At 44.0% G+C, this 72,089-nt stretch overlaps 1 protein-coding gene and 1 pseudogene across 4 annotated transcripts; both read right to left on the minus strand.

The window, feature by feature from the left end:
- Positions 1–472: 472 nt before the first annotated feature.
- On the minus strand, positions 473–946 carry LOC138442911 (small ribosomal subunit protein uS17-like; annotated as a pseudogene).
- A 12,862-nt stretch (positions 947–13,808) lies between these two features.
- HOPX (HOP homeobox) lies at positions 13,809–45,376 on the minus strand. 4 transcript variants are annotated; one of them, XM_069594184.1, is made up of 3 exons: positions 44,989–45,376; positions 22,115–22,274; positions 13,809–14,620 (listed from the first exon to the last, which is right to left on the minus strand). In XM_069594184.1, exons 2-3 carry the CDS (start codon positions 22,256–22,258, stop codon positions 14,543–14,545), a joined length of 222 nt encoding a protein of 73 aa, XP_069450285.1. In that variant the 5' UTR covers positions 22,259–22,274; positions 44,989–45,376; the 3' UTR covers positions 13,809–14,542. The 4 variants fall into 4 exon arrangements, with proteins under 4 accessions (XP_069450285.1, XP_069450284.1, XP_069450283.1 ...); XM_069594183.1 differs by lacking the exon at positions 44,989–45,376 and adding an exon at positions 41,131–41,332; XM_069594182.1 differs by lacking the exon at positions 44,989–45,376 and adding an exon at positions 22,728–22,936.
- Positions 45,377–72,089: the final 26,713 nt, after the last annotated feature.

The following is a 72,089-nucleotide window of genomic DNA, read 5'->3' on the forward strand; positions in this document are numbered from 1 at the left end:
ATTAGTCTAAGGCAACCTTGGCAGTCCAATTCACCTTTCATTTATTTGGCAAATGCTAAATGAGCTCCTGCTATGCACCGGTCTGCTCTAAGTGCTGATTATCTTTGCCAGTTATAAGCGTGGAGTGGGCATGTGGTGCAAATTCCAGACAATAAGGGTAAAGGGGAAGACTGCTGGGGCTTCTGGAGAAGGCTTTTTCTCTCTAGAAGAGTAAAATGAGAGCTACTTGAAGAGAAAGCCAAGGCTTTCCCTTCCTGTGTCTGGATAGTGTTATGTGAGAGGTGATGCTTGGAACTGAAACAGTAATCTTACAACCATGAGGAGAAAGAGAAGAGAAATTCAGAGAGGAGGACACAGTGCTCTGGCCTAGTTAGGTGGTTGAATTAGCCAAACCTAGAGTCAGCTACTTTTTTTTCTTTTTGGACTGGCAAAATCAATATTTTGTTTGAAGCAGTGGGCAGGGGGTCCAGTGTCAGAACTTCTGGAATTGCTTCTTGGTGTCGGCAGCCTTGGTGACCTTGAGCACATGGAAGGGCACTGTCTTGCTCGAGGACCAGCAGTTGCCCACTGTGAAAATGTCCCCAGTCTGGATGTCCCTAAAACAGGGCAAAAGATGCACAGACATGTTCCTATGGCCCTTCTCAAAGCAGTTATACTTTCAGATGTAGTGGAGGTAGTCTGAGTGGATGAGAGAGTGGTCCTCTCCATCTTCATTTTGGTCACTAGACAGAATCTGCCCTTGGATGGAGACATTACCAGTAAAAGGGCATTTCTTGTCAATGTAGTTGCCCTCAATGGCTTCCTTGGATGTCTTGAAGCCCAGACCGATGTTTTTGTGGTATCATAGGAACTTCTCCTTGCCAGTTTCTCTAAGCAGGACTCTCTTTTTATTTTGAAAGATGGTTGGTTGCTTTTGGCACGCATGCTCAGTCTGAATGTCTGCCATCTTCCCCGTTTCCTGAAAAAAGAAAGGCCTACCTTTCTTATATAAGACAATAGAAAGCCTGATAAGACACTTTCAGTTAGATATTCATTCACTTGTAGCCAAAAGCATCCTGGTAAAATATGCATGATTTTGTTGGTGTTATTTGTTTTGTATTAGAATAAGGGCATATTTCCTGGAGCAGCCGTGAAGAGATACCCCACGTTCAAAGTAAGAGAAACCCAAGTAAGACGGTAGGTGTTGCAAGCGGGCATCAGAGGGCAGACACACTGAAACTATAATCGCAGAAAACTAGTCAATCTAATCACATGGACCACAGCCTCATCTAACTCAATGAAACTGAGTGGGGCCGCGCAAGATGGGCAGGCATGGTGGAGAGGTCTGACAGAATGTGGTCCACTGGAGAAGGTAATTGCAAACCGCTTCACTATTCTTGCCTTGAGAACCCCATGAACAGTATGAAAAGGCAAAATGATAGGGTACTGAATGAGGAACTCCCCAGGTCAGTAGGTGCCCAATATGCTACTGGAGATCAGTGGAGAAATAACTCCAGAAAGAATGGAGGGATGGAGCCAAAGCAAAAACAATACCCAGTTGTGGATGTGACTGGTGATAGAAGCAAGGTCCGATGCTGTAAAGAGCAATATTGCATAGGCACCTGGAATATCAGGTCCATGAATCAAGGCAAATTGGCAGTGGTCAAACAAGAGATGGCAAGAGTGAACATCGACATTCTAGGAATCAGCGAACTAAAATGGACTGGAATGGCTGAATTTAACTCAGATGACCATTATATCTACTACTGCAGGCAGGAATCCCTCAGAAGAAATGGAGTAGCCATCATGGTCAACAAAAGAGTCTGAAATGCAGTACTTGGATGCAATCTCACAAACAACAGAATGATCTCTGTTTATTTCCAAGGCAAACCATTCAATATCACAGTAATCCAAGTCTACACCCCAACCAGTAACACTGAAGAAGCTGAAGTTGAACGGTTCTATGAAGACCTACAAGACCTTTCAGAACTGACACCCCAAAAGATGTCCTTTTCATTGTAGGGGGCTGGAATGCAAAAGTAAGAAGTCAAGAAACACCTGGGGTAACAGGCAAATTTGGCCTTGGAATACAGAATGAAGCAGGGCAAAGGCTAATAAAATTTTGCCAAGAGAACACACTGGTCATAGCAAACACCCTCTTCCAACAACACAAGAGAAGACTCTACACATGGACATCACCAGATGGTCAACACTGAAATCAGATTGATTATATTCTTTGCAGCCAAAGATGGAGAAGCTTTATACACTCAGCAAAAACAAGACTAGGAGCTGACTGTGGCTCAGATCATGAGCTCCTTATTGCCAAATTCAGACTTAAATTGAAGAAAGTAGGGAAAACCACTAGACCATTCAGGTATGACCTATATCAAATCCCTTATGATTATACAGTGAAAGTGAGAAATAGATTTAAGGGACTAGATCTGATAGATAGAGTGCCTGATGAACTATGGACAGAGGTTTGTGACATTGTACAGGAGACAGGGATTAAGACCATCCCCATGGAAAAGAAATGCAAAAAAGCAAAATGGCTGTCTGAGGAGGCCTTACAAATAGCTGTGAAAAGAAGAGAAGCAAAAAGCAAAGGAGAAAAGGAAAGATACAAGCATCTGAATGCAGAGCTCCAAAGAACAGCAAGAAGAGATAAGAAAGCCTTCTTCAGTGATCAATGCAAAGAAATAGAGGAAAACAACAGAATGGGAAAGACTAGAGATCTCTTCAAGAAAATTAGAGATACCAAGGGAACATTTCATGCAAAGATGGGCTCAATAAAGGACCAAAATGGTATGGACCTAACAGAAGCAGAAGATATTAAGAAGAGGTGGCAAGAATACACAGAAGAACTGTACAAAAAAGATCTTCACGACCCAGATAATCACAATGGTGTGATCACTCACCTAGAGCCAGACATCCTGGAATGTGAAGTCAAATGGGCCTTAGGAAGCATCACTACGAACAAAGCTAGTGGAGGTGATGGAATTCCAGTGGAGCTATTTCAAATCCTGAAAGATGATGCTGTGAAAGTGCTGCACTCAATATACCAGCAAATTTGGAAAACTCAGCAGTGGCCACAGGACTGGAAAAGGTCAGTTTTCATTCCAATCCCAAAGAAAGGCAATGCCAAAGAATGCTCAAACTACCGCACAATTGCACTCATCTCACACACTAGTAAAGTAATGCTCCAAGCCAGGCTCCAGCAATACATGAACCATGAACTTCCAGATGTTCAAGCTGGTTTTAGAAAAGGCAGAGGAACCAGAGATCAAATTGCCAACATCTGCTGGATCATGGAAAAAGCCAGAGAGTTCCAGAAAAACATCTATCTCTGCTTTATTGACTATGCCAAAGCCTTTGTCTGTGTGGATCACAATAAATTATGGAAAATTCTTCAAGAGATGGGAATACCAGACCACCTGACCTGCCTCTTGAGAAACCTGTATGCAGGTCAGGAAGCACCAGTTAGAACTGGACATGGAACAACAGACTGGTTCCAAATAGGAAAAGAAGTACATCAATGCTGTATATTGTCACCTTGTTTATTTAATTTATATGCAGAGTACATCATGAGAAACGCTGGGCTGGAAGAAGCACAAGCTGGAATCAAGACTGTCAGGAGAAATATCAATAACCTCAGATATGCAGGTGACACCACCCTTATGGCAGAAAGTGAAGAGGAACTAAAAAGCCTCTTGCTGAAAGTGAAAGAGGAGAGTGAAAAAGTTGGCTTAAAGCTCAACATTCAGAAAACGAAGATCATGGCATCTGGTCCCATCATTTCATGAGAAATAGATGGGGAAAGAGTGGAAACAGTGTCAGACTTTATTTTTCTGGGCTCCAAAATCACTGCAGATGGTGATTGCAGCCATGAAATTAAAAGATGCTTACTCCTTGGAAGGAAAGTTATGAGCAACCTAGACAGGACATTGAAAAGGAAACTATAAGCAAGGTGAAAAGACAGCCTTCAGAATGGGAGAAAATAATAGCAAATGAAGCAACTGACAAACAACTAATCTCAAAAATATACAAGCAACTTATGCAGCTCAATTCCAGAAAAATAAATGACCCAATCAAAAAATGGGCCAACGAACCAAATAGGCATTTCTCCTAAGAAGACATACAGATGGCTAACAAACACATGAAAAGATGCTCAATATCACTTATTATCAGAGAAATGCAAATCAAAACCATAATGTGGTACCATTTCACGCCAGTCAGAATGGCTGCGATCCAAAAGTCTACAAGCAATAAATGCTGGAGAGGGTGTGGAGAAAAGGGAACCCTCTTACGCTGTTGGTGGGAATGCAAACTAGTACAGCCACTATGGAGAACAGTGTGGAGATGCCTTAAAAAACTGGAAATAGAATTGCCTTATGACCCAGCAATCCCACTGCTGGGCATACACACTGAGGAAACCAGAATTGAAAGAGACACATGTACCCCAATGTTCATCACAGCACTGTTTATAATAGCCAGGACAGGGAAGCAACCTAGATGTCCATCAGCAGATGAATGGATAAGAAAGCTGTGGTACATGGAATATTACTCAGCCATTAAAGAGAATACATTTGAATCAGTTCTAATGAGGTGGATGAAACTGGAGCCTATTATACAGAGTGAAGTAAGCCAGAAAGAAAAACATCAGTACAGTATACTAACGGAATTTAGAAAGATGGTAATGATAACCCTATATGCAAGTCAGCAAAAGAGACACAGATGTATAGAACAGTCTTTTGGACTCTGTGGGAGAAGGAAAGGGTGGGATGATTTGGGAGAATGGCATTGAAACATGTATAATATCATATATGAAACGAATCGTCAGTCCAGGTTCGATGCATGATACTGGATGCTTGGGGCTGGTGCTGGGGATGACCCAGAGGGGTGGTACAGGGAGGGGGGAGGGAGGGGGGTTCAGGATGGGGAACATGTGTATACCTGTGGTGGATTCATATTGATGTATGACAGAACCAATACAGTATTGTGAAGTAATTAACCTCCAATTAAAATAAATAAATTAAAAAAAAAAAAGCAGAGACATTACTTTGCCGACTAAGGTCCATATAGTCAAGGCTATGGTTTTTCCTGTGGTCATGTATGGATGTGAGAGTTGGACTGTGAAGAAAGCTGAGCACTGTAGAATTGATGCTTTTGAACTGTGGTGTTGGAGAAGACTCTTGAGAGTCCCTTGGACTGCAAGGAGATCCAACCAGTCCATTCTGAAGGAGATCAGTCCTGGGTGTTCTTTGGAAGGAATGATGCTAAAGCTGAAACTCCAAAACTTTGGCCACCTCATGCGAAGAGTTGACTCATTGGAAAAGACTCTGAAGCTGGGAGGGATTGGGGGCAGTAGGAGCAGGGGACAACAGAGGATGAGATGGCTGGATGGCATCAGTGACTCGCTGGACATGAGTTTGAGTGAACTCCGGGAGTTGGTGATGGACAGGGAGGCCTGGTGTGCTGCGATTGATGGGGTCGCAAAGAGTTGGACACGACTGAGCGACTGAACTGAACTGAAGTGAATATTTTAATAAATGGATGAAGACTCATATTTTTCATTTTCTTCTCAACTGTGTTGTTTGATCTTAGAGGAATTTAAATCCCAGACATCTTTATGTGTGAAAGTCATTTCCCTTGATCTGTCTTCCTTCAGCCATTGCAGATCCCTCCACAGGAAGCTGACGTGTCTGGCAGCAAAGCCGCATTCTCTTCTGGGTCCCCTAGCTGTTGGGCCTTTGGGAGCACTCCAAATTGAGGGTATTTTGGTTTTTTAATGCGGAAGAGGCAGCTCCTTGTTTGAAGAATCACCTTTCTTACTATGAATTTGATAGGCAGTTTCATTCCTTCCTCCCTCCCTCTCTCCCTAAACTTCCTCCTTCTCTTCCCCCACCCCAGCACTCTCTCTCACACACAAGCTCATTCACTATTTTTTTCTCTTTCTTTCTTTTACCCGAGATGAGTGAGGCTGTGAGCTGTACTCTTTGTAACCTGTGAAATTTTTGGAGGCTCCTTGAATCTTGTTCAAAGAGAAAACGGGCAAATTCCATGTTCTAATTCAAAGCTTCCTGGCTGAACTCAGTGGAACTCCAGCTAAGGAATTAAGTTGGTAAGCCAGGGATATTTGAAATGAATAATGGAGATATTTGGGGATAAGCTTTAATTTTGGAATAAGTATGTCAAATAGCTTTTGCTGGAACAATTTTAGTGTAAAGTTGCAAGTATTTAAGATGCCACTTGGCTTCTCACCATCTTGATGATGCCAATACATGGGATAGATTTCCTGTGCACTCTGAGATCTGGGTGCTAATCCCTGTTTGCTCTTTTATTACATTGTTGATCTGAAACATCATCACCATCCTTCTGAGATTTTCACATCTGCCCATTTCTTATGTCATTGCTTATTTTGACTAACAGCTTTAAGTCCAGGGAGGAGTGTTGTATTGGTTTGGGTACTGACAGGAAAGAGATATCAGAAGTAATTAAGAGAAGGACATGAGTTTGAGCAAGCTCTGGGAGTTGGTGATGGACAGGGAAACCTGGTGTGCTGCAGTCCATGGGGTTGCAAAGAGTCGGACACGACAAGCTACTGAACTGAACTAAATGAAAGGCCTCTACAAGGATGTAAGGGAACCAACAAGGAAGTGAAATATGCCAGCTGATAACAGTTATTACCTCTTGGATTAGAATGGGTCAAGGAAAGGAAGAGGTAACTGGAAGCTGAAGAGACTTATAGCTGTGAAAGGACTTCCTGCCAGAAGCCATGGCCTTGACTAAAATATAGATCCATTCATTAATCTATATGCCTTTATTGCTCAGGATAAAAGCTAAGCTCTATAATAAGAGATCCCCAACACTGTGACTTAATCAATATGTAAGTTTATTTCTCTACCAGTTATCATCCTGCATAGAAGTCCAGGGTTGATGTAATGACTTGGTGGTGTTGAGTACTTTGGTGATTGTTAGTTCTATGAAAAAGTGTTTCCAGTCTTCTTCCTCTGGGAATAAGGAAGGAATGTGCTTCTCTGCCTGCTTGGGGTTAGTTGTGGTCATGCAGCTTGCTTTGGCCAGTGAAATGTGACAGAGAACAAGATGGCTGGATGGCATTATCAAGTCAGTGGACATGAGTTTGCGCAAACTCTGGGAGATGGTGAAGGACAGGGAAGCCTGGCGTGCTGCAGTCCATAGGGTCACAAAGAGTCAGACACAGCTTAGCTACTGAACAACAGCAACAATGTGAGTGAGTGTGAGGTGTGTCACCGAAGCATTTAGATGCCAACGCGAGGCTCTCGTGCTTGTTTTCCCTTTCCCTGAAATTTGTGGGCGAACTATTGACATGAAGGACAGCCATCCTGAGAGTTTCTCTTCGGAAACTCTTGCAGAAGAGAACTGTATCAGATTTGTGGATGTGAGAAACACAGCATTGCTCTCCGGCCTCTGAGATCAGAGGTTGTTAGCACAGCTAAACCTGGCATTTCTTGACTAATCCTGAGACCCAGGGTCTTTCTCTTCTGTTGCCCTCCTGAGCCTAAAGGGTTGCAGTCATCTGCATATCTGAGACAGCTCACTACCTTGTGTGGATGGCGCTCAGCCGTGTCTGACTCTGTGCGATGCCATGGACTGTAGCCCCCCAGGCTCCTCGGTCCATGGGATTCTCCAGGCAAGGAGACTGGAATGGGTTGCTGTTTCCTACTCGAGAAGATCTTCCTGACCCAGGGATTGAAACACGTGTCTTTTGCATCTCCTGCTGGCAGGTAGATTCTTTACCACTGGGCCACGTGGGCTTCCTGCTTACTAAGATACTCACATCCTTGATCATGGGAAGTGGGAAAGAGTAACAAGAGAGTGCACTTACTCTTTTTAGGAGCATTACCTGGAAGTAGCACACATCACTTCATTGGTCACATCCAGTGCTTTAGTTATCTATTGCTGCATAACAAATATCCCCAAGCTTACCAGACTAAAACAACAGACCTTTATTCTATCAAACCATTCCAAGAGCAGCTTAGCTGGGTGGTTGTGGTTCTGAGGTTGCAGTTACCTAAAGGCTAGACAGGGGCCGGAGGATGCACTTTCAAGCCTACTCATAGGGTTCTTGGCAGACCTCTATCCTCACTGGCTGTTTTCAGGGGTCTCAGTTCCACATGGCAGCTGCCTTTCCCCAGAGCAACTAATCCAAGAAGCAGGGGGAGAGAGAGAGAGAAAGAGAGAGAGAAGCTGCAGTATCTTTTAGAAACTAATCTCAGAAGTGACACATCGTTTTTGTTTTTGTTTTTTTCTGGTCACACAGACCAGCCCTGGTTCAGTGTGGGAAGGGCCTATGCAAATATGTGAATACCAGGAAGCAGAGCTCGTTGGAGGCTGGCTAAAAAAATCTATCTACATGGGAAATGAGACTATTTAGTCTTTAGCTGGACAGCCGTTCTCCTCAGATAAAATTACAGGAAGAAAGAGAGAAGCGCTAGTGTACACACAACCAGCTAAACAAAAACCCAACAGCAAGCACTCTTGAAAAGAGAGAGAGAGAAGGCCTAAGGGGACAACCAGCGTTCTCTGCCTCAGCTCTCCCCCTGGAGAAAGGGGACATATATATATGTGCTCACATCTCTCCTGGTTCATGAACACACATTCTGTATCTTGAAAAGATTCTGTGCTTCTGTACTATGGTTCCTATGCTGTGCCTTGAGGATTCTCATCCTCAGCGTCACTATCCCCAGAAACTTGCCTTCTTTGCTCCTGGGCAGTGTCGAATTACAAGGTACAAGGTTTTGTTTGTTTGTTTGTTTGTTTTTTGTTTTGTTTTGTTTTGTTTTTAATGCAGGAGGAGAGGGAGCTTGCATCTGGAAGAAAGAGAAAGGAAATCCTTCTGCATTGCTCATCTGGAACTCCAAGGATGAGTCACATGAACTGTGAGTCAGTGAGTCATGAGTATTTCGGTAGTTGGATGCGTTACATAAATTGAGATTCCAGTCCAATGTTTCTCATATTTTTCTAAGTTTAGGTGGAAAACTCTTATAAGAAGTCACATGGAAACTTATCTTTATAGGAGTACATCCCCAGGGGAGCAGTGCTCAAATATTTGTAAGATGACAGCTGATGATGGTGAAGCTGAAGGGAGACTCTCTCTAAAACCTTCACTTCTTCATGCCTATAATTGTTCACGGAGACCACACCATCAAAGCCCCGGGCTTCATAAAACCAAGAAATCTTATTCCCCTGCCTTGTCAATATAAGCACAGCTCATGTTCCGTATCCTTGCCTGACTTCTGTGCACTCCACTACCGTCTCCTAGTACTTCCATCATGGGAAGAGACTATGAAGTTTTTAAAATTTATTTATTTATCTTTTGGTTGCACTGGGTCCTTGTAGCTGCAAGCAGGCTTTCTTTAGTTGCAGCGCACACGCTTCTCATCGTAGGGGCTTCTTGTCGTGGAGCGTGGGCTCTCGGCAGACGGGCTTCAGTAGTTGCAGCGCATGGACCAGTAGTTGAGGTGCATAGGCTTAGTTGCTCCAAGGCATGTGCGATCTTTCTGGATCAGGCAAATTCTTATCCACTGTACCACCAGGGAAATCTGAGAATATGACATTTTAAAATGACTTTTCTTTTTGCCGTTGTTATTGCTAGTTACTCTGGCATTGAGGTTGGGCAGGGGTACGTTTGAAACAGTTTGTTAAGGTTTTCAAATGACCCTATAGTGGAAAGTGGAGTATGTGGAACAAGATTGCTGCATGGAGATGGCCAGGGTTGAGGGAGAGCAGCCAAATGTCCACAAGAAACTAACAAAATCCTATCTATCAAACATTTGCACTTAATTACAAAAAGTATGTATTTAACGTCCATAAATTACCTACCTGTCAGTGGTCATCTTTTCCTTTAATATGCAAAAATAACTTTTTTCTCAAGTCCCCATCAACTGAGAATTGTCTGGTGTTCTGTCTGGTTCTGTTTAGGGTTTGTTGGCCTATGTATTCCTGGCTTTCTTTTACTCTGAATTCCTGCTTCTTCTGGATTCATAGTTACACTAGTGGCCAGGATTCCTCCTTCTGTGCACTCCTCTCTTCCTTTTTTCACTCTCCCATTAGTTAGGATTCTTTTTGCTGCCAATGGCAGATACACACCAAGAAGGGGATTCACTAGTTCACAGATCTAGGAAGGCAGGGATGGAAGCGCGAACCTAGTGCTCTCTCACTCTCTGTGTCTCTCTCTTTCTAACTTTCATCACTGTCTGGCTTCATTCTCTCTCATGACATTCCCTCCCTAGCTGGGTCTATGGCTGCCTGCAACCCCAGGCCTCCACCCTCACAACTCTCTAAGCACGAGGACAGTAAAGAACTTCCCCTACCATTCCAGTTGGGAAAACTCTGGTGAGGGATTTTAATTGGCCCAGCTTAGATCCAAAGCCCATATCTTGGTTCAGTCCCCAAGTGTGAAGGGCCGTGGCGTTGTGACTGTCTGGCCTCGGTCGTGTGTCTAACTCTGAGTAGGGCAGGGAAACGGGGATGCTATGATTAACCGCTCTACTGCATGAAGTGGGAGGTGCTCCCCAGATGTAAAGGGGTGTTATTACCCCTTCACAGGAAGATAGCCTACAGAAACAAGTGCTTCTACTGCCCGCTCTGGGCCACAGACATGGCCCAAGTGGCTCCTGCCCTCTGCACCCCGCAAAGCATCGCCAAGGCAAGGCCATTTTGTGTAATAGCGCCATCCTCGAGGTGACGGATAACAAAGAGCAGTGGCGGGATGGTAGCCACTGTGCAGTGTTAATATAAAATGGCATTTAAAAGTCCCTGAGCCAACCCACCAGCCTTCTGGGTCAGCAGGCAGGTTGCTGGAGCTTGTGCTCTGTCCCAGATCATGCTCCTCTGTCTCTCCCCTCAGTGCCTGAGGGCCCCAGCTAGCTGCCCACCTGAGCATCCATGGGATACAGTCCTAAGTTTCTTCTACTTTCTTGTGCACAGCCACTGAATTCTTCATTTTCTTCCCTTCTAGGCTTATGTTTTATGGTCCCCCAAACTCATCAAGGTGTTTTCATAAACAAAAGAGCAAATTCTCCCTTAGGAAGAATCTTTCTAAGGATATTGTGATCTTATGATTATTAATAAGTAATATATATGTTTGCTCTTCATCTTGCTCCTGGCACACAGTTCCCAAAACCCTTGTAATTTCCTAAGTGATGAGAGCAATGGGAACGTCTTGCTATTTTTTTTTAATAGTATTTGGTCTTTTGCCCTCAAATAGCTCCAGTTCCTGAAGTAGCTCCAGAGTGAGAAAGGCAAAAGAAACCTCTTGTCATGAATAACAAGGACTTCCCTGGTGGCTCAGATGGTAAAGAATCTGCCTGCAATGCAGGAGACCCGGGTTCAATCTCTAGGTCGGGAAGATCCCCTGGAGAAGGAAATGGCAACCCACTCCAGTATTCTCGCTTGAGTAAGCCAATGGACAGAGTAGTCTGGCAGGCTACAGTCCATGGAGTCGAAGAGTCGGACACGGCTGAGTGAATTTCACTTCACTTTCAACCACACCTAAGTTTGTGTTATGGAGGTGATTTTTGGAAAGCCCTTAGATAACCACAGGACTGGGGACTGGTCACCAGGGGAACCAAGCAGGTGGTTAGAGAGCTGGAACTTTCAGCCCCCTCCCACCTCCCACTGCTGACCTCCAGGGAGGGGATCAGGGCTGGAGATTGAGTTTAATCATGATTAGCCAATGATTTAACCAATCACACCTACATAATGAAATCTCTGTAAAAAGCCCCTAAAGTGCAAGGTTCAGAGAGCTCCTGGCTTGGTAAAGAGGAGAAGGTGCTGGGAGAGTGGCACCCAGAGCCAGCCTGGGAGCTCCACATTCTTCCCTCAAGTCTTGCCCTCTGCATCTCCTCCATCTGACTGTTGCTGAGTTACAGCCTTTATAATCAACTGGTAATCTAGGGAGTACACTTTTCCTGAGTTCTGTGAGCTGCTCTGGAAAATCAATCCACCCCGAGGAGAAGATCATGAAACCTCCAATTTACAGCCAGTCCATCAGAAGCACAGACCGGGCTTGCTCTGCTTGCTGAACACTAAATCAACCTTAAGGCTGATGACATCAAGAAACGAGGGCAGTGGGTAGACCGCTGAAACACTGACAGAGAGAAAAACGTGGCATAGTGGTTGGTTGCTGTTGTGTGGTGGTTAAGGACTATGACAACGATATCGTCAAGGAATACTTAAAATGCAAGAAATGAACAAACAATGATCCTGACCCTAGTTAGATACATATATTAATTGAATAATTAATTTGTTAAAGGATACTCTATCTTCATTCCCCTCCAGCACCTGCCATTCGAGGATTCAACTCTCGGGCCAGATAAACACGGGAAGTGATCCTCTATCATAAACATGCTTCTCAACTCCAAGCCAAAGGCGCACTTTCTGCTCAGCTGGTTAACTCTTCTTGTTCTGGATGGCTTGTTCTTGAATCATTTCTCTGGTGTTGGACAGACTTCTGAGCTGGGGCTTAGACCTGGTTTAGCATCTCTCTCATTGCCTGACATGGGCTCATCTCCATGCTCTGTCTGGGTTTGCTTCACCCCCTGTAATATTAACAGTGCATTTTTTCCCTGTTAGACCGTGACTATGAAGGTGCTCTGAACAGTAAAGAATGCTCTCTCTATGCAGGTGCTTATGAAGTGTGCACATTCTTGTGCATCTCCCTTCTCTCCTTCCAGAACATGACGTCAGCACCGAGCCACGTGCTGACAGATGCTCCGACTACCGCCGACTGGGCTGCAGAGGAGTATGCCAGACGAGGCTGTCCTGCTCAGATGCTGGTTCACTGTGTGTTGTTTAGAGAAGAAATGTTTTAAGGTAAAGGAGGAGGAAGCTTGCCGCAGATGTTTAATGGGATCTTGTAAATATTTGTATTCCAAATAACTGTTACTGTTTCTTATTCTGAGCTCTTTATAAAGAACTGAAAAGACCGTGCCTGCATAAGAGTTCAGAAGTGGACACCAGCCTCATTCTGGGCTGGGTTGGCAGATACTGCTAGTGGCCTTTCCAATATCCATCCTCCCCTTTCTTCTTCCTTACCAACAGAACCCTAATTTTTCTTAAGGCAGTATGATGCCCAATTACATATGCTCACCTTCCCAGACTCCCTTGCAATTGGGAGTGACCATGTGACCCAACTCTGGCCGATGAGATGTAGGTGCAAGTCCCTAGGTAGGGGCCTCCAGAAACTTTTAAAGGGAAGAGTCTTACCTAGCATTTGCCCTTTGTTTTTTCCTTTTTTATTTAAAATGCACCCATCTTGTCTCCATGAACACAAGAGCCACATGCTAAAGATAGGAAAGTAGGAAAATAAAACGACTGCAGTTCCTTGTCACCCTCACCTGCTGATGTCTTATGTAAAAACAGTCAATTAAACAAACATATAGAAAGCCTATTTGGTTAATCCATTGTAATTACGTTACTGTTCATGCACTCAAATATAGACCCCGCTAAGCTGTTTCATGTGCTGTGTATAATAAAAAATGGATGCAAATCGACCGTAGAGTTTTCAGATCAGTGTTGCTCAAGCTTTTGTGTGCATGTACATCACCTGGAGAGCTTGTTGAAAATGCAGATTCTGATTCAGTAGGCCTGGATTGGAGCTGAGATTCTGTACTTTTCTTTCTCACAAGCTTGCAGCTAATGCTGATGATGCCAGTCCTGGACCACACTTTGAATAGCAAGGATTAGAAAATGACAGCTCTTTTGTCAGGCTGCTCTTATGCTGAGCTATTCTGCTTTCCTTTGATATGCTTATTATTCAGTTAAAAATCTGCAGAGGACTCAGTGCATTTTCACAAAATGTTAAGGTTTTATTTAGAACATCATTTCAGAGACAAAAAGCAGTTCATTTTGTTTAGCAAAATAAATTGACAAATGTATTTAAATAAGGGAAATTTAAGACTTTTGTGGATTTTTCCCCTTAGTTATTTGATTTTTGCCAGTTGGGATTTCTGACTTCCAGCCTGAGTGCTTTCCAAGTTAATTCAGCTATAATCCAAGGAACTGCTTTATGAAATCCACATGACTCAAAGTCCCTCTGTATTCTCACTCAATGTATTAAATGAAACACAAGGAAAATGAATTAGGGAAGTGGAATTAGAAGGAGATGCGTCTTTCTCTTGGTCATGTTATCTTTTCAACAGAAGCCTTGACCATTCTGAAATGGATGTTGACAGTAAATTGTTATTGGGAGGTGATGGTCAAAAGGAAACTTAGGTGGTTTTTAACACCATATGTTATCATGACTCAAAAGGAAATGCCAGCCACACCATTTGCAGCCACACCTCTGCTTTACACAGAAGCTGCTGCACATAGCTTCCTATGTGCTTGCACACAGAAAGATTGTTATTATCTTCTTTAGTTATGTACATTAAAAAAAAAATACAACATTGTGTTAAATAGCAGGACAGCTAACAGTGGGACATAACAACACTACACTGAAAAACCAAAATAGCTTAATGAAGCTGAGAAGAGAAATAGCAGATGGTCTTCATGAAGGGGAGTGCCAATGCCCACCATCTCCTCAGTCTGTGACGGATCTGCACTCAGAGGGTAGGCCTTCAGACCGCCGCCACTGGGCCAGGCGCTGCTTGAACCATTTCTGGAGGAGGAAAATGTGCAAAGTTACTTGTCACATATTGAAAAATATCCATTCCCTTTCTCAAAGTAGCTTCTGTGACCCAGTTGTAAAAAAGGAAAGTAAGAACTGAGCCCATGGGGCTGGTTCTTCTCTCTGTGATACTTACTTACCTTTCTGCCTCAGGACCTTTGCACATACTATTTCCTATGCTTAAATAAAACCTCACTGAAGCCTTCCCTGACCATTTTATCTAAAGTAGATTCTCTATCCTTCTCCTTAGTCTCTATTTTAATACTTGGTTACCTTCCCAGAACTTTGAATATCTGTAATGAATTCATCAACTTGTGCATTCACTTGCTTTTAGTCTACGTTTCCTTCTAAAAGATAAGAGCCGTGAAAGCAGAGTCTGTATCCGTCTTATCACTATTAGCCCCTAGCATAAGGGCTTAACAGAGATTAATCAATGTTCATTGAATGATAAAAGAAATCAAAGCATCTTCTTGTTGCCCCAGATAAATCTATATAACTGTTTTACCTCATCAGTGTGGGGTGATCCCAAGGGCCTTGGTCATCCACAGTGCTTCATTAGAATTTGTTGAATAAAATGAATGAAAAACTAGGCACTGGACAGCCTTGGGGCTCTTCTTTTGGGGGAATCTATGGAGTAGTCTGGCCCAATCTTTCTTGCTCCAGGGCCACTGAGCAGTGAGAAAAGATAGAGTAGAACTCCCAGTTTACTTAAAATCTTCTAGATTTGTGTGACCCAAATATTCATACCTCACAAAATTAACCATGGATTTAGAAAAGCCCCAGATGGGATAGTTCTAGCCATGGTCCTATGTGAAGGCTAAAACATTCTTCATATGTTGTAGAATTGCCTTACAACATATCAGTCAGTTCAGTTCAGTCACTCAGTTGCTTCTGTCTCTTTTTGACCTCATGGACTGCAGCACGCCAGGCTTCCCTGTCCATCACCAACTTCTGGAGCTTACTCAAACTCATGTCCATCGAGTCAGTGATGCTATCCGACCAACTCATCCTCTGTCGTCCCCTTCTCCTCCCACCTTCAATCTTTCCCAGCATCAGGGTCTTTTCTGATGAGTCAGTTTTTCACATCAGGTGGCCAACGAATATTCAGGACTGATTTCATTTAGGATTGACTGGTTTGATCTCCTTGCAGTCCAAGAGACTGTCAAAAGTCTTCTCCAACACCACAGTTCAAAAGCATCAAGTACACCATAATTACACCACTGAGATTATACCATTGGAGAAAGAAATGGCAACTCATTCCAATATTCTTGCCTGGAAAATTCCATGGACAGAGGAGCCTGGAGGGGCTATAGTCCATGGGGTCACAAAGAGTCAGACACGACTGAAGCAGGTTGGCCAGGAGGGATCTGGATTTTTCAGAAAACAACATTGAAGAGAGAAGAGTGAAGGCATAGAAGCAGCAAGCATTGATCTACACGGGAGATGATGAGTAGAAGGCTCTATGGGCGGGACGGAACCTCTAGGCTTTATTCTCCTGTGCTTCCCAACCTTTCACATAACATGGCACACTTTCTCTACCTCAACGCTTGAGTAGGTGACCACTGGTGGCTCTGTAGTCCTGGGCCCTGCCAACAGGAAGCTCTATTCTAATCAACTGGCTCTGAGAACTTGAGGACGTTAGAGCACCAGTCAGCTCAACTATAAGTGAAGAGGGAAGCTTAGGGAGTTTCTATTGTCCTGGTTAGGGTTTCTAACATTTACCTATTCCTAGGACTTCCCTGGGAGTCTGGTGGTTAAGAATCCACCTTGCAATGCATGGCATGCAGATTCGTTCCCTGGTCAGGGAACTAAGATCCCACATGCCCGGGAACAACTGAGCCCAGGCACCGCAACTAGAGGGTCTGTACATTGCAACTAAGCCCCAATACAGCCAAATAAATGAACAAATATTAAAAGATAAAATAAAACTTTAAATGTACCTATTCTAGGGGCCAATAGATGAGGGGACAGAAAGGAAGCAGAGAGAAAGAACACAGCTGTGGGATGGATGCCAGACCTGGGATGTGCTGATGGAGATGGTGTGGAGATTGTGTGGTGACACCTAGACGTCTCTGATTTGGCACAGCCTCCCAACAAACAGCGTGGGCTCCAGGGCCACACTCGGGAAGACCTCATCTCTACAGAGATCTAGGGAATCAAAAGGCACTTCGGCATACACCCCAGATGAGAAGAAAGGGCAAGGACCACAGGGGAAGGAGTGCTTCTGTGTCTCAAGGCCTGAGAGCTAGGAAGCGAGGAAACAGGATGGTCTAGGGTCTGCACCAAGGCTCAGCTGGCTGAACAGCAAGGGACCACGCCTATACTTCACCCTAACTGTTCAACAGAGTTTACACACTGAAGCCCGTTACACAGCCACTGAGATCTGTGGTCTTATACACTTGTACTGTTGATGAGGCAGCAGAGAAAAGAATTGAAAACCAGTGGCAGCAGATTGCTCTTAGGGAAACCTCTTAGGGGTTGCTTTCTGGATGCAGTATTTCGCTCTTAGGGGTCTCCCTCCTTAAGGACAATAGAGAACTCACGTGTTTTTGGTAGCTTTAACCAATGTTCTGGGCTTCCCTGGTGGCACAGATGGTAAAGAATCTGCCTGCAGTGCTGGAGACCCGGGTTCAATCCCTGGGTGGGGAAGATCCCCTAGAGAAGGCAATGGCTATACACTCCAGTACTCTTGCCTGGAAAACTCCATGGGCAGAGAAGCTTGGTGGGCTGCAGTCCACAGGTTCAAAAGGAGTCAGACACAACTGAGTGACTAACACTTCACACTTCAGCCAATGTTCTACTGCTAAAGATGGGCATATTTGCTTCGGGGATCCATGTATATATTTAGCTAACTCTGGAATCTGGTGTGAGAGCAGCATGGTTCCAGTTTCATTAATGAGGTGCCTCTGCAGGGATTTTGAGGCTACAAGGTCTGATTCAACAGAATTTCCAGTTACTAGAGCTGAATAAGCAGCAGAGTTTTACAGACCAACTAATTAAAACTTGGAGGGAGAAAGGCTCATTTTCTATCAGGATTCATTTAGGACAAAATGATTGAGCTGGACTCATTCAGAAGAGCCAATTCTTACATGAGTAATGAAGCAGAATATTAATATACAGTTACTGAAAATAACTTCAGCAATGACCACATTTGTGAATCGGTGAGTTGGCATCCGAATGCTTAATAAATTGAACCCTAGCATTGGGGAATGGGGGGAGGCTCAAGAAAAGCTCAGCTATTTTTGAGCGACTGAACTGATTTTCTGAAGATATATATTTTAAATCACACACATGTATAATAATTTAGCAAACCAGTTGCTCTCCAACAAAAACCATTAAACACCTTGCTTGCTTTTTTTCACCTTCAGAGCAGAATCTTATCACATCTCACTCATGTCGAGACTAATTTTCCACCTGGCTTTTCTCCTTCTCTTCTTTGTTTTGGTCGGTCATCCCCTGGGAAAGACATTCATCCCTTTCTTGCTTATAAATGGATGCCCTCATTAGCCTCACCCATTGATGGAGATTTATTTACTCCAAGGGGACAGATGATAATTAGACCCTGTGATGTGGAGGGGTTGAGGCAAGATAACACTGTTCCTGTCCTTTTCTCCAGTAACTAACATTTCATTCTTTTTAGTAAGAGACCTTTAGAGGTCTTTTTCCACTGATGAAACATCTAACAACTAAAACCAGGGTTCTGGGAAGAATCCCAGGATATTAAGAGGAGATAAAAATTCTGGAAACCAATCTAAGAACCAATGCCAACTACACTGGGGTTGAATCAGTGAAAATAGAAAATGGCAGATCATCCTAACCTCCCAAGGGGCTGATGAGAGCTTTCCCAGCCCCTTCTCACACTGACTTCAAAATAATAAAAGACACAGGGGTTGAGATTCTGTAAAGTTTATCTAATTTAAATATAAGGGAAATCTAATTACTGTCATGAGAAAAAAATCCATTCTGGGACTGAAGCTGAAGCTCCAATACTTTGGCATTCTGATGCAAAGAACTGACCCATTAGAAAAGACCCTGATGTTGGGAAAGATTGAAGGCAGAAGGAGAAGGGCACAGCAGAGGATGAGATGGTTGGACAGCATCATGGACTGAATGGACAGAAGTTTGCTCAAACTTTGGGACCTAGTGAAGGACAGGGAAGCCTGGTGTGCTGCAGTGCACGGGATCGCAAAGAGTTAGACACGGCTGGATAACAAGGATCCCAGCAAATGCACCATAAAAAGTAATTTACATTAGAGCATCCTTCACCTCATGCTGGGTTCCTGTTGGCGTTCCCTGCAAGTAGAGAACACTGTCCTACAGTGGGACAGTTACAAAGGGGTCAAAGTCCCCAGTCAGGGAACAGTTTAACCTTTTAGTCCCTCTTACTTTTGCCAAAGTATCAGCAGTGTGAATCAGCTTGAGTAAACTGTTAATATCTCACAGTAGCATAGCATGCTTATTTTTCTTTTCCTAGTATTCCTTGTTCTAGGAAAAAGAATATGAATCCAATTCTGGAGGTGGGTGGTATTAGGCATAAAGAGAGCAAGCATGTGAAATAAATATTATCTTGGCTTTGACGACCTTTTCTTATGGAAAAAGGTAACATTAATAAAGAAAAGAAACAGAGAAAGCATTGATAGCAGACACTGCTTATATGCAGGCTGGGCACACCCCGGTCTCCAGCAGTTATTTACAGGGTCCCTCCAGGGAAACTGTTCCCACCCACCAGTCCACGTTGGGGGTGGGACGGCTGGCAAGGAGTTAAGGGGATGGTGGGTTGGTGGGGAGGATGGGAAGTTGGAAGATGAGATCCAATCTGATAAGAGAGGACAGAGGGTCACCTAGGAAGCCTCTTCCTCTGAAATTGCTTGATTTCTCCTCTCTCTGAGCTCTGGGGTCTCAGATGCTTCCTTGTAGTTGGTGCTGGAAGACAGAGGGGTAAAGCCGAGCTGTGGCAATGTTGGGGAGGAAGAAGGTGTTGGCCTTGTGGCAGGAAAAGGAAGCAAAGGGCCCTGCTATGAGGCTGACTCATCCCCGCAAAGGCTCACTTCAGAGCTGGGTCGACCATTTGCCCATTTGAAGGTGGGAGAAGAGGTGAGATGGGAGAAGGGATGCCTAAGACGGTGGAGGAACCTGCTGTGCAGGGGTCTGAACTGACTGACCTTGATTACAGAAGGGTGCCCTCTCTTTCTTCCTGCCTCAAACCTGATTTCAGTGCAATTCTCTCATATAAGGTGTATCCTGAGGAAAGACTAAATGTGGCCTGAGATGACTGTCATTTTTGGTATAGTTTTTTTTTTTTTTTAGGAATAAAGAGAACATAAATTGAATTTTCAGTCCTTTCCTCCCATCCCATCCAGTTGTTTCCATTTCTTTTCTGTGGAGACAAAACAGCATGGTGTTTAAGCATCCAGGCCAGGGGGCCAGACTGCCAGGGCACAGATCCCAGCTCTGCCACCTCCTAGCTGTGCCCTTGAGCAAATTATTTAACCTTTCTGTAAATCAATTCCCTTATCTGTGCAATGGGGCCAAAAGCACCTACTTCACAGCATTGTTGTGGAAAATAAAGGATTTAATACTTGGAGAATACCTGGAACAATAGGTGGCAAGTATCATCTCTCATAAAGGTCAACGTAATCATTCTGCTTTACGGGTAAGGGAACGACAGTAACTTGCCAAGGGAGAATCTGACTCAGATGATAAAGAATCTGCCTGTAATGTGGGAGACTCAGGTTTAATCCTTGGGTGGGGAAGATCCCCTGGAGAAGGGAATGGTGACCCACTCCAGTATTCTTGTCTGGAAAATCCCACAAACAGAGCAGCTTGGACATAACTGAGTGACTAACACTTTCACAGAGCCCACAGTGAATCCACAGCTTTCTTTTTAAGAAGTTGAGTTACTGTCTCTATGATCACTCCTCTTTTCTAAATATAGCGTGGGATTTTAAATGACAGAAGTTCAGCAGGCTGCCTCCTGGGGAAAGAGGGGGTGGTTCACAGAAACTTGAGCTGTTAGACTTGGGTTACACTAAATCACTAAATTACCTTCTATTAAGTTCTGGTTCTGGTTAGCCAGACAGCTGTTTCCTTCTCTAAAAAGATATGTTTGACTTTCTGTTTGACCTAGAAATGGGAGGATCTCCTACAGGCAAATTCTTCAAAAGTGTTAGTCCCTCAGTCGTGTCCGACTCTTTGCAACCCCATGGACTGTAGCCCACCACGTTCAAAGGCTTAGTTAGTAAAAGTCATTTTGGACTTGGGATCCAAGATGTATCTTGGAGTCTTGATTCTAGGATCCATTGAAGTACCCATTATAAGCTCTTAAGCTTCATCTAAGAATGATTCATGGTGAGGAGAGAACAAAATGTCTGATGCCCTGGTCTATAAAATGGGAAGATTAAGAAAGTCTCTGCTTTAGACTTGTGATGAGTGGTGCGAAGTGCTTTGGGTTCCCATGGGAGAGATGCTAGAGGAGTTCCAAGTGATATTATCAGGCATAACTAATTGTCTTTCCATGACCAAAGGGAAAATAGAAGTCAGAGTTTAGGCAGGGGTTAAAAAAAAAAAAGTCGGTTGAAGGAGCCAGTACTCCTTCAAGCCAGCTCCTAGTGGTTAAAATCCTGGGCAGTGTTACATTCTCTGTCCTAAACGATTTTCAGGATAATACAGAAGCTTTTAAAATAGATAAATAAATCAATGCACTTACAGTGACATCTTTCTTCACTCCCTTCAGTTGTAATGTTAGATGTCTACCTTGTCAGAAAACTCCAGAAAAAGAAGATCCTAGATCTCCTAGGGCCGTGGAATTTTTAAAAATCAGAACCAAATCTCCCTGACTCCCTTCAGTTTTAGCTCTGCAGCTGAGCGGAAGCTGCAGCGAGATGTGGTGGAAAGAGGATGCATAACGACCTGAGCCATCATGACAATTCCCTCCCCCTGAACCTGTTTCCTCGTTTACCAACCCCGAGGACTAAATTTATAGCTTATCACTAGGATCTCGTCCAGCTCTGACATTCCCGCTGGGAACAGATTTGTGGACGCTGGGCTCAGTGGGCGCACACCGCACCTCTCCGGAAGATTTCGCTCAGAGCCCAAAGGGGAAAGTGAACCCGGGAAAGCGAGACAAAAGTGGGCCCATTGACGCGGCTCCCAGCCCGGCGGGAGGAGAGAGTGCTTTCTCTGGCTGTAGGGGAGAGAGGAAAATCAAACAGACAGGAAGGCGGGCGTGGGGTTTCTAAGCAGCTCCTGCGGGAGCCACTCGGCTGGGGTGCAGGGCAGACCCGGCGCGGGTGGAGCCGAGAAGCAGGGATGCTGCGGTGGAAGCGATGCAGGTCTGGGCTCCCGGGGTGCGGGCAGAAACGCTGACAGATCCGGGGGAAGAGGGCCAGGCGGGAGCCGAGGGTGAGGGAGGCCCTCACCTTCTCGAGATCGAGGCTGTCCCGAGGGGCGGGCGTGTGGGCGCGCGGGGCGCGCGCCGGGGCTTACCTGGGTCTCCTCCTCTGAAAGGCCTGCCTCCGCCGCGATCAGGCACAGCGTGGTGGGGTCCGGGTGCTTGTTGACCTTGTTGAAGTTGTACTCCAGGATCTCCACCTGGTCCTCAGTGGGGCCGCTCGCGGTCTCGGTCGACATGGTCCCGGCACGGCTGCTGGAGAGGGAGAAGCGGCGGTGATGAGCGAGGCCGTGGGCAGAGCGCAGGGAGGAACGGCGATCCGGGGCGCCCTCAGCCCGCCGGGCTGTCCCCGCCCGCGGTGGCACGGCGCGCGGGTGTCCCGCGCTGCAGGCTGTGCCGGGAGCCTGCGCGGGGCCCTTCCGGGGGCCCGCCTAGGGGATCCCCCCGTAGACCTGCGCGTCCTTGGGCCTCCCTCCTGACCCCAATTTTTACAACAGGTTTCCCCGGGGCTCCTGCTCTAAGGCAGTGGGAGGAGAAGGTGGCCGCGCCCTCCCCGCCTTGAGGCTTTAAGGAAGGAGTGGAGGAAGAGCGGCGGTGATTTTGGAAAAACCGCCTTCAAACGCTTCCTCTGGGCAGAGAGAGCTGCCCTGGGGACAGTCCTGACGGATCGCTGGGCTGGCAGCCCGGTTCCACGGCGGGACGCCTCACCCTTGCAAGCCCTGCTGCCTCTAAAGCGGTTTAGCACTTTGCAGCCTCTCCAGGGAGGGCGGTACACCCCACACCTCCTTCAGAGAAATGACCCAGAGGACAGAAGTTACTTTTCATAGTTGGGGAAATGGGGGCGGCGCTTTTAATCTCTGCCTTTTACAGAGGTGGAGATAGGTCCGCAGCGCTTCACCCCTACACTTCCCAGGGCCAGGGACTGAGAAGCAGGAGAAATTTCCACCTGAGGGCTTGTGTGAGTCACCCTGCAATCTGCAACCTCCTTCATCCCTCTACCCCAGGTTTTTCGAACTAAAGCTGTGAGTAGGAATCTTCCTGTCAACCGGCTCTTCATGGCCCAGCGTGGCCTGGACATGGTTCCGGCAGGGTGCAGTGTCCACTTCACTATGAGCCTCTCTAGATGAGGATTTCCAAGACAGAGCCCAAATCCAGCTGAGAAGGATCTACAGCAACTGTCTTTTTAATCCGACATCCCCTGTGATTGCATTAAAAATAACTGCAAAGTCAAGAGAACAGGTCTTTGACCAGCTTCAAGGTCGTTTATATTTCCTTACTTTAGAGCCAAACAGTGCTCTAGCAGGGGCTTCTCAGGTGACGTTAATGGTGAAGAACCACCTGCCAATACTGGAGAGGTAGAGATGCCGGTTCAATCCCTGGTCCAGGGAAGATCCCCTGGAGGAGGGCATGGCAACCCACTCAAGTATTCTTGTCTGGAGAATCCCAGGGACAGAGGAGCCTGGTAGGCTGCAGTCCATGCAGTCACAAAGTCGGACACAACTGCAGCAGTAGCATGCACGTATGGATTGTTCTAGCAAATTTGAGGCAACATGACTTCCTGCTGCATATCTCATACCTAAGTAGCCTCTGAAATGGGGCTAAAAAATGGCAGATGTGCACCCATCCCCTTCCCCCAGTTTAAAATGTATTGAGATATAGGAAGTTAGGGTGTTCAAGTTCTTGGCTGAGGACTTGGGACAGACAGGTCAGGACTTGCCATCTCTGACAGTAAAAGATAAGCACATGTGTGGGAAACACCTTGGTTTGTTGTTTTAACAAACAATTGCAAAATCAGCCAGCACAATCCTGAGTGGATTTTGATGTAGTTTGTACCTGGGGATGAGCCACACTCCACTGACCTGCCTGCATAATGTCCCCGAGGCTGTGATAAACTTTTATATTGTGACCTGCATCCTGGGCTCCCTAAATGTTTTTCACTCTCCTCTTGGTCACTTGAAGAGGGTTTCCGGTGAGACAAGAAATCATTCTACTGTGAGAGAGCCTGGGGTCAAACCAGTTGTTGGGTCATAGTGAAATCTTGGTGTTTTTAGGCAGTTCTGTGCTCCCCAACTTTAAAATCTGTCCCAGTGATGCCTGTCCCAGTGGTGAGGCAGGATGAGGTTAAGCCAGGTCGTAAATGCCTCTTCTCCTGTTGGTACCTGTCCCTCTTTCTTTGACACAAAACTTCAAAGCTGGAAAGAACCTTGATGCCCAGCATCCTAGAATGAAAGCCTTTGCTTCTGTTTCAATACTGTGCTCTTCTAGACCCTTCTCAACAGGCCATCCTGTCTTTAGTTTGGCAGAAAAAATCAGGCAGGGGCTTGTTGCTATTTCGAATGGGCACTGACTGACCTCATAGGATACCAACTCCAGCCAAACCTGACCACTGGAAATACCCACCACTGCTCATTTTGCCTGGAAAAAAAAAAGAAGAAAGAAAACACAGGCAAGAGGAAACTCCTGCCTCTGATTTTGTTCCTTGCCCTAGAAAGAGCCCAACTATTTCCAGTGACACAGTTACGGTGGCTCTTCCAGGAAAATTTTTGCTGCTTCTTTGTAGAATCCCCAGTCTTTCAGAAGTGTTCATCAAATGCACAAATTTATAAACTGAACTCAGATTCAAGGACTGTTCCTCGTGTACTTCTTTCCCTCTTTTTGTGTCTTAACCATTATTACATGATTCAAAGGTGACACATTCTTAATCAGGTGCATTTTCTCTGATAATTTTGTGGCTCCCTGTTACAGGACTTCATATGAAGTTTTATGGATAGGTCCACTTGGCTTTAAAGTTCTCCTTGAGTTATTTGACTAAGGGCATTGGACTTGGTTGGTTGCTATGGGAGGACCATTAGAAAGTACCTACTTCTAGATGTTATGGGGAGGGAGGTGGGAGGGGGGTTCATGTTTGGGAACGCATGTAAGAATTAAAGATTTTAAAATTTAAAAAATAAAAAACTAAAATTAAAAAAAAAAGAAAGTACCTACTTCTCTAACGTACACCAAACAAACTTGATTTCTAGAAACGAGGATAGAAGATCTAACCACAATAGATATCTACCTTTTATTTCTCCACAAAACTCAGTCTCTGTTACTTCAGTTATCTTTGGTTAACATGTGTTTGCTGCTGCTCCTCCATTTCTTCTTTCCCCCTCTTTCTTTCAAAGGAAATTTATAAATCACATCACCGTAGTAACCTTGGCCTTATAAAACTTCTCAACTCTTTCCAGTAAGGAAACTGTTGAAAAACATCTCTGAAGGTAGTCTAAACAATGTCAGATGAAAGGAACTAAAAATATTTTAAAGCTTCTTAAACTTTACTCTGAGCACAATTGTATCATTGCTGTGGTTATTAATATCTTATGAAACATTCAAAGAGTCCTGTGGTTGTGTTTTCTTTTGTGGTTGCAAGAAGACAATGCATAAACTTTTGCAAGAGGTTAAATGAAAACTGCTGGCTCTTTTGTAAATTTCAATGCCTGGATAGACATTTGTGCCAATCTTATAGCTTTACCTTTGTCCCTTAATCCTATTGCTATTGCTAAGTCACTTCAGTCGTGTCTGACTCTGTGCGACCCCATGGACGGCAGCCCACCAGGCTCCCCCGTCCCTGGGATTCTCCAGGCAAGAACACTGGAGTGGGTTGCCATTTCCTTCTCCAATGCATGAAAGAGAAAAGTGAAAGTGAAGTTGCTCAGTCGTGTCTGACTCTTAGCGACCCCTTAGACTGCAGCCTACCAGACTCCTCCATCCGTGGGATTTTCCAGGCAAGAGTACTGGAGTGGAGTGCCATTGCCTTCTCCACCCTTAATCCTATAGTCATTTATTTTATTTTATTTTTTTGAAAGCATCTACCTATATGAACCAGCTCATGGAAGGTGCTACTAGCTGGGACCTGCAGAAATCTCTCTGGGCTCACATTTACCATCTTCTCCTCCCCCTCCCAGCCATTCTGATATCTCTGTAATGCCGAAAATACCAACTAAGAGAAAAAGGTTATCAGTGGCATGGGAGGGACTTCCTGGACTTTTCTGGTGGTCCAGTGGCAGAGAATCCTAGCTCCCAATGCAAGGGCCCTGGGTTCAATTCCTGGTCGGGGAACTAGATCCCATAAGCCACAACTAAGACCCAGTACAGTCAAATAAATACATTTAAAAAAAAAAAGTGATCAGTGGCAGATACTCTCAATAAACCGTCCCATGGTGAACTGACAAAACAAAGAAAGCAGATGGATCATTCTTTAGGGTCATCTCCCAATTTACTTTAGCTTGTGTCTCCTTTATGTTCACTGTGGACTTTCTGAAAGCAACGAGCTCTTGAACCATTCTGTATTTTCTTAAGTGAAAAAAATAACATGCCACCATTTCTCCAAGGAAGGTGGTGGGTCTTTGGAAGCAGAGCTTTCTCCCTCATCACTTACTGAGCTACTCTGGATGGAGAGCCAGGGGGGATCACCCAGGCTGTCAGTGTCTCTCAGAAATTGACATATAGGAGTAGAATATTGATCTGCTTCCTCAGGCTAACACAAGGCTATGTTAAAGGAAAGGACTTTCTTGTTTGTGTTTGTTCTTCAAATATGAACCTGGTGGTTAATGTCTTTAAGCTTAGAACAGTAGTTCTCATGCCTGCTGGGCCTTACAATCACCTGTAGAAATGTCCAGGACCACTACAGACCTCCTGAACCAAAACCACACTGTAGGAAGCCAGCACGGTAGAAACACAAAGAATATTTTGGCTCTCACAAGATTTTACAACTTAATTGTTAAACTCAACTATAAACATTTAGGACCTCTTATTTCTTATACTCAGAGAAGGCGATGGCACCCCACTCCAGTACTCTTGCCTGGAAAATCCCATGGGCAGAGGAGCCTGGTGGGCTGCAGTCCATGGGGTCACTAAGAGTCGGACATGACTTCACTTTCACTTTTCACTTTCATGCATTGGAGAAGGAAATGGCAACCCACTCCACTGTTCTTGCCTGGAGAATCCCAGGGACGGGAGAGCCTCGTGGGCTGCCATCTATGGGGTCGCACAGAGTCGGACACGACTGAAGCGACTTAGCAGCATTTCTTATACTGTAAAGATGCTTTAAAGTATCTTCTAACACTGCTGCTATATATCATCTCAACACTTGAGCAGACAGTAGGTTGAGGTAGTTTTAAAGGAATAAACTTCTAAAAATATACATTGGAGAAGAAATTTAGACATTACACTATTTACCTTTCATATATATGGTCAGGAATGTGGAAAATGTCTTTAATATTATGAATTATTAAGAGAAATTTCACTATGCTTTGAAAAATTCAGAAATAATATAAAACCCTTTAAAAATCTTTTTCAAATAGAACATATTCTTGGGCTTCCCTGGTGATTCAGTGGTTAAGAATCAGAGATCCCACGTGCCGAGGAGCAACTAAGCCCATGCGCCACAACTACTGAGCCCGTGCAGCAAGACAAGCCATCGAGATAAAAAGACAAGCCATCGAGATAAAAAGACAAGCCACCGAAATGAGAAGTCGGAGCACACAATGAAGGGTGGCCCCTGCTCACCTCGACTGAGAAAGCCTTCATGCAGCAGCAAAAAACCCACCACAGTCCAAAAATAAAATAAATCTTAAAAAAAGTTCTGTTTTCTTTGAAGTTTTTTCTTTTTTTAAATTGGAGTACAATTGCTCTACAATGTTGTGTTAACTTTCTGCTGCATGACTAAGTTTATGCATATATCCCCTCCCTCATAGAAAAACACATTCTTGTGTTGAGATTAGAATTTTTTTTAAAATTTATTTTTGGCTGTGCTGGGTCTTCTTTGCCTTGCACGGGATTTCTCTAGCTGTGGTGAACACAAGCTACTCTTTGTTGTGGAGCACGGGCTTCTCCTTGCGGTGCTTTCACTTGTTCTGGAGCACAGGCTCTAGAGCCCGGACTCAGGAGTCGTGGCCCATGGGGTTAGCTGCTCCACGGCGTGTAGAATCTCCCCAGACCAGGGATCCAATCTGTGTCCCCTGCATCGGCAGGCAGATTCTTAACCACTGCGACACCAGGGAACTCTAAGATTAGAATGCAAGAAAGCAGAGCATCATAAGGAAAATTCCTTCTACCTTATTACCATACAAATTTCCATAATTGATTTAGAAACCAAAGATTACAGTGGAAGAGATTTGCCAACCTTGACAAACGATTCTATACATTTTTGAATTTTCCAATGCAGGAAATGCTCAAGTTTAAGTTATTATTTATATAGACAATTTATAGAATACAACTTAAAACTGAACATTAGATTATGAATACACCTACACACATAGCATCATTGCTGTCTTCAGATAAACAAGGTTCCAAATCTAAATAGGAAAAGACTTTTTAATGCTATATTGATTACAATTTTACTTGTTAAAAAAAAACAGAGGAAAATACAACAAAATATTAACAGTGTTTATATCTAGACTGTGGGAAACAGATGACCTAAATTTTTTCTTTTTTATATTTTTCTCTTTTTAATATTTATTACCTTGAAATTAGAAGATTTAGTATTTTTCTTTAAAAATTAGTCCTTTATTTTTATTTATTTTTAATTTTTAAAATTCATTTACTTATTTTAATTTGAGGCTAATTACTTTACAATATTGTGGAAAAATTAGTTCTATCACATGTGTATGCATCCCTAAAAGAGCTTTCTGAAAGTTTTTATGTTTTTGAGATCTATAAAAACAATATCACACTATATATAATTCTTCCGTAGATTGCTTTATCCATCAACATGTTTTCAAGATTCATTCATATCTCAGCACGTAGAGAAGTTTATTTATATTCAGTTGTTTCCATTTAGTGAACATACTACAATGTATTTATGTCTTTTCCTGTTGGTGGATATTTGGGTTGTCTCCAGTGTATTGCTATTATGAACATTGTGTCTCTGAACACTTTTGTATATGTCCTCTGAAGCACTTTTAGGAAGATTTTTCTAGGAGTGGAACTGGTCATAAGGCATGTGACTAGTAGCTTTACAGCATTATATCAACTTCTTTTCCAAAATTGTTAAACAAAACTATACTATACTCCTCATACATACACTATTGATACCGTGTATAAAATAGATAACTACAAGAACAGGGGACTAATATAGCACAGGGGACTCAATGCTCTCTGGTGACCTAAATGGGAAGAAAATCCCCCCAAAAGGGGGGGATATATATGTATAGCTGACTCACTTTGTTGTACAGTAGAAACTAACAACATTGTAAAGGAACAATACTCCAATAAAGATTAGTTTTAAAAAACTGCAAATGGAAAAAAGAAAAACTGAACTACTACCAGCAATGAATAGCATTTCCTTTTCTCTACATTCTCATCAACACTTGTACTGTCAAACTTTTTAATTTTTTTCCAAAATGGTTAGTTTTTTTTTCGTCCATGAATAATATCTAAATCTTCTTGAAGCTGTTTATGTTTCCATCCTGCTTAACTTCTTGACGCTAAAAGTTTCCATACATTTACTATTTAGTGTGTAAAAAGAGTGTTTCCTGCTGGAGCCCAGAAGGAGATTTGAGGTATTTTTGGAGAGTTTAGACTGTCTGCAGGCTAGCTCGTTATTTCCACTGGTCACCAAGAACAATAGGAAAGATGGATGGAAAACTAATTACAGCAGACCTTTTGTCTGTATAATGCTAAAAATGTTTCTATCTTCCCTTCTACAGAGCTCCCGGGAGTCAGGACTTGACTCTGCACTTAAAAAATGCGTTAGCTGTATCAATTTATTTTTCCCTCACCCTTAAAGCAAATATCAAAGTCTCCAGATCAAAAGGACAGAGATGGACTTAAAACAACTGAATAAGGAAGAAGAAAGGATGTAGGGATAGGCAGGAAGAATGAAAGGGATTATTTGGCTGTGGGCTTAAAATAAGATATAAACATGTGAGACCAACTAATGTGTTCAGTGTTTGAACCACAATACCGTGATCATGGGGGTACTGCCTTCCAGTTTAAAAGTGGGTTAGTATTAGCTCTTTCAGTTTTGCTCACAATCCTCTTAGAAATAGAATGGAATTGATCCTGTTTTGTGATCAAGAAAGGTTAACTAACTTATCTACAGTGTCAGAGGAAGACTCAGAATTCTCCTTTTTATTCTGGCCACAGCTGTAACGTCAGCTCTTGATGTCATGAGCAAGATTGATGCCTACTTCCAAAAGGCAGTCTCCTTGCACTCTTTTGATGTCACAGGAACTCTAAGGTATGATTAAATCACCTACTTGGATCTTTGAGCTCCAGTTTTGGTCATGGTCTTTCCCTTTAGTGAAGAGCTGGAACTGGGGCAGCCAGGCCATTTCTGACTGACTGGTCTCTCCAGCCTCATTCCCTTAGTGGCTGCCATAGCCCAACCCTCTTGTAGAATTCTTCACCTCTCCTGGGAAACCCCTAGTATCTACTTGACACCAAGGCAACAGAGAGAATGAAATCACCCCCTTTCAAGTTTTGTTCTGACTCCACACTTTGAAGTACATTTTGGGGAAACGTTCAAGTCTGTCTGGTAAGATCTGAACCCTTAAATTCTGATCCAGTGTAACAGCTATGGGCACACACGGAACCACCTGCCAGCTCACAATGACAAGCACGCTTTATTCTCCCCAAACATGCTGCACTTGACCTCATGGGGCAGGAAGGCTTAGTGCTTGAATTCATTCCTTCCTACTGGTCACCAGCAATGCTACCACCCCAAGTACCTCTCATTTCTCAAAGTTTTGTTAGGCGAAGGTATCATCAGATTTAGTTTTCAGTGTTTCAGCCCTGCTCTGGGGTTGCTTATCTCTTAGGAGTTAAGCCAAGACTTAAAAATATGAAATGCTGCCTTGCTATATTCTAAGTTCTGTATATCCTGTGTACACTTTTATATGTGTTCGGTGTATTTGCTAATTCAGCTTAGTACTTTCCGGGTCCTCCTCTTTAGATTTGCTTTCCTCTTGCCTTAGAAGCTCCTCTATTTCAGGAAATTCAGCAGAATGAAAAGCAAACTGAAACTTGAGTTAATGTAGTCAAAAGGTCAAATAATTAGAAATCTTGAGCACTAATCGTTTGAAATATCACTTTGCTGAGCCTCCGTTTCTTTCATGGAAAGAAGGGGTATAATAATACACACCTGAGTCTAGTTCACAGCTCTGTTGTAAAGTTCATATGATATCGTTGTAAGGAAAGTGTTTCTAAACTGTAAAGTGTTTGCTTATGGAAAATACTAGTTTTTAAAGTAACTAACTTATTTGGCAGTGCCAGGTCTTCCTTATGGCATGTGGGATTTTAGTTGCAACATGTGGGATCTAGTTCCCTGACTAGGGATGGAACCCAGGTCCTCTGCTTTGGGAGTGCAGAGCCCTACCCACTGAATCACCTGGGAAATCCTTATGCGTGTGTTCATGCTAAATCACATCAGTCGTGTCCGACTCTTTGCCACCCTATGGACTATAGCCTGCCAGGCTCCTCTGTCCATGGGATTTCCCAGGCAAGAATACTGAGTGGGTTGTCATCCTCTCCTCCAGGGGATCTTCCCTGACCCAGGGATAGAACCCACGTCTCTTATGTCTCCTGCATTGGCAGGAGGGTTCTTCACCACTAGAGCTACCTAGGAAGCCCCAGTCCTGTACTATTGTTTTTTAAAAACCGTACTTCTGTAGGGCATCTTCTGGGTAGCAAACTGATAAGAATTTTAGGTTTCATTCTTTCTGAGTTTCAATCCCTTTTTCAATCTTTCTGGAATGGTAATGCACAATGGTTGAAATCAGAACCTTTTTTTGAAAAAAAAAAAAAAAATCAAATGCTATATATATTGCTCCATCTTTAGAGATATTCCTAGATGGAACTTCTCAGTACTAACCAGATGAGGGTGGCAGGTTTTCTCATTAGCAGTTCTACACTTGTATATTGATTTGAACTTAGCTATTGATATTTTCCATAAAATATTAGTTTCTTCACTCATTCCTCACCACCACTCCCTAACTTCTACTTTCATCTACTAATGAGAAAGCATTACTAGGACAGAAGTTGAGTAGTGAGGAAGTTAATAAGCAGGAACAATTATTCCATGAATTGGTGAGTAGAGTTTTTGAGGCTGTCTTGGCCTATGAGAATAATGACCAAATTGAAGTCATTTTGAAATAATTTGTTCATAGGCTTGTCTTCCCAACCAAATTATAGGCTTTCCTTGGTGTTTATGTCATCTCTTACAGATTTCCATTTCTTCAGCATTCATTAGGCGTGTCTACCACTTAATAGGTGCTCATTGTGTGTCTTTTGAACTGAATGTAGCCAATGGCATCTGACATGACTTGATTTAGGACAAAAGTTAGGAAGACAGTGCTCTGTGTTTTCAACAATCAGGACCTGCCATGTTCAAAACCAAAACATAATACTGGAAAAAATAACATTCTAGCCTCCTAATAATGCCCTTTGGTTCTCACTGCCCCAAACAACACAGAGCTGATTCCTATTTTTGAATCAGATACAGAAATCTCACAACAACATATGTATTGAGGAATTATTATGTGCCAGGCACAGTCCTAAATGTCTTAGACATATTGACTCGTTTAAGTGTTAGAAGAACAATAACACTATGTGATAGACACTCTTATTGTCTCCACTTAATATATGTGTAAACTGATGGAAATTATACACTTTCCCACAAGGAAATGTGTGTAACTTTCTCCAGGTCACAAATCAAGTGAGTGGCAGAGCAGGCATTAAAACCCAGAAAGTGTAATTTCTGCATCCATGTTTTCAACCATCACACTGCCTTTCCTCTGTGTACCGAGTAGCTTGGTAGATAGAAGCACCCTGATAGCTGGTTGCGGGAAGGGGGGCAGTAAGTGGTGCTCCTGGGACAGGAGTGGGCTGTGTCCCCTGTCTGCTCCAGCTTCTGTGGGGTGGGGCTGGTCTGAGAGCAGAGCTTCCTCCCTGTGACACGTTTCTCAACCCTGGTGACCAGACATGACTCTGACCCAGCTAAATGGATTAGTTGTGATTTCAGTTAATACCAGCAGCACCACCAGTCAGGGTAGCTTTTTTCCCCCCACACACATGCTCTTCTTTAATTAGTACAGATGTGCTTGAAAGATGACATTCTATGAATAATACAGTATACAAATGAGAAAGAGTTACAGCATCTGACAGAATGGGTCAGATGGGTTGGCTCCAACCAGATCAGCTGGATCTTAGTGAGTATTGCTGCTATTTTAACCCCTACATGTACGCAGTTTCGTTGACTTGATTAAGGAACTTCCTAAGACTATTGTTGGAACAAATCCTTCAGCAGTCCAGACCTTCTATAGCCATTTACAGAAAATAGCAAGATATTGTGAAAAACTGTTGGGAGTGAATGACTTCCAGCAGTGAATTAATCATTAATTAACTTTGGACATAAAATTCTTTGCCTGAACACTGAGTTCTTTTCACTGATAGCCCAACTCATGTTCTAATCCAAAGATTTGTATGTGGAAACATGGGAAAACAGTGAAAATCAATAATAAAACCTTAGACTCCTTTTGTGAAATAAGTGGAGCACTCAGTCTATACCTCCTTAGAAATAGATGGGCGAATGAAAGAGGGCAATCCCATTTCCACAATCATCCTAGAGGAGATCTCCATTTTGTAAGCAGGTTGCTTTTCAAAGGTTCATTTCCACTATGATTGTTATGAATTCAGAAATTTTTCTCTAGGAATAATACTATAAACTATAGTATTATAATTATAGTAGATAGAATCCCAGGCTAACCCACAAAGGGAAATGTAACTGAAATGCTATATAATTCATAACTGGAAAAGAATAGAAAATAATCCTGATAAATTATCCTAGTGAAATTTAATAAGAAATCATTTCTTTATTTTGAAAGCAATGCTTAAGAAAAAGGAATGTTAATTAAAATTTGACTTAAGAGAGACGAGGTTTTGGTGCAGATATGAAAGGGGTTTGGCAGGGAAAGTTTTGAGAATATTAGATGCTTATAGCACAACTTTGGTGCATGTGAAGTATGCAGAATAGTCCCTGACACTTTGCTGGGTGTGTAGTGAAGGCTTATGATCAAACATATGTTGATTGAACTTTATTTTCAAAAATCATGACTTATCTTTGTCTTGATATGAAGGCATAGTAATTAGAACTGCATTTTGTCTGTGTGTCCTAGATGAACTAAGGAGGGGGAAAGAGGAAGAAGAAGAAAAGGGGAATGTTGAGAAGGATTGATGTGAAAAGCAGGTCATCTGAGATACGATTAATGATGTGAATGGTGAAGAAAAAGCCAGAGGTTACTTTGCATGGTCCTCTCCTCCTCATCCTTTTAGCCAGTCCCTAAGTGGCGCTGTCAGACAAGAACAGTTTAGTTGCTGGCCAGAGCTCTTTGTAGGTGGGAAGGGAAAGAGAAGCAGAAATAAAGTTCTCTTGAAAGAGGGAATGTTTGTGTTTCTTTAACAGATGAATTATATGTAGGGGATACATGTTAAATCCTCATTAATGAGTGAAAATACTAAACTCGTATTGAATAATGGAAAGATCATTGAGCAAGAAGTCAGAGCTGATTTTAACTTTAACGCCTCTACTTAATAGTTACATTATCTTGGCTGAGGTTTGGTTTTTTTAGTTTGGGGATTTTTTCTTTTTTAACTTATTTGAAATTTAGTTCTCTTCTCTGTAAAATGTGAATAAAAACTTCCCTTCCTGCCTATTTACTCTGGTTGTGATCCAGTGAAATTGCTGAATGTTATGCTCATGAGACAACTTAGAAAGCTCTAAAATAACATACACATTTCTAAGAGTGTTATGATTATTTCTTCAGTCAGAAAAAGTGAAGTTATTGGGTCAGATGACTTCTGAGATCGTTTCTCTTTTTAAATTCTGATGATGAGAATGGCCTGGGTTTTGAATTTTCATGTTATTCTTCATCAGCAGTTTAATGATGTCATGGACCTGAGAAAGGGGAATACAGTGTCCCCCTAGAGCATGTCCATGATCTACTCAGCACTTTGTACCTAGTTTGTACTTCAAAGGACAACTGAGGGACCCAAGAAACATTTTGAGCCACAGTGCCTTTTTAAATATTCAGTCTACCTGTTAAATTAACATGGCCATATAATTTGTCATCACTTGAGTGGTGACATTTAAGTGTAAAAGGGACACTTGAATAATCACACCAGAACCACAGGCATATATGAAAAATGTCCAGGCAAACCTGGACGTCTAGTCCCCTCATTACATGTAAAACTTTAAATTTCTCATTTTGGTGTGGGATAGTAAAAATTCTCCTTTGAATTTAGGGATCTGAGCTACTGTTATGTATTAGCAATATGCAGGCCTTATTAGGATCTTGAGGATAGACCACATATACCTACCCAAAGTATTGAATAGGAGGCTGCTTTTTGCTCTCAAGAAAGCATACTCTTGCAGCTCTATGGTTAAAAGGTAAGAGGATACACTATAGCTTCAAATTTCCTAACTTTCATTTTTATTTCAGTATGAATACACAGAATGGAATTTATCTCAAAGGGTGAATAATGCTTGGGCTTCTGCCTGCTTTGGATATTGTTAGCAGAGTTGTACTAGAGCTTAGTAAGTGTGAATACCTATTACCTATCAAACAGAGATTGGTCCTATGACCAAACATAAATAAAACGAAAATAGCTTGTAATAGAGATTTCCATGAATCAGAGCCAAGCCTTTTCAAACCAGATAAAACAGGAGGCATGAGACTTGTGAAGAAAACTGAATCATCAAACCTTCTGTTTGAAAAATGTCTGATGCTCTAACACACGAAGAAATTAGACTTCTGTTATGGTATTTCTAAAGAGAACCATTAACCATAAAGACAAATTTGCAGAATCAAGTAACAAAAGATCAACTTTCTGAAGTTTGTGGAGAAAAAAAATGGCACAAACAAGTCAAAAGGGCAGATTAACATTCTTTCTATGTTTTGGAGTATATTTTTAATATTAGTTTTTATGTCACCCATTAAGCTTCCTAATTATGTTTTATCTAGAACATTAATTATATAAAGTCAGTATTGAGGTGCACGTGTTTGTTGCATAGAAAAGGAAGGATGCTCACAAACTTAAAAAGTTGGGACTTCCCTAGTGGTCCATTGGTTAAGACTCTGCCCTCCCAATGCAAGGGGTCTGGGTTCCATCCCTGGTCATAGAACTAGATTCCGCATACTGCAACTATGATCCCTCATAAGACCTAGCATAGCCAAATAAAAAATAAAAATAAACTTTAAATTCTGATCATGGAAATCAATCTGGTATTTTAAAAATTTGGTCCCTCTAAACCATGCATAGATAATTGAGATTAAAGTAGAACTGTCATATTTCTCTGTCATCATCCTGTCACTTTAGAATGTTAAAAAATTAGTTTCTTTCTGAAAATGTTCTCACTCCTGTGCCTGACTCTGAAGAGGGCTGTTCATTTGTAAATCTGGGGACATGTCATCATGATTTATTGTTTTCAAAATGTATGCTGGGTTATATAGTATTTTTGCCAGAGTCCTAATTACCTAGTAAGGAACAGTAGTTGGGCACCTTCATGGGACTACACATGCATGATCAGTAGATGTTCAGGCTGCTGGCTCATAGGCTGTTGAAACCTGCCCAGTGCAAGCAGGCGTAACTTCCTCCGGTTGTTTGTGCATTTGCTGGAAAGGTTCTTTGATAGAATGGAATTATCTCTTTGCACAAATACACTTGAATCAATTATTATTTTTTATGGTCCAACTATCATTCTTATTTTATGACTGTACTTTAAGTAATGGATAAAATGACACACACCTGGTTTCTTTGTAGAGCTCCAAATTATGCCAAAGTCCAACCATGCATGCTGCTTGTTGCCATGATACTCAGTTATATGGGCCTTATTTTTTCCCCCATTGAGTGGTTTTTATGAACAGGTGTTCAGCTAATGGGATAAACAGAGAGCGTGCAGCTCTAGCCTAACAATTAACATCACAAAATAATTAGAAAGGACAGATATACCAGAAAGCTAGCTCTGAACCTACAGTAGATCTTTTCTCTGAGCATCAGATATAATTTTGCAGAAAGAGCCTGGATGGAGCATCAGAAGACCTGCATGCTCCTTCCAACAGTAGCACTTAAGTCTCCAAGTGACTTTGGACAACTCACTTCATTGTTTTGAACCTCCATTTCTTCATCTATAATTGAAGCTATAATCCTACTCCACTTGTCTCACAGGGTTGATGTAGGATTCAGTGAGACAGATTAAGCTGATGAATATCACTATAGATTATAAACATGGTATAGATATAAGATACCATTGTTAAGGTTCTAATCCAGCTTTCAGTGGTTCAGGATACAACGTTGGGCAACTGATAACATCAGGTTTTGAGATCATTAATCTGACAAAACACCATAAAGACTTTACTCTGCTTTATTCCCAATAAGATTTCTTAAAATATTTTATTTGCTTTGTCCAGCAATCAGTCAGCAATACAAAGAAATGAAATGCTTCTAAAACTGCCAACTCAAGTTTAAGAAAATAACATTTTGATCATGCTCTTTAAGTTCTAGAAAATTATTTCAATCAGTTTTTAAAGTCTTATAAAAGAAACTTAGTGAAGCTTCTAAATGTTTGAATACTAGACTGCTGCTGCTGCTAAGTTGCTTCAGTCGTGTCCAACTCTGCGACCCCATAGCTGGCAGCCCACCAGGCTCCTCTGTCCCTGGGATTCTCCAGTCACGAACACTGGAGTGGGTTGCCATTTCCTTCTCCAATGCATGCATGCATGCCAAGTCACTTCAGTTGTATCCAACTCTGTGCGACCCCCATGGACAGCAGCCCACCAGGCTCCTCCATCCACAGGAGTCTCCAGGCAAGAATACTGGAGTGGGATGCCATTTCCTTCTCCGTACAATATCAGGCAACTCCATTTTGTATGGGCGATTCAATATTCCATACTGCTTAGAGAAAACACAGGCCAGCTAGCCCACTCCACTCCATTCCCCTGTCTTCCACTAACCAGATCTAAATGGTGGTTGAATATACCTGTGAGGGTATTCATTATAGCAACATTTGCGAGAATTGTAGGCAGAAGAAATGTCTAAAACTAGAGGATTAGATAAACCAATGGATTAAGTAGCAGACTATTAAAATGGAGTTAGAAATAATGCATTGGAAATATTAGAAATATAACTGGCAACATAGGTAGACCACAAAAATGTGGTGTACTATGAATTAAGGAATGTGTTAATTCAACATGAGCCTAAAGACAAAAAAGAGACTTTGAAGACGAAAATACTGTTGGACTGCCCCATCTTTCAGAGCTTGCCTGTATAATTCTTTCCAATGCATTTGCTGCATAATGAGGGAATATATTACAGCTTACCTCATACCCTTCACGCTGCGGACTACCTGGGCTGGCTTTTTTTCCCGAAGGACAAGGTGAATAGCTGGTCATTGACCTCCATGTCCACATACTCCATGCTTTTCAGTGCCATCATCAAATGACTCTCTAGCCGTCTCTCACCCAGTTGAAACAGCATAGGGTCCTTTTGCCACTTCTCATAGACTTGTTTCTTTTGAGCTAGTTGGGAAGACTCTCTTTCCTTTTAAACTGTGGAACCCTAAACTGGGTACCAGGCTAATGAAGGCAGGAGAAGACCTCCCTCTTTCTTCACACATGCTTCATAAACCTCAGTTCTAGTCATCTCCAAAGGATGCTATTCTACTATTCACAAAGAGCGTGAAGAACACATAATAAAGTGATAGACACGTACAGGCATAAATTATTGAAGATTTTTTAAAAAACAGATTTCACTCCTGGACCAGTAGACTAGAAATTTGGAAAGGAGGGAGGGAATATAAGCACCAGGGAAAGTCGTTTATGTGAATTTCCTCAGGGAGCAAGCACACAGGAAGGAAACAAAAATACATCAACAAAAACTAGACTGTCTAAACAGATCTGTCATGCTCTTAAGAATTACAGGAAGCTTCCTTCATGATCCATCTAGGTCTAATAGCTGGAATGACGGCCATTAGTTTCCTGCCCAGTGTACACAGAGAGATTAGAGTGGATCAGTGTCTGCCTTATGTTGTATGTGACTTTGTTTTTGTTTTAACATATAAAGATAGAATAGTTCATTCACGAATGATCTGATTGGATTTTTATGTTTGATCACTTTTTATCAAAACCACCAGAAGTAAGTTACAAGAAATTATATGAGGATAGGTAAAAGTAATGTGCGTGCTAAGTCTCTTCAGTTGTGTCCGACTCTTTGCAACCTTGTGGACTGCAGCCCTCCAGGCTCCTCTGTCCATGGGATTCTCCAGGCAAGAATACTAGCAGGTTGCCATGTCCTTCTCCAGGGGATCTTCCCAACCCAGGGACCGAAACTCAGTCTCTTAAGTCTCCTGCATTGGCAGGTGGGTTCTTTACCACTAGCGCCACCTGAAAAGCTTAACTTCTCTACTTTCAAAAGACCTTCTATCATGTCCTAAACATGGCCATGTGCTAACAAGAGCCTAAAGCAAATATCAGAGTAACTTGACCTTGTGATTTGTTGATCACAAGTTTCCTTGAACCCCTAGCATTCATTTTGAACTTCTTTTTGGTGTGCCAATATAAATAAACCAGCTCTCTGGCCGGGCAGGACGGATACAGTGCTTCCCACAGGGAACCTGAGTCATTGGGGAGTGAGTGACTTGGCAGAGAGGCCAGAATAAAGAGTGAGGAGGCCTGGGTTCACAGTCAGCTCAGCCTCCAACTAACTCAAGATAGAGGGCAACTCACCCTACTCTCTTGTACCTTCATATACTGTAGTCACAGGTGACCAAATAATATATTGCTCAAGGTCAGGTATTTTTTAGAATGAAAGGAGGCACTAGTAGTAATCCACTGGAACAACTGATGTTTTAAGATTTTCCTTCCCACTTAAAATTCCATAATAGCTGAAGTAGAGCTGAAAATATAACAGGTTCCTGACCACCAGACTCCTGCTCTGCTTCCCAGGGTAGGCTGTCTGCACTGTGAGGACCTGTCTACCTTGGAGATCTGTGGAGGAGTGTTTCCTGTATCACCTAAAGATCAAGGCACTTCCCCAGCCATTAAAAAGGATAGCCTGATCTGCACCTGCTTGGTCAGGCACTCATATGACCCAGACCCTGCCTGTGTTCAGAATCTACAGCACTGGAACCCTAAAGCCACATCAAGGTCACTGGCAGGCAGGGGAGGCTAAGGGAGCCGGGCCAGGAAGAGGGCAGATGCAGGCAACCCCTGTGTGGGGACACGCCCTTTTCTTTGCAGCCTCAAGCCTGTTCTCCACTGGCCCAAGGCCTGTGGACAGGACAGGCGTGTTCCAGGGGCTGCCTTGGGATCCTCAGTTGTTGGGTTTTTTTATGGGGGTGGGGTGGGGGTGGGGGGTAAGGCATCACATGGAATTCAGGATCTTAGTTCCTGACCAGTGATTTAATCTGTGCCCCCTGCATGGAAGCACGGAGTCCCTCCTCAGGTGTTGGTTTTTAATAGGCAGGTTGCTACTGCTGCTGCTGCTGCTGCTAAGTCACTTCAGTCATGTCCAACTCTGTGTGACCCCATAGACAGCAGCCCACCAGGCTCCCCCATTCCTGGGATTCTCCAGGCAAGATCACAGGTTAGTTCTTCATAAATCACTCCAGGCCACAGGCCACCCCTCTAACAATTTCATCATTGCATAGCCCTATTCACCTGGCTTTTTCAATTTGGGGGAAACCATCAAAAAAATCCAAAAACTGATCTGGGTGACAGATCATGACAAAGCCTTAAAATATATATGTATAGCCAAGAAAAGTAAGCCATTCCACACTGAGAGAATTTAGAAACAAAGATAAAGGGAAAATATTCAGACATGTCATACCAAGAAGGTAGAAATTCTGTCATTGTTTTATAACCCTATTTCATCAGTGGTGCAAACCTGTCACTTACTTAAAAAAAAAATTTTTTTTTTTTTGGTGAAACTCTGAATGGTAAGAAGAAGAAACGTTTGGCTTCATCTGCAGCATTAAACCAAATTTGAGGGTGCTACCCTGGTGACAACAGTCTAATTCTTTACCCCAGAGCTTGGGTCTGCTGTCTCCTGGTCCCCAGAGGCCCAGGACAATGCTCACCTTTCCCCTCCTCGCTCACAGCTGTTCTCACCAGTCAGGACTCTGTGCCGTGTGGCTCCTGTATCCAGCAGACTCTGCTTCCCCAGAGAGAGGTTCAGAACACCCCGACCACACCCCTCTTCAGAGGCTGGCCCTACCTAGTATAGGGCCACTTGCCAACAAGAGCTGCAGCAATCTGAGCTTTCCAAATGGAAGCAAGTCTGTCAGAGTCACAGGAACTAAGGGGACGCCTTGCCCCAGGCTGCAGGACTGGGTCCCCAAGGGAGGAGGCCCCTTGTCACTAAGCCTGGGCAAGTTGCTCTGCCAGTGCCAGCCTTCTGCCCTGAGAAGGAAGAAGGTAATATTTATAGAGCCCTGGGAGCAGAATTTATTGACTTCTTAATCTCTGCTATAGTAACCTGACGGTGACTTTCCATTTCTCAGAGATACATGAAAGGCAGCCCTCTCTGAGGAGGATGAATGCATTTAACAAAGATTCATTCAGAAAAAGAAATCTCTTAGGGCCCACAATGTGTAGGAAGGTCCATAGGGGAAGTGACTGCAGGACTTCTATTGAAAACTCCCAATCTTGGTATAATTTCCCCCAGCAAGTTGCCTGGGATTCTGAGTAATAGGCATTATGGTGATGGTGATGGTTTAGTCGCCAAGTCATATCCAACTCTTTTGGGACCCCATGGACTGTAGCCTGGCAGGCTCCTCCGTCCATGGGGTTTCCTGGGCAAGAATACTGGAGTGGGTTGTCATTCCCTTCTCCAGGGGATCTTCCTAACCCAGGGATTGAACCCACGTCTCCTGCACAGCACATTTTGCCTAAAACTTTGATTCTGCTGATTACTCCCAATGGTAATTATATTCAAAGAACTCTCAGATGTGTTATCTTGCTGGAACCTATGTAATATACCAGGGAGGGACATAACTCATTAAACAATCATTGTCTATTAACATTATAACTTTAATTAGTTTTCCAGAGCTGGGTAAGCAAAGCCCTACGGGGATGAGACCCTAGAAATTATTGGACTTGGAGGAGAAATGGAAGAAACCACCTAAAATACGGCAGGTGGCCCAGGCAGAGCAGGTGAGGCTCTGTGGCCCCAAGGGCAGCCCCACACCCACCCCTGCATGGACACAGGTGCCAAGGCAAGGGCCCCACAGGAAGAGCAGAAACCACAAACTCCACTCCGCTCATGTTTCTGCCCGAGCTGCCCTGGGAATCATGATGAAAAGACCCATGGTGCCAAATAGACTCATCCCAATGCTGAGAACCTGGGCTAGCTCCCAAAAGACCAACTTGGCTGTCCCCCAGAGCAGAGCGCCTGGTGCATCCGCCCTGATTCTTTTCAATAATTATAATCCCCTAGCTTAGATTAGATATTATGTAGGAAACAAAAGGAAGCTTTAGTTTTGAAACATCCCTTCTCACACGTTAGCACAATCCTTAAATAATGCACCTTTGAGGCTCTGACTAATCCGTCATGCCTGCCACCGGGAACATGTCTGGGTTCCAAGAATTTGCTGGAAATGCGCCGGATACCCTTCCCTAGCTAAAGTTGGAAGTGTGGTGCTGAGGACTCAGAAGCAGTGGTCTTGGGGGTCCCTCATCCTCTGAGGTCCTATCACTATCCAACTCGGTCCCTGGGACACGATGGTTGAGGGGTTTGGGGGGTCATGTGGCCAAGTGCAGGCCCTGCCCTGTCCATGTGTCTCGTGGGTGATTTGGGTTTCACTGGTTCCCATCCCCAGCTGCACATTAGAATCACCTGCGGAGCTTTAAAAAGTAATACTGGAACCACCCATTCCTGGGTTCTGATTTAATAGGTTGGGGCGAGGCTCAATCCCAGGTATTTTTCTCCAGGTGCACAACCACTGCCTGAGATGATCTCTGGGACCCTTCCAGTTCTATAAAAGTCCACAATCCTGATGGTTTGAGCCTTCACTTTATTTACTGAGTTAATTTTTCCCCAAAATACTCATTTTTCATTTTCATTATGCTGCATAGGCAGATTCTTAGAAATGCTTTTAGTTACCTCAAAAAAGATGAATTGTTAAATTATTGCTTGTTGAATATAACTGGTTTCTAACACTGCACGTTTAAAGTGTGCGATCTGATCAGTTTTCACAAGTGAGAAATGGTTGCCTATTCCTGATAGTGAACACACCCATCATCCCCAAACCCTCCTAATCTGCGTAACTGTCTTTCCAGCTCCCCTGTCTCAGGTAGCCACTGAGCTGCTTGCTGTTACTATAGAGTAGTTTGAATATTTTATCATTTTGTGCCATGCAGTATGTACTACTTTTTGCTTGGCTTCTTATATCCTTGTGCTTGAGATTTCAAACTCTTTAGGAACAGAAGCCACCTTATATTTCTTTTCTCTTCCTCTCGGCCCCCAACTAACCTTTGCTCAGAGAAGCCCCTTAATCATTATTTGCTCGATGGAAATCAGACCTTTATGACCTTACAACTGAGCTTCGGTTTGGTGGCCAGAAGTGCCTGCTGTGTTAATGATCTCGACTCCCCTCTAATTCTCTGTAGGTTCCTAGTCAGCAGCTTCAGCTCAGTTAAAAAATTATGCACTTTCTTAAATCTGAGTCTTTATTTAGGGTCATGGACTACTAGGGATCCAGAAAATGAGCGTCCAGATTAGTACTGAGGGCAGAGGGCAGGGGAACTACATGGAAAAAGCTCTTGGATTTCCCCAGATTCTTAATTACCAGACTCTTGATCCAAAAGGAGGAACTATGGAATTCCGGGTTTGATCCCTGGGTCGGGAAGATCCCCTGGAGAAGGGAATGGCAACCCACTACAGTATTCTTGCCTGGAGAATTCCATGGACAGAGGAGTCTGGTGGGCTACAGTCCATGGGGTCGCACAGAGTTGGACACGACTGAGCTACTAAGACACACACATGGAATTCACATCATGTTTCATTCCTTATTCTAGTCCTAGGCATTTATGAACATGATGTCTAATTATAAACCCCCTACTATCTGCTCCCCCTACTTTTTCCTTCCCCAATCCCCAGTACCTGTGTTTCGTTTTCTGGACTCTGGTTATTCTTAACCCTACTGAACTAAACACGCTCCAGGGCCCTGTCGACTGTCAGTGCTACCTCATGGAAATTTTTTTGCATTCCTAGTCTAAGATCGTCTCACCTAAGCTTTGTGGTATGTTGTGCCTTTTAATTCTTATTCCACTTTTACTTAACAATCTGCCTAGATACCTAGTGCTCAAATATCACACAGCTACATTTCTGCAAAGCCCCAGAGCATATTTATTTTCATCTTAAACAAGATCAATGTTTTCATTATTATAACTGATAAGGATTATGAGAACCAGAAGTAACAACAAACAGCATGGCAGATTCTCAGCGGAGCCACCTCTAATCAACCCAGAGACACCTTCCCTTTGAGAAATTTTGACTCTTTTGGGTCAAAAAATATTTAAAATGATACTACATCTGATTTTAAACTAAGGTGTAGAATAACAATATCGACTTCTAAAGGATAGAAATTCACATGCATTGAGCATAGTCCTACAAGCGCTGCTTTCACTGCTGCTTTCACTGCGTCTCTCAGAGATAGGAGAGAAAAAGAAAAACATTTCACCTGCTAGTCAAAAGGTCAACACAGACTCCCCCTGGCTCCAAATCCCCCTCCACCCCTAGGCAGGGTTGCAAACGTCTAATGCCTCACACCCCTCAGCGTTCTCTGGCTCCCTGCTTGGGGCCGGCTCTTTAATTCTCCCTTTTGCCTCTACCTTTTCCTATCAGAATAGCAAACACGGTCACGACAGCATTTCAGTCCAGTCTCTACACAAGTTCATTCCTCTGCCCGAAAGGCGAACCTCTGAAAGTTACTTACGTGGAAGCGGCAAAGGCAAGCCCTGGATTTAGATGCTGAGTTAGCTGATGCCAGCCTGCTTAAATAGCTGGGTTGGCTGACGCAGGCTGTGGATAGCACGTTTATTTACGCCTGTGAGTGCACGCTCAAGCAGGGGCCTGAAAAACCTGCAGCGTGGGCAGGCGGAGAACAGCCGAGAGTTCCATCCCTCCTGGTAATTCAGGTTTGGTATTCAGGCGGTGACTTCTGACAGTCTCGTGGAACTTTCTCGGCACTGCCTTCTTATCCCTGATCTCTTTCTTGGCAGAGGAGAACTCTTCACCAAGATCGCATGAGAGAGGTGCAGCTGAGAGAAAAAGGAACAAATGCAAGACCCTGGACCCTTGGGCTGAGCTCCTTATTTTGAATGGACTTCCAGTTAAATGTTGCCTCATTTCAAAGCATAGGCTTGGTGAGGTTGATTTTGCAGCTCCGTGGACAGGATGACAAACTAAAAGCCTGGGCAACAGCCCAATCAATGAAAAGTGTTTTGTTTTGTTTTCTTCAGGCACAGAATGTTCAAATAACAGTTATAAGGGAGGATCAGGCTAGGATGATACAATGTGAGGTCCCTTTTGAAAGAGATGTTAATTTCTTTCCCTCTGCATCTAGACTGTCCTCCCAGTTGTCCCTCCTCTTCCTTTGTTAATGAAATTCCTAGCTGAGAGTTGCAGGATTCCCCATGAGAGCTCAAATAAATAACCAGTGTGTGAGCAAGGCTGTGGGAAGATGCTCTCTCAGGGTGCATGTTCAGTGGTTTGTGTGGCCATCAGAGGAAAGCTTCCTAAGGGTGAGGGTATGTGAGTGGGTGTGGGGACCCAGGTAGTCAGTGTTTATCTGGATTTTACAGCTAGATACAGGAGTTAATAGTCAACTGCATGACACTAAACACATTAAGTGGGTTTGATTTTAAGAGGATGAAGGGAGACAGGGTTTGGTGAGATCATTTATGAGAGCATCTGTGTATATTTGCTGGTATGTAGCCCATACTGGTAAGTACCATCCAGATAAACACAACCTATATTTTTCACTTCACTGGAGAAAGAAGAGGCCCACTTGATTCTCTTGGGAACAGCGGCTGTAGGTGAAAGAAGAGCAGCAATCATTCAGAATATTTCTTTCTCTCTTGGAAAAGGGAATAATGGTCATAAAACATGTGTAGGAGAAAAGCGGAGACAGGGAGCCTAGCCCACCCTATCCCTGGTTACCAGAGGAATTCTTTTGTTTCTCCTAATTCATTGGCTAACTTCTGACTGTTCTGTGGCCAAATCTGGATTCTCGCCTCCCAGGTTTCTTGATACAAGGTCTATGTCTTGTTCATCTTTTGACACCCACAGTGCCTGGCACAAACTCTTGTGACAATGAAGGTGATCATCATCATCATCTAGGATCTAGAGAGACTGACTACATGCCAGCATCTGGGCAAAATGGTTTATAGAGAGTTTGCTTGCTTGTTTAATCCTCACAGTTCTATGAGTTAGTTTTTTTTAGTATCATCCCTTCACAGATGAGGGAACTGATACTCAGAAAAAATTAAATGACTTTCCTAAGGTCACAGCAAGTGATAGAGGTAGAATTTGAATCCCTACCTCTGGTTCCAGCATCTGATGATACTCAGGATTGATTTGAAGCAATATTTTAAAAGTTGCCTTAGAATGTTTTCACCTATTCTTATTTGTTTACTTGTTTATCATTAGTCTCCCAGAATGTGATTTCCTTGACCTTAATGACCTTGCCTACTTGTCCAATCCTGTAAACCCAGCACCCAGCACAGTGTACAGTACAAAGCAGGTGCTTGCTCAGTAAGTATGCGCTACTTGTTCAGTTTCTAAATTCCTTTGAAGGCTGTGTATCCCAAGAGACAGAGTCTGACATCAACAGTCTTATCTTGCTCCAGACACATTTCTTTCGCTCTTGTATAATGCACTGGTTTCAAGCTGTTTCTCTTTATCCAGTGTATCATGGAGATGAAACTAAAAGTGGCTGAAACCACAGAGCAGTTTTACGTCAATTAAGAACTCTGCAGGTATGTGGTTTCAGTTTGTCCAGTGGTGCAATGAGGTCCTCAAGACCCAGACTTTTTCTATTTTTCATTCTGTAGCCTTCAGAGTGGCAGTGTTACCACCCCTCATGGTGGCAAGGTTGCTGCAGTAGTTGGGTACATTTCATTCTTAGATGAAGCTGAAGCTCCGGTACTTTAGACACCTGATGTGAAGAGCTGCCTCACTGGAAAAGACCCTGATGCTGGGAAAGACTGTGGGCAGGAGGATAAGGGGGCAACAGAGAATGAGATGGTTGGATGGCATCACTGACTTAATAGACATGAATTTGAGCAAACTCTGGAAGATGGTGAAGGACAGGGAAGCCTAGCGTGCTGCAATCCATGGGGTCGCAAAGAGTCTGATATGACTTAGCAACTGAACAACAACAAGACAGGTAGGAGGTAATGTGGGCTTTCTCCTTAGTATCTCTCTTTGTCAGAGAGAAAAATCTATCCAGAAACCATCAGCAAATTTCCAGTTATGTCTTCTTGCTGAGAAGTGGATCATATGAATACCACATTGGCTAAATCCATCATCTGCAGGGAGGAAATGAATCACACTGATCAAAGTTTATCTCATGAGCCCAGAGCAAAAGTTCCATATTCCTCAGACAAGTTTCCCTGTTATCTAAACAAAATCAGGGTTCAGTGAATAGAGAGGTAGTACAGAAGTGCTACCAACAGTTCTGTCAATCTAAGAAGTCCTTTGAAGTATGACAACCTCAACAGCTTTAGTGCTTAGGCACCATCCAGGCCTCAAAAATTGGGTTTTCAATTTGTGTAGGTGTGTTTTAAGTGGGAGCTTCCCAGGTGGTGCTAGTGGTAAAGAACTCGCCTGCCAATGCAGAAGACAAAAGAGATGCAGGTTCAATCCCTGGTCGGAAAGATCCCTGGAGGAGCACATGGCAACCCGCTTCAGTATTCTTGCCTGGAGAATCCCCAAGGACAGAGGAGCTTGTTGGGCTACGGTCCATAGCGTTGCAAAGAGTTAGACACAACTGAAGCAACTTAGCATGCATGCATGCACCTGTTTTAAATGAGAAAAGGTTGCTTTGGCTCTCAGCAGAATTAAAACAATTTCATCAAGCCATAATTAAGAGAAGTAGCTGACCACAGTGGTTTTTTTCTATCGATTTAGAACCTAGGTCTTTATATGACCACTGATTTTCTGCATATCCAAGGAATAGCATATAATCTGTTAGCCTCTCATCTTCTCCTATGTCAAATGGGGTTAATGGAGCTGTTGACTCCTTAGAAACATCAAGCCCAATAATGCAACTAATTATGAAAAGGATTACAAAACAAGGTATGGGGGTTTAAGGCTCAGTTTCCTGCTCCTCCTCTTGTTTATTATTTTTTGGTGAACAACATAATCCCACATGCATCTGCCTCTGCCTGAGGGCTTCAGCTATTGCCTGGGATGTGTGAATTAGAAATATATGGTTGATACAGTAATTCTCACATGTGGTTTTTTTTTTTCTCCTGGTGGTTAACACACTTCAAATTAACACCTGCAGATGGGTAATTACTTTCCCTTGCTTTGCTGTTCTAGACCTCTTCCCTGAGCTTCAGGAATTATCTGTTGTCACCATCAAGAGAATTAGGATGGCTCTCAGCCTTAGCACCATCTTTTGAGAAACAGCAGAATGAAGTGGAGGAAAGAAGTGCAGGCTAAAGTGCAAAAGAAGAAAGATGAGGCGGAGGTCCAAGTAAACTTGTACCCCATGGAAGCCACCAAAGCAGAAACAAGAGAAGCCAGAGGCCAGGGACGGTGGTACAAATTGTTGAATTGCCTACTATCTAGAGCTTGTCTCAGTGGATCTGGAATGTCTATGGCCATTCTGATCCCCTCCACCAGCTTTGGGAGATTCACCTTGTTCACATCAAAGCCCTCCCTTTTGGTCCTTTGCCCTGGACCTGTGACATTCTGGGCTAGTTCTCTTCCCAGTTGTGGCTGAATGTAACGTGTACAATAAATCATCTCTTTTGCTGTCTTACCAGAAGAAAAAAGAGCAAATTAAGAAGTGAGCTAGTTGTTATGCTCTACAAGGAAGGAACAATGTCCGGGAATTGGTAAAAAAAAAAAAAAGTTTTTGCCAAGCGACTGGAAAAATGGTAGAAAGGAAAGCGTATGGGCTCCTGAATCATACAGACTTGGATTTAAGCCCCATCTCTGCCACTTTCCATCCATGTGACCCACAGAAAGTTGCGTAACTTCTCTCAGACTTAGTTTCCTCAGCTGTAAAATGGGAATAATGATGCTTATCTCACAGGTTTGCCATAAAGACCAGATATAATACAGGTAAATTGTAGTATAGTGCCTAGAACATGGTATATGACCAACAATTAGTAGCTACTGCTAATACTTAAAACAGGACCCCAGATTTTCCTTGGTCTTCTTTGTGCAACCCACACATGGTGGGCATAAAGTATTTGAGCCTAAAACCCCCAAGTACTACAATAAACAAAGGTGTTTGGTAGAGTCACATAGATGGCAGTGATATCTGAATAACTATTGTCTTCCTGTCCAAAGCTAGACATCACTGGGTGCATCCCCATATGAATGGGGAGCATGTGCAACAGGGCACTAGTGCAGAGAGAGAAGTCATTCCTTGGGAGTCAGGAAACTATCAAAAGCATTTAAGAAAATTCACTGTGAAGGATACAAACCTCCCAAAGGCCCAAATCTGACTTGTACAGAAGCAGATGGGGAAGAGGGGGTAACTAAAATGCAGAAGCATACTTGCTGGACGTTCTGCCCCCAAGGTATGAACCTGTAGACAGAGAGACTGAGAATTCTCTACAGTTGATGTGGAAGTTCTGACTGCTGCGTGCCCTTCCTGGTCCAGCCTGTCCGGGGTGCAGAACAGAACAGCGTGGGATGCAGAAAAGGATCTGCAGACGACAGAGAGCCTGGATCCAGAAGAGGATGCCAGTTGGCCTGGGTAGGAGGCGTCTCCCTTGGCTGCTCCCGTCAGTGGGTGTCACAGGTTCCCTGGTGAAGTAGGGCTGGCGGTTACGACATAACCACACTCTGTTTGTTGTAGTTTGTTGTACACCTAGCAGTGATTAGGTCATTCTCTCGGTGAACCATAGGCATTCCATCCTCAGTGTGGAATCCATCATCTTACCTAATCCATCTGTTATCCGGACAGAGTTCTGAGTCAGCGGATGACTGGGGGTGAGAATGCTGCTGCCTGTAAGCAGCACCCATTAACAAAGTGGCCTGGGTAAGGCTGTTCCATCTGGTGTGGCCTGCGCTGCCTTTTCTTCTCATTCCATTTAGTTTCATCCAGAGTCTAATGAATGGGGAGGGCAGGGGCCTCGTTTTCCTTTGAAGTCCCATTCAGCTAATGGTCAGAGGAGGGAAAGGCCCTTGGTAATGAGGAGCATCACCCTATCTGTGAAATGAGGATGGAGGGGGGCATCTCTTCAGCCCAGATGCCTTGCTTCACCCCTGCCTCCCTCAGCATGAGGACCTACCATCTCTGACATGAGCTGCAAGAGAAGCAGCATGGCGACTTTCTCAGGGTAGAGCCTCACCGGAGAGGCTTTCTGGTCCACGAATAATGGGAAGATGTTGCAGTTTGGGGCCACCTCAGCCTGCTTGTAATCCCCTAACACATGGGGTGAGGAAAGAGTCCCCACACCCACTACTGAAATTTCAGGGATGGGCCCCATGCGTTTAGAAAGCAGGTGGTGGAGAGTGGAGTAAAGAAAAACAAAACCTTTAGGTAAAAACTTGCTTGACCAGGTGTCCAACCCAGGTACAGTCCACGTTCCTGACCACTGCGTGGGAGGATCTTTACAGCCATTTCTCTTTTTTTAAATAAATAAGTCTATTTATTTTTTGATGGTTGCTGCTGGGCCTTTTCTCTAGTTGCGGTGAGCCCGTGAGCCACAGCTATTGAGCCAGTGTGCCTCAACTACTGAAGCCCACACGCCCCAGAGCCCATGCTGCAGCCTCTTCTAACAGCAACTTGCCAAACCCCAAGAAGGAGAGGAAGAGCGGCCCCTCCTCCTCCCCCCCTGGTCCCCCCAGCTCTGAGCTCCGTCTATTTAAGACACTTGACTTCCGTGAATGATTGGAGTTGGGAACAGAGAGGAAGAAGAAAGGACAGAGCTAACAAAAATATGATGTTTTAAGACAAAACAAAACAGAGAGATTTGCATATTTTATATAGTGGAGGAAAAAGGGTTGAAAATAATTCAGGCTAAAACTGTGGATCAGCAGAAGGGAGAGGAGAGTTTTGATCAGAAGCTACAGACCGTCTTCCTCCTGCCTCCTCCTTTCCACCCCAGCGGCGCCCGTGGACTCCCGGGCTGGCCGTGCTGCCAGCTTTCAGCTCCTCCCCTGCCTCAGCCCTGTGTGAGGAGGGAGTCCAGCTAGATGATCTCTTCGAAGCCCTTTCTATTTTAATCTTCTGTCCTCCAAGAAGACAGAGTCAGGCACGGGTGGGTGGAGAGGAGGGACCCCCAGCAGCTAGGGTAGAAGGATGGCTCCCCCACTTAGGGCTGAGAGGAGACTCAATACCCAGGCCCAGCTTTACCACTTGTAACATTGAAACCCCCCACTCCCTTATCATTGGTAAGTATCCACTCCCTGGTCCTCCCCTTCAATAACCTGGGACCCCCTACCCTCCTAGGATCCAGCAATGAGAGGGTAACACCTGACACAGTGTGTGTGTGTGAGTGTGTATGTGTGTGTGTGTGTGTGTGTGTGTGTAGGGGGACCACCCACTCAGGACTGGGCTCCAGTGACAACACTTCCACCATGTGTTTAGCCAATCATTGTTTAGTCTGCTGTCACCCAGGGAGACATCTTGAAAGAGAAACCCGGGGGGTGAGGGTGCGGGGAGAAAAGAGAGAAGGGACTGTAGATCATCCCTGAAAAAAATATGCTGTGGTCTGATTTTGTAAACTAATTCAGCTCAATCCTGCTCTGTGCATTTCAGCAAAAGCCTGACTCCTCCGTGGCCTTCTCTGAGGTTTCTGTAATGAGGCCCTGGCAGTGCAGTGGGCAGTGATTTGAGGTCTCCCGTAAGCGTCTCATGATGTGGGGAACTGCATAAGTGCTGGTGCGTGCTCTCGTGTCTGGCTTTCACCTCTCTGCAGAGGGAGCTCCCAGACTCATCATTCCAGTGATTCTGAGGAGCCTGCAACTGGGTGAACCGAGCTGATCTCCCAAATCCGACGGCCCTGACTTTGTTCTCTGACTCAAAGGGAAACGAACTGTGCATTTTGCATGGTGTCCTGACTGTTTCAAGCTCAGAACTCAGGCTGAGGATGATTCAGGGTTCAGGGGAAAGGCTCTAGAGACCTGGTTCAACCTTTGGGGAAACAATCTTCCTGCCTTTCCCAGCATTGTCCTGGTTTTAGCTCTCAAAGTTCCTTGTCCCAGAAAATCCTCTAGTCTGTCTGGTATGGTCACTTGACCCTAGTTCTCTCACTTCATCAAAAGTGTCAAAATATTAGTCCGCTCAGTTGTGTCTGACTTTGAGACCCCATGGACTCTAGCCGACCAGGCTCCTCTGTCTAAAGGAGGCAAGAATACTGGAGTGGGTTGCCCTTCCCTTCTTCAGGAGATCTTCCCAACCCAGGGATCGAACCTGGGTCTGCCCCATTGCATGCAGATTCTTTACCGCCTGAGCCACCAGGAAAGCTGGTAATTTAACCTCTTTGAACATTTGTTTCTCCATATGTGAAATGAGGATAATTATAACAACCTTATATGGTATTTGAGAGCTGGGGTTGATATCCACCCAGAGATTGTTCAGGAAGAAAAGAGGATTGGGTGAGAAAAATTATATCTTTCTTCCTCTGGTCCCAGAAGGAGTGGATGTCTCATCTCCCCAGGCGTTTTTCCTTTTCCAGGTGTAGGCGTGAGTACAGCACTTGAAGATTCTGGAACAGTCTGCAGAAAGTCTTGCAGGCCCTGGCTAATGCGAAAGGGCAGATTAAGGGCTCTCCCAGCTCTATGATTATCTGATTAAGTGTAAATGGCAGAAGCAGATGCCTGTTTGCAGAAGTCACTTTTAGCAGTTACCACTTGGGAGGCACAAATAAGGGATTATGAAGCCTTTTCAATTTCTTTGCTGCCCCTTAGCTATTGTCTGCAGGGTGTCTTACCTAATAGCCATGTTCCGAATATCTCCTGGTAACTACTGCTTCAGGTCTGAAAAAGGAAAAGAAGTCAATGTTTTCAAAAGACTCCTTTGCAAGGCATTTGCAGCACAAGGGTGGATTTCACAAGCATCTTAATCCTTGGCAGTGACAGCTGAGGGCTGTCTTGGAGACCAGAAGCATCAGGCAAGAACTTGGATGACAAAAGAGAGGCGGGGTGGTGGGGGTGGGGGGTGGGGATTGTGTATTCAAACGCCCTGATAGAAGAAGGCCTTAATCAAAGACACTATTATAGAAAACAACCCACAGGCTGATAGGGAGTATTTGGAACATGAAGGTGTAAAAGGGATCCAGGCTTTCTCTGAAAGGAAGGAAATGACTGGAGCAGAGTTCTGTCAGTGCTAAGGACAGGACGAGGCCCTATATAAGAAGATCCCAAGGCCGGGGGATTATTTAAAGTACAAACATCATCACCACCCCAGCCCTCTCACCCTGACTGCAAATGAAATAAGAATCATTACAATTAGTGCCAGGGTCTAACTGAAAATACAAGTCTTCAAAAATTGGAAAATTCAGCATGCAAGACTCTGGCACAATGATAACTAACTAGCTTGTGTCCAAGGCAAGTGTTAGTCACTCAGTCGTGTCTGACTCTGTGACCCTATGGATGGCAGCCCGCCAGGCTCCTCTGTCCATGGGATTCTCCAGGCAGGAAAACTGGAGTGGGTAGTCATTCCTTTCTCCAGGTTATCTTCCCAACCTGAGGATCAAACCCGGGTCTCCTGAACTGTAGGTAGGTTCTTTACTGTCTGAGCCACGAGGGAAGTTCAAGGCAACTGATGGAATAATTTTGCATGGTTAGGACGCCTTTGGGAGTAGAAAGGAAAAAGAACTCTGCAATGAGGAATTTACTGATTTACACAAACGAGAGTATAACCGGAGGGGTCGAAGCCAGCCTACAGTACCTCCTTTAAATTTTCGTTCTCAACCTCCTTCTCATTTCATTCTCTAACAAAGGGGAAGCATGTCAAGGACAGCAACTGTGCTGGCTTTAGGGAGTATACAAAACTGCCCCCCCAGATTCTGGGGAAATCTGAGAAGTAGATGTTTCTAGGTTACCAGATCATCTTTTCTCCTATGTGCCCTACTCTTTTCTAAAGACAATTAAAATCTAGAATAATTAGTTTAAAAGTCAAGAAATTTGATTATCAAGAGTAGCATGTTAAGCCACACCCATTAGCAGCATAGTGCTCAAAGGACAAAGAATCTGACTACAATGCAGGAGACCCAGGGTTGATCCCTGGGTCAGGAAGATCCCCTGGAGAAGGAAATGGCAACCCACTCCAGTACTCTTGCATCTCCTTAAAACCTTCTTTAAATTTTAAGGAAAGGTTTTCATTAAGGCTGTTAATGCCATTAGAATATTTTAGGAGTAAATGTCCTTTTTGTTAAAATGTAATGATCAAATGTTGTCTATGGGATTTCATTCCCCACCCCCCCCAAATTTTCTATCATCCTAATGCCCCTAGTTATGTAACTTCACATGGCACAGAATTTTTCATGGCTTTCAGTTCAGTTCAGTTAAGTCGCTCTGTCGTGTCCGACTGTTTTCGACCCCATGAACCGCAGCAAGTCAGGCCTCCCTGTCCATCACCAACTCCCAGAGTTTACCCAAACTCATGTCCATCGAGTCGGTGACGCCATCCAGCCATCTCATCCTCTGTTGTCCCCTTCTCCTCCTGCCCCCAAACCCTCCCAGCATCAGAGTCTTTTCCAATGAGTCAACTCTTCGCATGAGGTGGCCAAAGTACTGGAACTTCAGCTTTAGCATCATTCCTTCCAAAGAAATCCCAGGGTTGATCTCCTTCAGAATGGACTGGTTGGATCTCCTGGCAGTCCAAGGGACTCTCAAGAGTCTTCTCCAACACCACAGTTCAAAAGCATCAATTCTTTGGTGCTCAGCCTTCTTCACAGTCCAACTCTCACATCCATACATGACCACTGGAAAAACCATAGCCTTGACTAGACGGACCTTTGTTGGCCAGGTAATGTCTCTGCTTTTGAATATGCTATCTAGGTTGGTCATAACTTTCCTGCCAAGGAGTAAGCGTCTTTTAATTTCACGGCTGCAGTCACCATCTGCAGGGATTTTGGAGCCCCCCAAAATAAAGTCTGACACTGTTTCCACTGTTTCCCCATCTATTTGCCATGAAGTGATGGGACCAGATGCCATGATCTTCATTTTCTGAATGTTGAGCTTTAAGCCAACTTTTGCACTCTCCTGTTTCACTTTTCATCAAGAGGCCTTTTAGCTCTTCTTTACTTTCTGCCATAAGGGTGGTGTCATCTGCATATCTGAGGTTGTTGATATTTCTCCCGGCAATCTTGATTCCAGCTTATGCTTCTTCCAGCCCAGCATTTCTCATGATGTACTTTGAATATAAGTTAAATAAGCAGGGTGACAATATACAGCCTTGACATACTCCTTTTCCTATTTGGAACCAGTCTGTGGTTCCATGTCCAGTTCTAACTGTTGCTTCCTGACCTGCATATAGGTTTCTCAAGAGGCAGGTCAAGTGGTCTGGTATTCCCATCTCTTTCAGAATTTTCCACAATTTATTGTGATCCACACAGTCAAAGGCTTTGGCGTAGTCAATAGAGCAGAAGTAGATGTTTTTCTGGAACTCTCTTGCTTTTTCCATGATCCAGCGGATGTTGGCAATTTGATCTCTGGTTCCTCTGCCTTTTCTAAAACCAGCTTAAACATCAGGGAGTTCACGGTTCATGTATTGCTGAAGCCTGGCTTGGAGAATTTTGAGCATTACTTTACTAGCATGTGAGATGAGTGCAATTGTGCGGTAGTTTGAGCATTCTTTGGCATTGCCTTTCTTTGGGACCTTTTCCAGTCCTGTGGCCACTGCTGAGTTTTCCAAATTTGCTGGCATATTGAGTGCAACACTTTCACAGCATCATCTTTCAGGATCTGAAATAGCTCAACTGGAATTCCATCACCTCCACTAGCTTTGTTCATAGTGATGCTTTCTAAGGCCCACTTGACTTCACATTCCAGGATGTCTGGCTCTAGGTGAGTGATCACACCATCGTGATTATCTGGGTTGTAAAGATCTTTTTTGTACAGTTCTTCTGTGTATTCTTGCCACCTCTTCTTAATATCTTCTGCTTCTGTTAGGTGCACACCATTTCTGTCCTTTATTGAGCCCATCTTTGCATGAAATGTTCCCTTGGTATCTCTCATTTTCTTGAAGAGATCTCTAGTCTTTCCCATTCTGTTGTTTTCCTCTATTTCTTTGCATTGATCGCTGAAGAAGGCTTTCTTATCTCTCCTTGCTATTCTTTAGAACTCTGCATTCAAATGCTTATATCTTTCCTTTTCTCCTTTGCTTTTCGCTCTCTTCTTTTCACAGCTATTTGTAAGGCCTCCCCAGACAGCCATTTTGCTTTTTTGCATTTCTTTTCCATGAGGATGGTCTTGATCCCTGTCTCCTGTACAATGTCACAAACCTCCGTCCATAGTTCATCAGGCACTCTATCTATCAGATCTAGTCCCTTAAATCTATTTCTCACTTCTACTGTATAATCATAAGGGATTTGATATAGGTCATACCTGAATGGTCTAGTGGTTTTCCCTACTTTCTTCAATTTAAGTCTGAATTTGGCAATAAGGAGTTCATGATCTGAGCCACAATCAGGTCCCGGTCTTGTTTTTGCTGACTGTATAGAGCTTCTCCATCTTTGGCTGCAAAGAATATAATCAATCTGATTTCGGTGTTGACCATCTGGTCTCCTTATAACCTCCAGCAACCTAATTCATTTAAGGAGGTTTAAACAATCGGATGGAGAAGGCAATGGCACTCCACTCCAGTATCCTTGCCTGGAGAATCCCAGGGATAGGGGAGCCTGGTGGGCTGCCATCTATGGGGTCACATAGAGTCGGACATGACTGAAGTGACTTAGCAGCAGCAAACAGTTGGATGCCATCACCGACTTGATGGACATGAGTTTGTACAAGCAGCAGGAGTTGCCGATGGACAGGGAAGCCTGGCGCACTGCAGTCCATGGGGTCACAAAGAGTCAGACATGACTGAGCAACTGAACTGACTGAAAGAATAATCTATTGATTTGGGGGATTTGATATTGGTCTCTCTCAATATTATATACACATTTTAAATTTTATTTTCTTTGTGTGTCTAAAGCAAAAAGTGAAAAAAAAAAAAAAAGGCTCATCTCACTGTCCCATTAGGGAAGCCACAAGTCTTTGGCTTTCCTGACCTAGCACTTACCTTGCACTTGTTGTTTTCAAAATACCATCCAATCATTAAATAGCCAGTTCCCACTACATCTTTGTAAAATGTGAACATTCTTGCCATTTTTAGTAAAGGAAATTGAAGTCAAGGCACCAAGGTGACCTGTGCAAGGTGATATAACAAATCAGGAGTAGATGCAGAGGTCTGCCATTCCATTAACTAAAGCTATGTTCAGGGCAAGCCCAGGGACAGATTCTCATGGCCATATCCTTATCTTCTCTTCCCAGAAGCCACATGCCCACTTTTCCCCTTGCTCTGCAATCATTAGAGGGGCAGCAGGAAAGGCAGATTTTAGCCCATGCCCAGCAAACAAGGAGGATGACTAGCAGATACCCCCTGAGAGTAGGCTTGTTATTAGTGTCCGTAAAACTTCCCCTGTAAGTCCCAGAAATCTTAAGGAAACATTTTGGAATATGAGTCAGCAGGTGGGCATCCAAGTGCAATTTCTTTGGTACTTACTGAGTAGTGCGATCTGGGAACTTCAGGCAGTATGATAATAACACTGCTAAAGACACGGAATGTGTTCCTTCTAGTCCTATAACACTGTCATCGTCTTGATCACAGACTTTATTAGAAATAAGCCCCGCCCCCAGCACTTTGGTCTTGTGTTATGCCAAAAACAATAATAGCAACCTTTATTCTTAATTCAAGGAATTTTCTACAAGAAAGAGTTCCAGACATCTTATGTGGCAGCCTTTCCCTGAAGACTGGTAGGCACCATAATGCCCTGTAGTATTTGCAAAGTTCTCTGTTATTTCCCTGGTGAGGAAAGATTGCATGTAATTGGCTGGTCTTACACTTGAGTGAAGGGAAACCAATGGCATGCACATTATCTTGTTTAAGATAATTCAAGATGCCACTCAGACCAGCATATTCCTCTTAGGCAGACCACTGAAGCAAAATTACATTTACCAAACTGCATTCTCCTCTCCCAAGGTGTCAAACATACCTTTTCCTTGCTTTTTTCTTTAGTCATTTACTTTAAAACTGTGCCTGGCTTTTTACTAGGCAGAAGTATATTTAGTAAGGTATGCTTCACTTTGATTATATGATACTTTGATTATATGATACTAAGGTGGAATTCTTTATGAGCAAGAATATAAACTGAGGTATCTCATATTCATATCAAGGTACCATCTTTATGTCTTGCACACAAATCCTAAGCATGTGGATATAATCTTTTAGGCCTATTTTCATAATCACTACTAGGAAATTCATCCTATTTCTCATTTCACATTGGCTGCTGAGAAACTCAGAGCCCAATTTAGTGCTCAGCTTCATTAGAGTCTTAGTTTAGGTTTTCAGTTATAAAATCTTCACAATGTTTTGTGTGCATGCTAAGTCACTTCAGTCGTGTTCAACTCTTTGCAGCCCTGTGGACTGTAGCCCACCAAGCTCCTCTGTCCATGGAATTCTCCGGACAAAAACACTGGAATGGGTTGCCATTTCCTATTCCAGAGGATCTTCCTGACCCAAGGACTGAAACTGCCAGCACTGGCAGGCAGGTTCTTTACCACTGCACCAACTGGGTTGCTTTGTGTTATTGAAACCCCCGAAACGCTATCAAGTATGTGTTATCATCCTTAACGTAAAAGAACTGAATCTCAGGGAAATGAAGAAATGTGTCCAAGGTGACAGAAACGTGCCATAAGAAATGTGCCCCTGCTGGTAACAATCGGGGAAGATTTAAATTTCTATCTTTGACCTTAAATCCATGCTTTCCCTAGTTCCCTAGATTCTTCTCTGGAGGAAGTGGGACTTTGCAGCAAAGAAGAAAGAGAAGACAACTGGCTGGTTCAGGTACCTTGATAGAGACCTCTCAGAGGATGGCACACAGGGTTCCCCTCTGACTACGAGAGTCAGAGCTTCTGTTTATGACAGTATTCTCCCAGCACACACCCTTAAAAACTGGCAGTCATTCCCAACGCCTCCTGTTCCCTCGCTCCCAGCTCCAGTCACCAGTCACCCCATTTCTACTCTAGCGATGCCTCTCATGTCCTTTCCATTCCACCCATACCTTATGCTAACACTTCAAGTTCACATTACCTCATGTCCAGACCATTTCAAGGGCCTCTTAGCCCGACTCCCAAGCTCCATGTCACCCCTCCCACCACCACATTATTCCTCAAGAAACTGCTTCCATCATGTGATTTCACTGTTCAAAACCCCCTAATGACTACCCAGTGTCTACTGAATACAGCTCAGCTTTCTAGAACAACATTCAGGCTTCTTTTTAATCTAATTCCAATCTTCATTTCCAAATGCTTTCCTCAGGACTCCTCTGTAAGAATCCTATGATTTAGCCAGGACTGTTTCCTTGTTATTTCTTAAACATGCTATTTCCTTCCTCCAAGCCTTTGGTGGTTCGTTCTCTGTCGTGTCCAACTCTTTGTGACCCCACAGACTGTAACCCTCCAGACTCCTCTGTCCATGGAATTTTCCAAGCAAGAATACTGGAGTGGGTTGCCATTTCTTTCTCCAGGAGATCTTCCCGACCTAGGGGTTGAAACTGCATCTCTTGAATCTCCTGCATTGCAGAAAGGTTCTTTACCCCTGAGCCACCTGGGAATCCAAGCCTTTGCCCACTCCAGTCCCCACTCCTGGCTCACCCCCCTCCAGCTATCACGGCCCAGCTCAGCCCCTCCCCGCTGTGATGCCTTCCCTGAGCACTCCAGGGAACGGAGTCTCTCCCTGTTCGAATCATACCGCACATTCAGCACTGAGCCCTACTGCCTCATATTCCCAATAAGCCCTTAGCATATGCTTTACTTTCCCTGTTGTGACTGTCTTACAGCCAGAGGACTGAGGGAGAGGGGTGGTGGGAGGCCGGTGACGTGGGCTACAGTGGTGCAGATTGGTGGTTATGCTCTTGGGCTCAGAAATCACACAAGCTGGGTTTGCCTCTCAGCTCTGCACTAACTAAAGACACAGTCTTATTACACCTAATCTTGGGCTCCAAAATCACTGCAGACAGTTACTGCAGCCATGAAATTAAAAGAACTTGCTCCTTGGAAGAAAAGCTATGACTAACTCGATGGACATAAGTTTGAGCAAACTCCAGGAAACAGTGAAGGACAGGGAAGACTGGCATGCTGCAGTCCATGTGGTCGCAGAGTCAGACACGACTTAGCAACTGAACAACAACAAATCTCTCAGTGTCCTCATCTGTAAGATGAGGATAATGACAATCCTTTCCTTATAGTGGTGTTGTGAGGATTAAATGAGTGAATATGTAAAGACCTCTTACCCAGGACTGACACATATTCATAGATAAAGCTCAGTTAATATTAGTTACCTTTATTTTCATTATTAAACAAAAGATGTTTTATGATGTATCAATACTAGACACTGTATAAATGACCTTATTTAATCTGAACGTCTACCCTATGAAGTAAGAGGATCATGCCCTAACTAGCCCCACTATGGAACCCTCTGACTAGCCCTGAAATGCTAAATCAGGACTTTTACATGAGACAAAAATACACACCAGTCATATTTAAGCCATGTTTAACATCCCTGTTGCAGCGAACTTAATTCTAACAGTCACGATTCCTGTCACTCTAGTGCTGCACGCAGCTAACGTCTCTCTGGTGGCCATGAGAAATTTCTAGGATTTTGCAAACATTCTATTAAGAGGAAATGATCCAGTTTAACTGTTCAGCTCTCTCTTTGAGTGAACAGGAAGCTATCTGATTGAGGAATAAAAGAGAAGCATAGATTCTTTCTAAATGGGTGGGGAAAAGTAGGAGTAAAATTAGGGACTCTAGGCTGCCATCATTCATGACACCATGGGGACCCCGGGTCTCACTGTTGGCACAGTCTCTTCAGGGAACCAGTAGCAGCACCAGAAATGGATGTTTTGCCCAATGTGAATGTAAACCCAGCCTTAGATCAGGAACGTGACTGGAGCTGGCTTTGGGTCATGGTTTAGCAATTTGTGATGTCATGACCTTGATTTGTTCTTCATGCATCCACACCTTAGGGATAAAGACAAGTAAAATATAAAAACAATAAGTAGGTGGTCAAATTAGTGGCACTACACCCCTTTCCCCAACCTCATTCTGACTGTTGGAGGTGCTTGTCCTTCAGGAGAGCTGTGAATTGTAGCTACTCACATCCTCAGATTCTCCTGCAGCATAAGGCACAGACATGAGATCCAATTTAGTACAACTGACCTGACATCTGCTGAGAGCCTTATGGGAACCTGCTTCTCTGTTGGATATATTCTTGTTGACACGTGGTGCCTGGAACTGGTGCAGCCCTCTTGTTAGTAGGAGGGAAACATGGTTGAGATACCCAGGAAGGCAGAGCCAAGAGATGGGAAATATCTAGATCCATGAAGACATCATTGATCCAGTCCTTTAAAGTTGGACTGAATCTGGGTTTATTGCTATGTGAAAGAATAAATGTCCTTATGTTTAATTAATTTTGGTTAGATATTCTGTATGTGCATGCTAAGTCACTTCAGTCGTATCTGACTCCTTTCAACCCTGTGGGCTGTAGCCCGCCAGGCTCCTCTGTCCGTGGTACTCTCCAGGTAAGAATACAGGGGTGGGTTGCCATGCCCTACTCCAGGGGATCTCCAGTCCCAGGGATCAAACCCAGATCTCTTAAGTTTCCTGCAGGGGTGGGTGGGTTCTTAGCCACTAGCACCACCTGGGAAGCCTCATAGATATTCTGTTATTTGTAGAGTAACTTGCTGATAGAGTAGCCACAACCATTTTACCTTCTAAGCTGTTATGCTACATCTCTAGCTACATCTTTATAGTCCACCCTGTGTCTTTATATATATGCAGTATTGCATAGGAACTGTATGGATGTGAGAGTTGGACTGTGAAGAAGGCTGAGCGCCGAAGAATTGATGCTTTTGAACTGTGGTGTTGGAGAAGACTCTTGAGAGTCCTTTGAACTCCAAGGAGATCCAACCAGTCCATTCTGAAGGAGATCAACCCTGGGATTTCTTTGGAAGGAATGATGCTAAAGCTGAAGCTCCAGTACTTTGGCCACCTCATGCGAAGAGTTGACTCATTGGAAAAGACTCTGCTGCTGGGAGGGATTGGGGGCAAGAGGAGAACGGGACGACAGAGGATGAGATGGCTGGATGGCATCACGGACTTGATGAACATGAGTCTGAGTGAACTCCGGGAGATGGTGATGGACAGGGAGGCCTGGCGTGCTGCGATTCATGGGGTCGCAAAGAGTCAGACACGACTGAGCAACTGAACTGAACTGAACTGTGTCTTACCCTTTCTAGCATGTTGTTTCCTTATTTTCTGATGACAAGCTAGGGAAATATGTTATATCCACTGAATGGAAGATTGTGTAGTTAGGTGATCTGTGTTCAAAGCCTGACTTTACCCTCGTGAGCTTGGGAGAACTACTTTTTTGTGCCTTGGCTTCCTCATCCATTAAATGGCAACAAGAATTATCTTGCCTCATAGGACTGTACTGAAGATCAAGTGAGCTAATACATAAACAATACTTAGAAGAATGCCTGGCCTATAGCAAGTCATCAGTCAATTTACACTAGCTTTGTCTTCATCCTCCCCAGCAGTGGCCGCTTCTGCATGTTTCTGAGGCGTTTTGCTGTCACACTTTCCATCCTCGTTTTCCTTTGCCAAGCACCACTGGAAAGAGCTGGAAAGATGTGGACAGACATGGTCAGCTCAGTCCTTGTGCTAGCTTGCGTTGCCAGGATCATCAGAAAAGAAGCTTCACAAACAGAAAGGAAGAAATATTTTGTCTGGAAACACCATATAGAAGCCAAAATTCCCCATGCTCCCCAGATCCCACGCTCTGGATGTCCGTCACCCCGTGCACTGTGACAGAGAAGACAGGGACTCCTGGGGCTGGTTTCCCACAAGCCCCTGGGCTGTGCCCTCACCCTCACCGAGTGTGTCCTTCATACATATAAAGCCCTAGAGACTAGAAACGGGAAAACCCCACAGATCCTCTTACATTACTTGCAGTCCCCTCGCCTTAGCTTTTTGCTGGGTCGAGAATTCTTCCAGTCTTCTTTAGGGAGATTCCCTTCCCATCCTTGCCTGGCTAACACCCCCTGCCCCTCACCCCTCCAGAGACCATAGAGGCCATTTCAGTTTCTTGTGTCTGCATTAGGCTTGTCAATCTAAGTTAGTTTTCAGCCAAGACTTCTGTATATCCCATCTGTAGAGCCCGTAGCAGCTTCCAAGTCGTCAAGCCCTTGGCCCAAGTTGTCTAATCTTCATGAAAATCTTGTACGGTGCATGTTTTTACCCCAAACCAGACTCCTTGGGGCTTTCCCCCTTTCCTGTAGAGATCAAGGGCAGAGAGAAGTAGGACAAATATACTTCACTTTCTTTGCAGCACAGACCTGAGCGATTAGGATCTCATCCAATTTTCCCTCAGCAATGAGTCTTTCAGACGGAGAGGAAGCAATGACCCTGCAGAAATCACTCAAAGTGCACCTGAAACCTGAGTACTTGGCTTTTTAAAAAATATTTATTTATTTGGCTACATTGGGTCTCAGTGGCAGCACACAGATCTTCTGTTGATGGGCATGGACTCTCTAGTTGTGATGCATGGGCTTAGGTGCTCCAAAACATTTAGGATCTTAGTTCCCTGACCAGGGATCAAACCCACGTCCCCTGCATTGGAAGATGGATTCTTAACCATTAGACCACCAGAGAAGTCCCAGAGTTGGCTTTTTTTAGGAAAAACAAACACCTGATACTTTTCTGGGTCAAAGGATCTGCTCCTGATTTCTCACTGCAGGTCCAGTACAGATGGAGAGAGAGGGAGGAAAAAGGTTCTGGAAACTAGCTGGTTTAAAAAAGTGCCTCCTGGCATGAAATCATTGGCTGTTTATCTGAGACTGAAGAAGCACAGTATCTGGCCCCTTCAGATGAAAGATGCTCTACTGATTTATTTACCTGTGTGTGTGTGTGTGTGTATAGTCAGTCATTCATTCGTCTCTGACTCTTTGTGACCCCCCATGGACTATAGCCCTCCCGGTTCCTCTGTCCCTGCAATTCTCCAGGCAAGAATACTGGAGTGGCTTGGCATTTCTTTCTCCAGAGGGTCTTCCCAACCCAGGGATCGACCCTGCGTCTTCCGAGTCTCCTGCATTGGCAGGCAGGTTCTTTACTAATGTGCCACATAGGAAGTCCATTGACTTATTTACTGGAGAACCCCTCAAACGTTTATACTGGCACCGACTGGGCTAGAAACTGAGGAATCCACTGCAGACCCACAGGGGTGGAGGTTTCCATTCTCTGTGAACAGCTGATGTGCTGGTGAGGCTGGGTGAAACAGGACTGCCAGTTTGCTGGTTGCATTCTGGAAGGTAGAAGAAATGGAGGTCTTGGTGTGTGGGCCGGTAGCTCACAGCTCTGCCGCCTCAGTGTCTCTCTGAGCAGCCAGACTTAGGGGAGCGCCCCTTTCATTTCTTCAGTTTTGCTCAGTGCCAGGTTGGGATCAGAGGCCCCGCCGCTGTGTTCACCAGAGCAGAACGAGTGACAAACAAATGCTGTGCTTTCCTTTTTCCCTTTTTCCTTTCTGCCTTCCAGGAAGATTTTTTAAAAAAACAAAATAAAAAACCCAGGTCACTTTCTGCTTTCAAGCACACTCTGTTCCTTCACAGGAAAAAGAAGCCCAAAGCGCAGCATGTACTCATAAAGTCTCTATTCAGCCCTCCTGGCTTGTTTTTGGCTCAGGGGTTAGCTAACTTGTTCCCACACAGTGCACACCAGCGGGGGAGGTAGGGTTCACAGCAGGGGACATTGAAAAGATCTGCTCTTCCAGAGTCAGGATAAAACCCCACTATCTCTGGATGAGTGGCGGGAAACACAGGGGGACTCTAGTCCCTATTTTCCCCTTGGATTGAAGCCTGCCCACCTCAAGGCTGGCCAGGCTCTCCTGCCCATTCCTGCCTGTGACTCCCTCTCTCAAAAAGGGCTTCCTCGGGAGGAAATGGGGCATCTTCTTTCATGTCGTTTGAATGAGCTCCTTTGGATTATTTGCATAGTTGATTGATTCCTACCTTAGAAAGAGACTAGTGAGCCACTTTCTAGCTGCTCAGGGTAAAAATTTTGGAATCATCCTTGACTCCTTTCTTCCTCACATTCCACTTCCAGCCCACCAGCATATCCTGTCAGCTCCACGTTAGAAATTTTTTCATATTTAAAACAACCTAAATCACAAAAGGTATTCAATATCTGTATCTATATATATATGGTTCAACAACAGAAACAGACCCAGTAGATGTATTGCCAGGAACTGGCTTAAATGATTGTAGAGCTGGTTAGATGAGTCTGAAATCTGTGGCGTGGGCCATGAGGAAGGGCAGGAGAAGACGCTCGGGCGTGAGCCAAAGGTGCTGTCCACAGGCAGAACTTCTTCATCAAGGAAACCTTAGTTCCACTCACAAGGCTTTCCAGCTGATTGAATCAGGCCCACCCTGAATCTAGGATGATTTCCCCAAGTTAAAGTCAGCTAAAAGCTTGCTCCTTGGAAGAAAAGCTATGACTAACCTAGACAGTATATTGAAAAGCAGAGACATCATTTTTCCGACAAAGGTCCAAATAGTCAAAGCTATGGTTTTTCCAATAGTCATGTATGGATGTGAGAGTTGGACCATAAAGAAGGCTGAGTGTCAAAGAATTGATGCTTTTGAACTGTGGCATTAGAGAAGACTCTTGAGAGTCCTTTGGACTACAGCGAGATCAAACCAGTCAATCCTAAAAGAAATCAACCCTGAATAGTCATTGCAAAGACTGATGCTGAAGCTGAAGCTCCAATATTTTGGCCGCCTGATTTGAAGAACTGACTCATTGGAAAATATCCTGATGCTTGCAAAGATAGAAGGCAGGAGGAGAAGGGGACAACAGAGGATGAGATGATTGGATGGCATCACCTGCTTAATGGACATGAGTTTGAGCAAACTCTGGCAGATGGTGAAGGACAGGGAAGCCTGGTACAGTCCATGAGGTCACAAAGAGTCAGACATGGCTTAGCAACAAAACAAGAATTAGAAACTTAATCACATCAACACAGTTACACCCAGATCAGCGGGTTTTCTAAAATAATTTTTAAAAATTTAATGAATTTATTTCGGCTGTGCTGGTCTTGTTTACTGCTCTCAGTCTTCCTCTAGTTGCAGGAGTGGGCGCTGTTCTCTAGCGGCAGTGCATGGGCTTCTCACTGTTGTGGAGCACGGGCTCTAGAGTGCGCGGGCTTCAGTAGTCGTAGCACATGGGCTTAGTTGTCCCATGGCACATGGGATCTTCCTGGGCTGGGGATTGAACCTGTGTCCCCTGCACTGGCAGGCAGATTATTAACCCCTGGACCATGAGGGAAGTTCCCCAGATCAATGTTTGATTGAATAACTGGGGACTGTAGCCTAGTCAAGTTGACACATAAAACCTACCATCACTTATCCAACCTCAACTCCCTCCTCCACAACCTCTCCCCTGATCCTGGCACCAGCATTTCTCTGCTGAATTATCGCTTTAGCGTCTTTACCAGTTTCCCTGTTTTCTTTCTTGGCCTCCCTACCCCTTCCCACAACTGTTTTCAACAGAGCAGCTAGAGTGATCATTACTCCATTGCTCAAAGCCCTCATGATAGTCAGAATCATGGTTCCCCAAAGATGTTCAAAAAACTAAAAGCTGTTTGAGCAGACTTGGAAAACCATAGCCAGAATTGTACAGTGCTTTCCACTGGAATTAAAGTGTGGGTTTTCATGCTTTTAATATATGAAAGAAAAATGGGTTTCAACTAAATACAGTATCTTAGATTGGTTCCTGGCTTCCCAGGTGGCTCTAATGGTAAAGAACTGGCCTGCCGACACAGGAGACATGCCATGCAGTTTAGATCTGTAGGCTGGGAAGATCCCTTGCAGGAGGGCACAGCAACCCACTGCAGTATTCTTGCCTGGAGAATCTCCATGGACAGAGGAGCCTGGCAGGCTATGGTCTGTAAGGTCACAAAGTCAGACATGACTGACATGACTTAGCATGCACACATGCAGATTGGTTCCTAGAACAGAAAAAGATTATTGGTGAGAAAACTGGTGAAATCTGAATAAAGTCTGGAGTTTGGTTAATAATAATAATACCAATTCCTTAACTTTGAAAAAGTTAAGTTTGAAAGATGTTAACATTTAGGGTAAACTGGAGAAGACTATACACAATTCTCTATACTATCTTTGAAACTCTTCTATAGTTCTAAAATTATTCCAGAATAAAAAGTGTATTTTAAAAACAGTCTTCAGTTCCTAGATAGATCAGTTCAGTTCAGTTCAGTCGCTCAGTCGTGTCTGACTGTTCACGACCCCATGAACCACAGCATGCCAGGCCTCCCTGTCCATCAGCATCACCAACTCCCGGAGTCCACCCAAACCCATGCCCATCTCCTTTAGGATGGACTGGTTGGATCTCCTTGCAGTCCAAGGGACTCTCAAGAGGCTTCTCCAACACTACAGTTCAAAAGCATCAATTCTTTGGCACTCAGCTTTCTTCACAGTCCAACTCTCACATCCATACATGACCACTGGAAAAACCATAGCCTTGACTAGATGGACCTTAGTCGGCAAAGTAATGTCTCTGCTTTTGAATATGCTATCTAAGTTGGTCATAACTTTCCTTCCAAGGAGTAAGCGTCTTTTAATTTCATGGCTGCAGTCACCATCTGCAGTGATTTTGGAGCCCCCCAAAATAAAGTCTGACACTGTTTCCACTGTTTCCCCATCTATTTGCCATGAAGTGATGGGACTAGATGCCATGATCTTCGTTTTCTGAATGTCGAGCTTTAAGTCAACTTTTTCACTCTCCTCTCACTTTCATCAAGAGGCTTTTTAGTTCCTCTCCACTTTCTGCCATAAGGGTGGTGTCATCTGCATATCTGAGGTTATTGATATTTCTCCCAGCAATCTTGATTCCAGCTTGTGCTTCTTCCAGTCCAGCGTTTCTCATGATGTACTCTGCATATAAGTTAAATAAGCAGGATGACAATATACAACCTTGATGTACTCCTTTTCCTATTTGGAACCAGTCTGTTGTTCCATGTCCAGTTCTAACTGTTGCTTCCTGACCAGCATACAGGTTTCTCAAGGAAGTAGAATAATGGAATGGAAATAGAAACCTTAATAGAAGTCGGAAAAACTAGGGTCAGATCTAGAGGACCTTGGATTTAAGTCCATGCTTGGCTTCTTCCCAGCCGTGCTGCCCAAACACTTTATCTCTCTGATCCCTAGTTCCCTTTTGACCTAATGGTGCTGTTTGGGGAGACAAACAATGACACCAGCAATGATAGCCCGGCATGATGCGGCAGAGTGGTAGAGCAGGAAGGAGAGGGAGCTGGTCCTGTGTGGACACCTGAACTGTATACGAATGACTTCACTCCTCAGCTCATGATCGATACTTACTTTTCTGGACTTTGACAAATAAAAGAAAAGATCACCATATGCATGCACACGGAAAATCACAAATCACGGTGCACACGCATTCACCTTTCAGGGAACATTATCTCATTAGCATTTTTAATGTTTGTGATTGTCTTCATAAATATTTTAACTGCAAGTATATATGTATGTATATACACATATTTATGTATGCCACATGCTCGTCAAGACCATGTCTACAGAGTCAGGCTCCTGGTTTGAATCCTAATTCCACCACTGGGCGATGGCCATCCTCTCCTGTCCGTCACATTCCTCAGGCGGAGAAAACATAGCACCTGCTTAAAAGACGACTGAGGTAGTAGCTGAGTAAGGTAATGTATGCAAATAACAGAGACTCCCCCCATTTAGGGTTTTTGTATTTTTCTCGTCCATCAGTATGGACTCGGTATGGATACTTCATATTAAAAATAGTAGTCCTGGGACTTCCCTGGTGGCTAAGACTCTGAGCTCCCAGTGCAGGGGAAGTGGATTCAATTGCTAGGAAAGGAGCTAGATCCCACTTGCTGCAGCTAAGTGTTGGCATGCCGTAACTAAAGATCCTGACTGCCATAACTAAGACCCAGTGAAGCCAAATAAATAAATGAAAATAAATATATAAAAAAATAGTAATCCATTGTCTTCTTCCTATTTGCTGGATATTTCCCCTAATCTATGTTTCATTTTTTATTTTTGGCTTGGAGGTCATCTGGAGGTTTGACAAATATGATTTCATAGCCCATGTAAACTATATTTCTGCCCATTTCCGGGCTGACTTTCTTTCCTTAAGGAAGTTCAGAGGGAGTGTGTGTATAGTATCAATACTTGGAAGTGAAGGGCCAGAATACTGGGCTCTCTGTATCACAGTCCATCATAGCAGCACCTTCTCAGGTCCCCTTGTTCCCATCTGGTCATCGGTGTAGGTCCATGCAGGCCCCATCCTTGAGGCCTCCTCAGGTTCATCATCATCAGTTTGCACTCTTCATGTCTGGGACCCTCCTGAGAAGATCAGTGATCCCTTACTGTTCTGGCAGAAGCTCAGGCCCATGGGAAGTGAGAGACTCAGGCTTTCTCAGCCAACACAGGTCGAGTGTCACTTCTTCCCTATGATCCTGCACTAGGCTGAGCTTCAGGGGCTCTAGGAGCCCTCCAGACTCCTTCCGTTCCTCAGTTTTCAGATGTGTCTTCCCAGGAGGTGGCAAGACCCATTGGAGCCTTTATTTAGGGAGATGGATGTTTGAGTGCAAGAAGCTAGAAAGGCATGGGAATGGGGAAACCCTGGGGAACAGCAGCTATGTTCAGGCTGAGGCAGAGATTGAACTGGGGGTGCTGCAGATGCCCCCACCAGTTCCTCAGGAAGCTTGGACATGGAGTGTCCTCGAAGAGTTATCCTAAGTTGAAGCAAGAGGACTGGACCTTTGTTCATCCACGCAGAAGAATCTCTGGTTGTCTCTAGGGAGGGGGCACACTCTGGGCAATGCGGCCTTCTGTACACCTGGGGAGGGACTCAGATGTGAGCCATCAGTGGTCAGCACTCCAGCAAGCTGGGGGAAGGGGGCATTCCGTCCTGAAGTGGGGTGTGGGCAGCCTCCATAGCACCACTCTCCCCAGACTGGCTCTGAGCTCTCTGTGTGCCGCTGGCTGCTCTCTCTTTGCACTCTTCATTGTCTAGTCTGCAGAGGTAGCTTGGCTTGTTTTCATTTTTCCTAATTTATTGCGTTTACTCTCTGGCCTGCGATTTTGAAACCCCAAAGCCTAAAATGAGCCTCTTTTGTTATCCACATTCTGCTGTGTCTCCTCTTCCCTGAGACAACAAAACAAAATGCCTAGCTGCCTGAATGTGGGGCAGGGGAGGGGTCAACAGGAAATACCAGGTCAAAAGATCAATATATGACACAGATGAGGACACAGAGAAGATGGAGGGATTCTCAAAACGTACCCAAGCACAGCTTGCTAGGGAACACATTTCAGAATCTCCAGGACATGCAGTGAGAAGGGATGAGAGAGATCTTTCTATTAGCCGAAGGAAGTGTGGATTTATTTATAAATACAAGAACACTGCGAAAGAGTATGAGCTTTTCAGAGGCTAGAAGAGATGGGATCCAAAGACCAGAATGATTCTTGGCAGAATTCCTTTTAACTGGAAGAAAGAGTAACAGTGAGGTGTGGAGGAGGAATAGCAGGGTACTCGTGAGTTGCCTTTGAGAGATGTCCTTTTCATTGACAAGTTACCAGCGGGGTCATTTGATGTGAGTGGAGGAGATCCTCTTGTGGAGTGAATTTTAAGAAGAGAACTTTGAAGCAGCCTCATGGGGAGCAAGAGAAAGCCCTTCCCCACGGACGTGTGAAGGGATTGGTGGGCAGCACAAGAGCTCTGCAGAGATCAGGCACTCATGGCTGAGGCTGGCAGGTTTTCTCCAGCAGCACTGAACAGCACAGGTGTGGGCTCAGATAAGGAATAGAGATGCTTTAATTACTTTCCTTTCTTCTTCTTTTTTTTTTTTTACATTTTTCTAAATTGATTTTTATTTTTGGCTGATCTAGGTCTTCCTTGCTGATCCTAGGCTTTCTCTAGTTATGGTGAGTTGGCTTCTCATTGCAATGACTTCTCTTGTGGTGGGGTACAGGCTTTAGGGTGTACAGGCTTCAGTAGTTTCAGCTCTTGAGCTCAGTAGTTGTGGCACTTGGGCTTGGTTGCTCCTCAGCCTGTGGGACCTTCCCCAACAAGGGATCAAACCCTTGTCCCCTCCATTGCAAGGTCGATTCTTAACCACTGGACCACCAGGGAAGCCCCTCTTTTTTTAACTTTAATTGAAGTGTATTCAATTTAATTGAATAGGAAAAGGAGTACGTCAAGGCTGTATATTGTCACCCTGCTTACTTAACTTATATGAAGAGTGCATCATGAGAAATGCTGGGCTGGAGGAAGCACAAGCTGGAATCAAGATTGCCGGGAGAAATATCAATAACCTCAGATATGCAGATGACACCACCCTTATGGCAGAAAGTGAAGAAGAACTAAAGAGCCTCTTGATGAAAGTGAAAGAGGAGAGTGCAAAAGTTGGCTTAAAGCTCAACATTCAGAAAATGAAGATCATGGCATCTGGTCCCATCACTTCATGGCAAATAGATGGGTAAACAATGTCAGACTTTATTTTTCGGGGCTTCAAAATCACTA

Source organism: Ovis canadensis, chromosome 6, assembly GCF_042477335.2.
Source record: "Ovis canadensis isolate MfBH-ARS-UI-01 breed Bighorn chromosome 6, ARS-UI_OviCan_v2, whole genome shotgun sequence".
Taxonomy (NCBI): domain Eukaryota; kingdom Metazoa; phylum Chordata; class Mammalia; order Artiodactyla; family Bovidae; genus Ovis; species Ovis canadensis.

What these genes read in the sequence shown, in the direction of transcription:
- HOPX (XM_069594184.1), bottom strand. Translation starts at nt 22,258, where the DNA reads ATGTCGACCGAGACCGCGAGCGGCCCCACTGAGGACCAGGTGGAGATC. An exon ending in TTTCAGAGGAGGAGACCCAG is followed by an intron (nt 14,621 to 22,114) that starts GTAAGCCCCGGC and finishes TTCCTCCTCCAG; the next exon opens with AAATGGTTCAAGCAGCGCCT.